General features: G+C 37.9%; 2 protein-coding genes and 2 pseudogenes across 4 annotated transcripts; 1 reads left to right on the forward strand and 3 right to left on the reverse strand.

Moving 5' to 3' along the window:
- Positions 1 to 31,041: 31,041 nt before the first annotated feature.
- On the reverse strand, positions 31,042 to 45,009 carry LOC149814252 (uncharacterized). Of its 2 annotated transcripts, XM_089990232.1 has the most exons (9): positions 44,686 to 45,009; positions 42,976 to 43,104; positions 42,757 to 42,886; positions 42,389 to 42,509; positions 40,733 to 40,814; positions 40,140 to 40,190; positions 37,341 to 37,379; positions 31,984 to 32,083; positions 31,042 to 31,295 (listed from the first exon to the last, which is right to left on the reverse strand). In XM_089990232.1, exons 1-9 carry the CDS (start codon positions 44,896 to 44,898, stop codon positions 31,165 to 31,167), a joined length of 996 nt encoding a protein of 331 aa, XP_089846358.1. In that variant the 5' UTR covers positions 44,899 to 45,009; the 3' UTR covers positions 31,042 to 31,164. The 2 variants fall into 2 exon arrangements, with proteins under 2 accessions (XP_089846358.1, XP_089846359.1); XM_089990233.1 differs by lacking the exon at positions 37,341 to 37,379.
- A 4,172-nt stretch (positions 45,010 to 49,181) lies between these two features.
- On the forward strand, positions 49,182 to 51,820 carry LOC149814253 (pentatricopeptide repeat-containing protein DOT4, chloroplastic pseudogene; annotated as a pseudogene).
- Positions 51,821 to 52,674: 854 nt separating this feature from the next.
- On the reverse strand, positions 52,675 to 54,477 carry LOC149814254 (receptor-like protein 51 pseudogene; annotated as a pseudogene). Its single transcript, XR_016427875.1, has one exon. The product of XR_016427875.1 is annotated as a receptor-like protein 51 pseudogene (transcript).
- A 9,129-nt stretch (positions 54,478 to 63,606) lies between these two features.
- On the reverse strand, positions 63,607 to 71,648 carry LOC149814255 (cellulose synthase A catalytic subunit 4 [UDP-forming]-like). Its single transcript, XM_089990235.1, has 13 exons — positions 71,226 to 71,648; positions 70,812 to 70,900; positions 70,599 to 70,650; positions 70,326 to 70,464; positions 69,827 to 70,093; positions 69,131 to 69,476; positions 68,875 to 69,012; positions 66,974 to 67,099; positions 66,679 to 66,891; positions 66,331 to 66,592; positions 66,048 to 66,247; positions 65,064 to 65,417; positions 63,607 to 64,509 (listed from the first exon to the last, which is right to left on the reverse strand). The coding sequence occupies exons 1-13, from the start codon at positions 71,410 to 71,412 to the stop codon at positions 63,925 to 63,927; spliced, it is 2,958 nt and encodes a 985-aa protein (XP_089846361.1). The 5' UTR covers positions 71,413 to 71,648; the 3' UTR covers positions 63,607 to 63,924.
- Between the last annotated feature and the right edge of the window lie 441 nt (positions 71,649 to 72,089).

Below are 72,089 nucleotides of genomic sequence, written 5' to 3' on the forward strand. Positions count from 1 at the left end.
AAAGTAAGGATATACACTGGACCCATACTTAAAGGTTTTATGATGGATTTTGGTATAATTTCTACAAATCTAAGATCTGTATATCCAAATTCATGTAAGGAAGACATGGCGGGATCCTAATAGCTTGTGTTTGAATAAGCTCTTTTGATTGGTTAAGGGTCCTTTTAACCTAATTTTAAGAAATAGATAGGTTAGATAGAATCTAGGTGATCTAGGATTAAAGTAGATCCTATTTTTGTTTTTTAATGGGATAAGAATATATACGATTTATGGTGCACAGACTTTTTGAATCAAAAGGTGGTTGACGATAAAAACTGCTAAAGATAATCCATGTATTATTATAAAAAGTGTTGACGACATATCATAGATTTGCTAAGGACACATAAAAAATTGTTAATGATAATTCATGTGCCGTTAGCATTTTCTTAACGACATATATCATTAGTATTTAAAACAAGTCTCAAAGGTTAACTTGTCTTGGTCATAACTTTTTATTTGTATGTCTTTTTTAGATGATTTTTGATGTATTGGAAAGCTAACATCCTCTACTTTAATTTCTAATTTAAGTGAAAATCAAATTCAATCATTTTAGTGGTTAAAAATTTATTCAAAATAAGTTTTATCTAAAAAGTAGCATTTTTATTGAAGTTACCTTGTTTTGGTTAAAACTTAACGTTGATGTCCGATTGACCCAATTTTTTCTTGTTTGAAAGCTAAAATTCTATAGTTTAATTTATATTTTAGAAAAAAAAATTATCATTTTGGAGGACAAAATTGAAGTTAAAGTTAGCATAACTTCGAAATAAGCAAAAAAATATTAGATTTTGACATATGACTCTTGAACTGACTCAAAATTGGGGTGTCTATAGCAGCTAATTAAGTTCATTCAAAATATTAGGTTTTCTCTTATTTTCTTTGCACATGTTGTTGTTCCCTTCTTTTTCTTTCTTGACAAGGAAAGATGGAGATAGCCAAGTGGGAACTCGTCACACGTATTCCAACTTGTGTGCTACCCATACTTTTAAGTGATTCCATAAAAGGATTCATTTACATATTTTTTTGGTACTTTTGACTTATCATGCAACACCTAATATTTATTAGAAACTTGTTAGAATAGGTAATATGTTTTTTTTCTTCATTTAGAAGGAGAAGGCTTTAGCTTTGTAGCCTTTTTCCTTTCAACGACTTAAAAAGCATCAGCATGATAATAATAATAATAATAATAATAATAATAATAATAATAATAATAACTCCACGTATATAAATATAAGCAATCTCTTTTTTTTTTCATGACGAGGAACCTTCCTAGGGACGCCGGTAATTAATGACCCCCTACTAACCCCGTACCCCATGCTTTATGGAAAATGGCCAAATATAGCCAGAGGGGTACATCGTCTTCATCAAAGCAACGGGTTTGATCCATCGCCCTTCATCTTGAGCGCCTTCACACACACCCTGCTAGCCAGGTGTGCCCAACCTACAGAGGCAGCTATCTTAAACATTTGGAATCACTCTTTTAATTCTAGTTTGTTAGATGCAAAGCTCAAAGTGAAAAGAGGAGGCAAAGTGCTTCATATTAATTAGAAGGGACACTTTATGGATCCAAAGAGTTTTGATGTCCTACAATTTACACATATTAAGTAAAAAACTTGACCATTGAAGAACATTTTCTAAATTTCCACAGCAGAAATAAAAAGAATCCATGGCAACCATGTCTTGGATTGCCAGGGTTTGGCCGTTCAATTTGTGATTATAGTTAACTTTAGTCTTGAGGATATCTCCATAATTCCTCGCATTTCGTGTATGCATCTTCAAAGCAACCGTTTGTTTTTAACTGTAGCCCACAAGAGCTCTGGACACCTGGCTAGATAGGTCAATTTAAGGCCTTCAAGTTGAAGGACGTTAGGAGTTCCATACCTGGAGTGTGTGTCCCTTGCCTTAACACCAAAGCAGCAAGCTCCTTGGTAGGCAAGGGAGGCAGCCGAGGGTTTAACGAACACGGATCCCATCATTTGAAACAGGATGGGTTTCATTCTGCATTCAATCCTAGCCATCCAATCAGCTGCTAGATGGATGGTTCTGGATGGCTAGGATTGATGTATGATGAAAACCATCCTATTTCAAATGATGGGATCCGGTTTTAACTGCTTAAGGGTGGGTCGTACAATATAGCATTAACAAAGAATAAATATGCAAAATCAGCTACATATTAAGTTCCATATAATGTGATCAGCTGTGAACCCTTAAAGTATTACTTTTTTTTTTAAGAAGGAATAAAATTTCATTAAAAATCATCAAGAAGAGAAACATAAAGGTGAGCCTGATGACAGGATAAAACAGCAGAAGATTACAGGTATCAAAATTAAACAGGCTGAGCATTTTCAAAGATCCCATGACACACCCAATCCGCTGATTATGTCCCAGCCACGAGAGATCAGAATCCTTCCAATCAATCTTCGCAGAGCAAAACAAGTCAAATTTGATAGATTAAAGAATTGACTTAGCAGGCTTCTTCTTTCCTCTAAAAATTCTATTGTTACCTTTCATTCTACACTCCCCACCAAACTGATATGAACCACCATCTCCAGACTTTTTCCATTTGCATGAGAACTACTTTGGATTTTTTTCTGAAAACTAGTTCATTAGGGGGTGTTCCATGCGCTGTTTGCGCGTGTCCGCGGGATGCCCATTGTCACGTGTGTGTGTGTGTATGCACCCATGCAAATGCGGGACACGTGGATCGATGTCCACTTGGCTCATCTCGTGGACACGAAATACGCGTCCGCCGTTGTTCCGTAAACCCCCCCCCCCCCCCCCCCCCCCCAATCAAACAGCGGAGGACTGACACACCTGGACACACAAATTTTTTTAATGGTGCATGGACAGGGAGGGACAGCCTGTCTTCTGCTGTCTGTGATTCAAACGCCACCTAAAGTGTTACTTGATTGCTCAACTTTTTCAATGAATAAACTAGTTTGGATTCTTTCTATGAGTTTGACTTGTACTCACTCCAAAATGTCTAAGTTGAAAGCTTGTCTTGTTTATGGTAGTTAACTTTGCAATGGAAGCTTCCAAAGATATTACTTTTTCAAGAATAATATCTTCTCTTGAAAAAGATAAGATTTATTCTAAATTTGCTTTTACATTTTCTCTCCCACATTTCTTGAATGATTTAGCTATTTTTCCATATTTGAAATTCCCACATCCAATGCTTGGTTATTGAGCATCATCTAGTACATATATCCATTTATAAATTATTATTCAAGAAAAATCTAATAAAAAAAGCTAGGTAATATTCTTATTATTGTACAAGAAAATACCTTATTGATATCAATGTAACCACTGGAATTTGTTAACTCATCCCCATCAATTTTATAATGTTTTTTTCAATCAAGTAAACGTGAATTTCTGCTTTAAGCATAAAAATTTCTTTACAAGGAACTTATTCGAAAAAATTTAGCTTTTTCTCCCATGCTTTAAACAATTTAATTAGCTTATGGATGTGCTTGAACAATAGCTAAAAAATATCATTAGATCTCTTAGGCAAGCTCTCCCAAAGATGGGGGTTGGGGGAGCTAATGTTAGCTTATTTCTTTTAGATAATGACGTAGATGACATTAATTTTTAGCACAATACCGTAACTGACCGCGAACTAGAAAATATAACATGGATAATTTAATGTTTTCTTATCAGTTTTTGCCATTTTATTTGGTCGAAATCATGACACCTGATTTTTTTAATGTGACAACTTACATGGTGCTTAATTTTTTTCAGACTATAACTTAGACAAGTGGTTTAACCAAAGGTGCCTATTTTTTCAAGCAACAGAAGGCTAAAACTGTCAAGAAAAAATCAATTAACCATATTTGTCATATTTTGATTGGTAAATTGGCCATGTTTGTCATATTTTTTCGGTCTGCCAAAACATGAAATGGTGCCAAAAGTGAGTGCCATTAGATCTTTTGGCAGTTTTTTTTCTTTAATGATGAGGAACCTCTCTAGGAACAACATTTGCTTAATGGGCTATCTCCTCCTTCCCTAGGGATGACAGTGGATCGAGGGAAACCGGCCTTGCCCCATTTGGACTGAGGATGGAGGACATTAAACGGGGATGGAGGCGGGGATGAAGGTTAAAATCAAAACCATGCAAGAATGGACTTCTGCTTCCCCCCACCCCCCGTCCCCAATCCTCGTTAGTAAAATAACTAAAGTGCCTGCAATGGACCGAGGGAAAATGGGTCTCGCCCCGCCTAGCCCAGTTTGGATCGGGGATGAAGGACATGAAACAAGGATGGAAGCGAGGATGAAGGTTAAAAGCAAAACTCATGCGAAAATGGACTTACGCTTTCTCCAACCCTGCCCCATCCCCAATCCTCGTTAGTAAAATAACTAAAGTACTTGCAGTGGACCGGAGAGAAACGAGCCGTGCCACGCCTCATCCCGTTTGGATCCGGGATGGACAACATGAAACAGGAATGAAAGCGGAGATGGAGGTTAAAATCAGGACCTGTGTGGGGATAAAGGCGGGGATGGAGGGCCAAATTATAAGAGGGGATGGGGGTGGAGACCTTGTCCTCCGCCCCGGCTCATATTGCTAGATTTCAAGAATATAGTTACATTCTTTAGATATTTTTTAAAGCAAGAACCTTTTTTTTTTGGGAAACAAGTTGCATTCTTTAGGTATATACAGGCGTACATTTGAATTGGCTATAATGACAAATCCTCTTTCTCTTGTAGGCAATGTAAAGGCAAGCTGGGGTTAGGCAGACCCCTACCATTTATACAACTATATCATTGGGTTTTGAACCTGCAACGTCCCAGGTGACTAGCTGCTCCTCTTCCTTGTAGGCAATGTTTTTTTTTTGAAAGGCAAGCTGGGTTTAGGCATACCCCATCCAGATAACTCTTAAGCCCCATGTGGCATAGGGATTGGAACCTGGGCGTTCAGGCAGGACCCCGCTTATACAACCTAAACCTTAGTGACAAATATCAGCGATGTTTTGAAAACACTATAGAAACAAGCAAAATATTTTGGTTGTAGTTTGAATTTTTGAAATATCATGATATTTTTTTATGACAACCCTCACCAAGAACCGGGTCACTTAATTTTATATGATTTAATTTTATTTTTTTGTTTTCTTTTACATATTTTTTATCCTCAAATTATTATTTTTTAATAAAAGCATGATAAAATTAAATAATTTATCTTGTCATGAGAACTTTGATGCCGTTTTTTGCCATTTTAAACTTTGTCACTATGCTGATAACATCTCTGGTTATCCTTGTGTGGCTCGCTTGTCGACCGATACTTACTCAAGGACAAAAGGCCATCAGCCACATTCTCGTGTCCCTTATGTTTGGCTGCATCTCATGTGATTTGAAGTCATATGATTTCAAATCACATAATCAGATTCACTTCAAATGCATTTTTCATTTGCATGAGATTCCAAATCACATGTTTGGTTGGCTCTCCAAATGAGATTTATTATCTCATTTGCATGAGATTTCAAGTCACATGTTTGGTTAGCTGTGCAAATGAGATTCTCTCATTAATTTACATGAGATTCCAAATCACATTTGAATGCAACCAATCCAACATAGACCAAAATAATTTGAGTTCTTGATTAATTTAATTAAACGCGTTATCTAATTGGCACTTCCATAGTCACCACTTTCTTGGACTTGTACTCATTCAATATCATGTTATTCTGAGCTTCACAAGTCCGTCAAACCATGACCTGGGCTCGTTTGTTTCATACGCTGCTGTGTGAAAACAAATTTCATGCTAAAGGGGCATTTTGTGGGAAATTTGTTCCCCAGGAGGATGGGTGCAAAGCAAACTTTCCCATGGAAAGTTGCATTTCATATATATATATATATATATATATATATATATATAAGTAATGAGCTGGTGCTGCCTCTTTTCTCCTTCTACCCCATTGGGCTCTTTCAAAAATCATATTTTTTTGTGATTTTTCTCACATATCATATATGTGATCTATAGGTTTTGTTTAGTGGGAACCGGCTTTTGGATCACTAGAATCGGTTAAGTTTCATATGAAGAATGTCAATCTCATGTGGTACCCGCCTGAAATGCTCTCGTTTCACTCAACTTAAAAATGGTTCATTTTCATATGAAAATGGCCATTTCCCATGTATATCAGTGAAACAAACATGCCTTAGGCTTCGTTTGGAAACTGGTCATCAGGAGGAGTTTATATATATGAGTAATGCGTTGGTTCTGCTAACTTTCTGGTTCTACCCCTTCAAAATATAGTTTTGTTTTTTTTTGTATTTTTTCTCACATCTAACAATGGGGTGGCTGAAGAGAACTTGAGCACCTAGGCTCCGAATGAAGCCCTAATTTGTTTTTCATTGTACATAAAAGTTCTTTTATTTATTAAAGGGGTTGCACTTTTTTTCTTCTTAACTTCTTAATGTCTTCTATATTTACTAATTGGTTCTACACCAAAAAAACATAAAATAGTTCAGTTTCTGCACCACCTACCTATCTATGCACCTCTCCCAAGAAGAATGCATATAAAAAAGAAAAAATGAGACCTCTTTTACCGCGTTATCACCAAAGAGTATTCTTTCTCTCCTCTCTGTTTCCCTGCCGACTTTCAAAGCTCACCTCAAAATGAGGGAAAGGGATTGGCGCCACCATCACCAACACTGCCACAGCTACTGTTGTTGTGGCGGCTATGCTTAGCTTCGCTGACAGGCAGCTGAAAACAACGCCCGATAATCGTCAAGGTTGACCTGTGGCAATCCCCGATCCCTAACCCTGGTTAAGTTAAAGAGGCCCGAGTGTTGGACCTGGCTTCTCTCAGTCTCACCTCCCACTCGGTACACACTACAACAAAGCAGTAGATTAGCGACGACCACATTCCGTCGCTAATCCGTCGCTAACATGGTTAGCGACGAATTAGCGACAATGAGGCGACAATATGCTTACGTCGCAAATATTTCAACGCTAACTGGCGACGAAATTATTCCGTCGCTAATTGCGACGGAATAACGAGCGCTATATTCCGTCGCCAATCCGCCGGTACTAAACGGCGACCACGGCTTGGCGACGGATTTACTTCCGTCGTTATGCCGTCGCTAGATTAATATAAATAGCGACGGATGGTTCCGTCGCTAATCCGTCGCAAACACGAAAAAAATAAAAAAAAATTTATTTGAAAATTAAATACCAAGCAATTTCTATTTCCTGTACAATTTATATTTCCTGTAAATAAAAAACAAACCACACAAAAAATTTCATATAACAAGAATCTACAACAATTAATCGTTCCACCTTAAAATTAAGAAGTTTAATTATTTACAATTCAACAATTACAATTAGGAAACATAAAAAAATTAGAACTTCTTCAACACAGTCCTCTAATCATCGCCAAGATTTTGTGCGTCTTCTTGTTCATTGTCTTTATCTGTCCCTTCAGCTCCACTACGCTGATTATCGCTAGCAGCCTACACAAGAAAAGAACAGTCAGTATTGATAAACAAAATATAATGAAATAAATTACACACTATATGTGATTCTATCATGTGCTCATGTGTGATCTAAGGCAATAAAAAAACTCTATATGTGATTCTATCATGCTCATATGTGCTCTAAGGTAGACAAAAAGTTTTATATATATATATATATATATATATATATATATATATATATATATATATATATATATATATATATATATATATATGATTCTATCATGCTCATATGTGTGCTAAGGCAGTCAAAAAATTGAATATGTGATTATAGCATATTCATATGTGTTCTAAGGCATCTAGAAAAACTCTATATGTGATTCTACCATGCTCAGATGTGCTTTAAGGCAGACAAAAAACTATATATGTGATTCGATCATGCTCGTATGTGTGCTAAGGCAGTAAAAAAATTGAATATGTGAATATAGCATGCTCATATGTGTTCTAAGGCAGGCAAAGCAAAAAATTTTATATGTGATTCTATCATAAATGATATATAGCATGTTCATATTGTTCTAAGGCAGTAAAAAAACTCTATATGTTATTATAGCATGCTCATATGTGTGCTAAGGTAGTCAAAAAACTGAATATGTGATTATAATATACTCATATGTGTTCTTAGGCAGTCAAAAAACTGAATATGTGATTATAGCATGCTCATATGTGTTCTAATGCAGTCAAAAAAACTTTATATGTGATTCTATCATGCTCATATGTGTTCTTAGGCAGGCAAACAAACTTTATATGTAATTATAGCATGCTCATATGTGCTCTAATGCAATAAAAAAACTCTATATGTTATTATAGCATGCTCATATGTGCTCTAAGGCAGTCAAAAAACTGAATATGTGATTATAACATGCTCATATGTGTTCTTAGGCAGTCAAAAAACTGAATATGTGATTATAGCATGCTCATATGTGTTCTAATGCAGTAAAAAAAACTTTATATGTGATTCTATCATGCTCATATGTGCTCTAAGGCAGACAAAAAGTTATATATATATGTGATTCTATCATGCTTATATGTGTGCTAAGGCAGTCAAAAAATTGAATATGTGATTATAGCATGTTCATATATGTTCTAAGGCATCTAGAAAAACTCTATATGTGATTTTACCATGCTCAGATGTGCTTTAAGGCAGAAAAAAAACTATATATGTGATTCGATCATGCTCGTATGTGTGCTAAGGCAGTTAAAAAATTGAATATGTGATTATAGCATGTTTATATGTGTTATAAGGCATCTAGAAAAACTCTATATGTGATTTTACCATGCTCAGATGTGCTTTAAGGTAGGCAAAAAACTATATAAGTGATTCGATCATGCTCGTATGTGTGCTAAGGCAGTCAAAAAATTGAATATGTGATTATAGCATGTTCATATGTGTTCTAAGGCATCTAGAAAAACTCTATATGTGATTCTACCATGCTCATATGTGCTTTAAGGAAGGCAAAAAACTATATATGTGATTCGATCATGCTCGTATGTGTGCTAAGGCAGTAAAAAAATTGAATATGTGATTATAGCATGCTCATATGTGCTCTAAGGCAGGCAAAGCAAAAAAAATTATATGTGATTCTATCATAAATGATATATAGCATGTTCATATGTGTTCTAAGGCAGTAAAAAAACTCTATATGTTATTATAGCATGCTCATATGTGTGCTAAGGCAGTCAAAAAAACTGAATATGTGATTATAATATGCTCATATGTGTTCTTAGGCAGTCAAAAAACTATATATGTGATTCTAGCATGCTCATATGTGTTCTAATGCAGTCAAAAAAACTTTATATGTGATTCTATCATGCTCATATGTGTTCTTAGGCAGGCAAAAAAACTTTATATGTGATTATAGCATGCTCATATGTACTCTAATGCAATAAAAAAACTCAATATGTTATTATAGTATGCTCATATGTGCTCTAAGGCATTCAAAAAACTGAATATGTGATTATAACATGCTCATATGTGTTCTTAGGCAGGCAAAAAGTTATATATTTGATTCGATTATGCTCATATGTGTTCTAAGGCAGACAAAAAATGGAATATGTGATTATACCTGAGAGGGACCTGGAATCGAAGATCCCCTATCCTGAACAGCGGCCTTGATCTCATTTCGGAGAAAGGGGGCGACGGTGTATTGGAAGTAGTTATTCAGTGATTCATTAATGATCTCGCGTACATCATCACCGGAAAGAATAGTCGGCTGCTTGGAGCTTATGTCGGCGCAAGAAGTCGGTGAGCCGTAACTGGAAGAACCAATAACTGGTGAAGTGTTCATATTACTCCCAAACCCGAACACACGACCTTTTCTGGGTTCACCTGCTGCAGTCACCCATGCTGTAGGATCAAATGATGGATGTTGAGTAGCGTCATCGCCATATCGCTCTACCATTTGTTGCTCATATGCCTCTTACAAAATAATGTTTAAAGTATTCATTAATAATTAATGATAACATTATGATAACTTGCATATATATTGCAATGATTATTAATAGAATTAATACATACCGTTGTCATTCTCGCCTTCTCTGATACGAAGACTCCCGTGGTCTTCCGTTTATGTATTTCTACAAACATATCTTTATATGGTATACTGCCTCCTTTTTCTGCTTCCTGCGAAGTTAAATGACAAAAGATTTAGTACACAAGTTTGCAACAATACTTATAAAATTAATATTATATATTGATGAGTTACCATTTTCTTTAAGTGGCTCCCAAATGTCTTAGATCCATCTGTGTGTAGATGGGCTTCGGGCATCTTCGATCGATTTTGTGCAGCCTTCGCAGAGCGATTTCTAAATGCATCTCCCGCCCACTTATCGCACATTTCATCCCAGTAATCTCTCCTGATAGTAATAGGACCATGGCCCTTCCACAGTAATGGATCATCTATTACGCCAGATGCTTTTTTTGCTGCAGTCTTCATAGTGTGCAACATGTCTGCAAATCGATTGGCAGCCACCTTCTGCCACACCTTCCTTGCATCATTTTCTTCCACCGTAGTTGCGAAGCGATTCGAAGCCTACAAATATTTTCAGTCATTCTGTAGACATTGCTTAAATAAATTAACTATGAAACACATTAACTATGAGAAACAACTATATACCATGAATGAGGACCACAATCTGTCTAACACCTCCTTTGGGTACTCTTTCCATTGAGCAACTGGTCCTAGTAGATGTTGAAGAAGCGAATTCCTAATCTCCCGTACTACTTCTTGTGGCTCAAACCTCGTGCTGCACATGAATTGTTACACAGTAAATATTAATATAAAATATTTAAAAGATATGCAATAATTGAAAACAAAATACTTACGGTCGATTATCGATATACACTATTCAAATGAGTCTTCTTGTGCCAGCCTGAGAAGACCCTGTTTCCTGTGTTGGCTGTTGACTTGTGTGATCAACTGGTGTAGGTGGGTCGTGTACATGCGCAACATCATCTGTAAAAAAATACATTAGAAATTCTCAGAATGCGCATTTGAACTAATCAAGCATCCAATTAGTTATATGATATACCTATCACAGGAGCCCGTGAAGATGAAGGCTGAGCCTGGCTACTACTGGATGAGCGACCACTATAACCTCCACGAACCATATTCTAACAAATAACATATGTCATACAATACATTCAAATAATTCACATCAAGTATTACAATGCATTCAAGTCATTCACATCAAGCATTGCGAAGTTCATGTTGAAATTTTGTTTTTTGTGGGCATCATACGTGGTAACACCGTCATCCCACAGTACTTTTAATTCATCAATCAATGGCCTTAGATATACATCAAGATTTTGGTCAGGTGAGGTCGGACCAGGGATCAACAGAGACAAGAAAAGATTTGGACGTTTCATACACAAGCTTGGTGGAAGGTTGTATGGAGTTACAAATACTGGCCAGCATGAGTATGGAGTTGATCTACCCCCAAATGGATTAAATCCATCTGTACATAGACCGAGTCTAACATTTCACACTTCCATTGCGAAGTTCTGATGAGTACGATCAAAGTGCTCCCAAGCTTCAACGTCAACAGGATGCGTGATCTTGTTTTCATCGTGTCGAACTTTATTTGCATGCCATCTCATGTGTTTAGCTGTCCTTGAAGACATATACAATCGCTGCAATCTAGGAGTGATAGGAAAGTAGCAGAGCGACTTGTATGAAACATCCTTTGATCTCGTGCTACCATTGCCTCTTGTCTTTGGCTTGAACCGAGGATGCCCACATGACGGGCATGATATGTCGTTTTCCTGCTCCTTGAAATACAACATACAGTGATTTGGACAAACATCAATATTTTTGTAACCCATACCTTGAGCGTTGACCATAACTTTCGCACGATAAAAATTTTGTGGCAATTTCTCATCTTTAGGCAACATACTCTTCACAATCATGCACAAACGGTCAAAACATGATTGACTCAAATTATACTCGGACTTCAAATTCATTAGTTGAAGAACTGCAGACAAGATAGTGTGACTCTCACAACCGTTCCAAAGTGGCTCATCAGCATCTCTAAGTAAATCATAAAATCTACTAGCTACATCGTTTGGTGATTCTTCATCTACGGCAGTTCTTACATCACTAGAACTCATAGCAGAACCTAGTTCTGTTCCTGCGGCATCAAATATCAAATTCGTATATGGATTATCGTGCACCACATTCACACGTGCATCAAAATCGTTTCTAAATTCTTCTCCATGATACGTCCAGTTCTGATAATCACTCACAAAACCCTTCCTGTATAGGTGATGTCTAACGCCATGAGGTTCTACAAATCGATTATTCTTACAAATCTTGCAGGGACACCTAATCCGACCTGTGGGATCTACTGTACTGACACTTGCCGTTGCAAATTCAATAAAACTGTCAACACCATCCATATATTCATACGATAACTCATTGTCCACTATCCTACGGTACATCCATTCACGGTTTGCAGTCATTTTGTTGTATGATGTTACGAATAGTATCCTAACCAGTTAAAAGAGAACCATCAGAATGCTATGATGAAAAAAATATCAAATTTATCATGCAATATATGATGTCATACAATCACAAGAATTATGATGCATGCATTGATAACTTAATATTTTCATGTGCAAACTATTCATGACACGATACATTCATTTGAAGCATGCTTTCAGTATACAATTTTACATGGAAGACATAATCAAATTGAAAGTAACTACATGTAAGCATGGATACAATCACATCAAACATTGCAATATATCGAAATAATTCATATCAAACAAATGTCAAACATGTACCTGCAGCAAACACACTTCAATATCCCACTAACTACTACCATGCTTAGCATGGACTCCGTACTCTAAAAATAAGAACACTTCCATATTCATACATTAAAATCATGCTCAGCATGATCTCCGAACTCCAACAAAGCAGTCCTAGATATCAACAACTAAGTGAGTGTGTGAACAATAAAGTGTTACACTCAATAAATTAAATAACATGTGAAGGGATGACGGGGCACTTACTTACCACGGGGCACTTACTGAACAATAAAGTGTTTTTGTCACTTACTTACCACGGGTGGCGGGGCACAAGCGAGTTCCGTTGAGAAATCTGCAAAAAACACTGTGTTAAAATGAATATTTTTCAAAGCTCACAATGCTCCCCCTACGTACACTCCCAGATACCATATTCAATCTATATCTAGTTGTTTGGTACTCAGACCTCAATCAAACTGTACAAATGACAATTATGTTCTCAATATCAAAACTTGAACTTTAAAGGGATGATTATGATCACTGCTACTTTCTTTACACTCTTTTGAAGAAATTAAAACCACCAAGATAACTTGTCTGAAATGCCAAAGATACAAACTAGAGTGCTAGAAAAAATGGACAAACCCTCAGTTCAAACAATAAATATGCATGCGGTGCTCAAATCTGTTACAATGTGAAGGCTGAAATGATGCCTATCAAGATGAAGAAGACAATGGGAATGGGTGCCCATTGTAAGATTGCTTATAACAGATACAAACAAATTGCTTAAATCATAGTCATGCCACAATTGCATGATATAGCAATGTGATGTTAAAGTGAAAAACACACGAATTGTAGCAGAAGCAGACTTATCTTAAATATAGCACAAATACAATTCGAAGGCACCTAACAATGAGCAGATACAGTCAACAAATCTCAAAATTTCAATATCCTGCATGATGAATCTTTTTTTCCTGGCCATATTGAAAGGCATTGAAAATACGAAAATCAACATAAAGAGGAAGGGAGATGACAGAATTCTTTACCTCGCTAAGGCAACACTGGATGCTCGTTGTAGTACCCAGACGAAACCTATCGATCAAACCCCATCGCTCAGACCCCTGTCGATCAAGAACTATAGAAACCTGACGATCTAACTCCGTCGCTCAAACCCCTATCGAGCAAAACTTAAACCCCGACAATCTTGCATCATGTACAGGATCGTCCTTTTGGGTATTCGAGGGTTTCAAGGAAGATGGTGGTGAAGGCATCGGGTGGATAAGAGAAGGTGAGAGGGTTTTGAGGAAGATGGTTCGCAGGTAGCAGGGTTTGCGAAGGATGACGGTAGTCTGGCGATGGAGGAGCAACAGTGGGGAGAGGGCGCAGCCAGGAAAGGGGAGCGGCGGCTGGCGAGCGGTGGACGGGGAGCGGCGGCTGGCGAGCGGCGGCTGGCGAGCGGTGGACGGGGAGCGGCGGCAGGCGAGCGGCGGTGGCGAGAGCCGATGGGCGACGGTAGGGAGAGGGCGGCGGGCGGGAGCAAGACAGCGAAACAGGAAAAAGAGAAAGAGGGATGGGATTAGGGATTTACGCGACATTTAGCGACGGCTTAGCGACGGAATAATTCCGTCACTAAGCCATCGTAAATCAAAAACCAAAACAGCGACGGAATATACTCTGTCGCTAAGCCGTCGCTAATTAGCGACGGATTCGCGACGACAGAGTTCCCTCTCTAAATCCATCGCTGAAATGGTGTTCTTGTAATAAGAATTAGCGACAAAAAATTGCAGTCGCTAATCCGTCGCTAAGTAGCGACGGATTAGCGATAAACGTTGTTTCCGCGCTAATCCGTCGCGAATTAGCGACAGATTGTTTCTCTAGCTAATCTGTCGCTAATTCGCGACGGAAAAAATCCGTCGCAAATTTCCGTCGCTAATTAACAATTTTCTTGTAGTGTCACCAAAATCTTCATGGGCAGCGTCTGTCCCCCTTTTTGGACTCCAACTGAGAAAGGATTATTAACAAAAGAGGCGCCTAACTTTTTGTCATATTTGCAGGTTCAGCTTAAGGTTTCAGAAATATCAAAGGCTATTAAGCGAACCGCTGGCGACGGAAACCACCATTTTCCATATAAAAGTACTCTTATACCATTGCAAGAAAATATCATTTAAGGGAAGTTCAATTGTTTGCTCTTCCTCCCACAAATATGATATTCAATAATAGAAGAAAAATGACAAAACTTGCGATGATCTTTTACTCCAAATGGAATTATAGCACACCCACTCCCCCCACCTCTTAAAAAATACAACCAACAAGCAGAATAAATCTGATAGTAAAATATGAGAAGCGATTATACCCATAATCACAAGAACGTCACTCCATTTGAAAATCACAACCGAGGAAAATGAGTATGGTGCTCAGAGGGCAACAGTAAAAACCAGCATATGGAGATTATGGAAACATCCCACATTTCTCATATAAACCCAACAAAAAATATACTATAACTATTTACACAACCGGTACATCTGATATACAAGAGCAACAAAAGGTTGTTTGATTACAAATCATGTATATCAGGTACCGGATCAAGGGGTTCATCTTTTCAAGTCTGCATCTGACTGAGAACATCCCAACTATGCTAGCTGATCACGAGGTAAAGTATCATCCATTTTTTAAACCCAGTTTACTCTGAATCTACTGAAACCATACAAGCAGTGTAACGCTGATTCACTAACCAAGCCAGGATGCCCTCTGACCTCAACACGAATGTGAAAGAAACCAAGTCCCTACGAGAAGAGGCAATAATAATGCTAGAAGGCAGTATCTCCGTCCACCAGTCCCACTCTTTTTTATATGTAAAAATGTTACCATTCCTCCAACTAGCAAATAAAAATTTCCCATCTGAATATCGCAGTGTAAATCCCACCTGCCGTTGATACCTCCAATGGGTAAGGGATACCTCCAATGGAGGCCACTTTGGGTCGGGACATTTTCTGGGTCAGGGTGCCCCGACCCAATACTTATAATGGAGGCCCCTTCAAGATATGAGGCTCTAAGCGGTGACCTCAAATCTCAAAGAGGCCAGCCGGCCCTGCTAACACCATAGATGTGATATATAGGTTCTGTTTAGTGGAAACTGGCTTTTGGTTCACCAAAATCTGACCCGTATACAGGTTTTTCAAGGCATCAATTTTTCTCGGCTCATAAAAATACATTTTTTCGTCAAAAGGTATGATTCAAGAGTCGATTCTCACTAAATTTAGCATGCTAAACACATCTAATGGTTCAGATCTATCATAAAACACTTCAAACTGTGGGGGCAGAACAGGGAAAATGGAGCTTAATATGTTTGTTGCTAGCTGTCTGTAGTTGTTCAACATTTTGTTGATCTTCATGAGTATTAATGTTGATCCTCTCTCTCTCTCTCTCTCTCTCTATATATATATATATATATATATATATATATATATATATATATATATGAGTAGCTCCTAAATAATTTTATCTCCTAAACAGCTTTAAATGAAGGTTTCAGATGTTTGCTTAATTAATCATAACTCATCGATTTATTCTTTATTTGTTACTTAGCAGAAAACTTGTCTTAGGTTAGGAACATTTCATGTTTAGATATGCATTTGGAGCAGTCAAAATCAACAGCCGTTTAAATGTAACCAAAACTCAGTAAAATAGAAATCAAAATTACTCGTCAGATGGGTTCGAACCAAAATATAGTTTTTAGGAAACATGCAATAGTGAATGCATCATCTACAGGTTAGGATTAAGCAAAAACATGTGTAATTATGTTTTATAAAGGTGTTTAAGATGGTTTAAGACAAAGTCTTTTAGAGCTACTCATCATTCATATATATACTAAAACGCACATGGTGAGCCGGTGGCTAGTACAACTAGCTATTATGGTATTTCAAAATTTGTTGTGGACAAGGAGTGTAACAAGCTTGTAAACCTCCACATAGGGGTGTAACTGGGTCAGTTATACCCAACCCGAACTGATATTGGTGGACCCATGGGTTTGGTTCGGGTCCAAAATTTAGACCCGTAGTGAAAAATGATCAGGTCTTGGGTATTGTAAATGAAAACCTGAACTCAAATTATGAACCTGACCCGATTATGTACTCGAACCCAAATGGTTCTCTATATTTTAAAACAGAACTCACCATAACCCGCTTTGTACCCGAACCGACACGTACCTGACCCAACTATATACTAATAATGACATTATTTTTTTTAGGAGAAGTAAATAATTGAGAAGAGTTAATAAGCTTTTGATTTGTTAGCATATAATTTTAGTAAATAGTTTGTTTTATTTATTTATTTATTTTTTTATTGGGGAGGAATTAGGTTTATGATACCAATTATATCAAGACCCAAATGAAAACTGGAACCTATAATACTCGAACCCCGTTAACCCATATGGGTCTACTTTTTCAGTCATATCCAGACCCGAATAAAAAATGGGTCTATTAAAGACCAGAACCGATTATACCCAACCCAATGCATACCCAAACCTGTTAACCTATATGGGTCCATAGTTTCTAGGTATACCTGAACCGGACTTTTGGACCCAATTCAGAATTGGATCTGATAAGACCCGACCCGGTTACACCCTTACCTCCACATGGTGCTGCTTCTAACGGATTGAATTGAATTACAAATCCTAGGCTAACCAGCCTTGTGGGTAAGGATATGCCCCCACTACAAGCCCATGAATGGGATTCCAATAATCAATAATTTCACAAGCTTAATGTGATAGGAGTGGAAAATTATAATGAATCGTGCTTTTTCTTAACAATTTTTTATGATTTTTAGTTAATTAAATAAATAGGAAAGTAGGTGTACCTTGTTTGTTTCACCTTTTGCAGGAAAGAGTTCAGATTTCCATATTTCCTATGAAAGAGAGTCGCTTTTATGGGAAAGAGCATGAAACAAACTTCCCTTATAAGGTTGGGATGTTCCTTTTCATATTCTTTTATGGTGGTAATCTTCTCGTTGCCCAAAGACACAATCAGCCTCTCTTCAAGGTGGTATGGTATGGATATATAATGATGAAAAACCTGCAGCAAGTTTGCTTTGATTAAAAACTTAAAAACAAAATGATGCAAGGTGAGGAACATCACCAAATTACAGCTATATACATATATCATCATAGTGCAGACAAATGGCAGGGCAATTCTCCCTTGGCGGAGGGGTGATTGGTGTTGTGGGAGGGAGGTCTCTCACACGTCTCTCCGACTGCCAAGGGAGGATCGCACTGTCATTGACTCATGCACGCTCCTCAAGCAATTTTTGCTTGTGTTTGGTTGATTTTTGTGAGGCATGGGCTCGAGTTTTTATATGTGGAAAATGGTAGTACATTGGAGGTATGAATATGTGGATATGCTGTGGAAATGACCAGCATATGCTAAGGCACAATCCTCCATTCCTCCCCCTCTCCTTTTTTTTTTTTTTTTTTTGAGAGAGAGAGAGAGAGGTGTTCGGCCTTTTTCTTCTGTACCCGATCTGCCTTTCAAAATTCAACATACCTTTTGAGGTCCACACGGTCCACCTTGGCCATGAACAAGTGTCCTCATCAAAAGGCAAAAATTTTGTTAGCTCCGTGTTCAACCACTTTGTGTTATGGTCATAGACAACTAAATTTCCTGTTATTGTTAAAAAGAAAAATCCAAACTTCTGCATGTGTCATGAAGATATTAGATACCAATGTAGCATGTAAAGTATGATTTTGCCCAATGCAATGCGATTTCACACACACAAAAAAAAGTGCCACTCCCCATCAGCTGCCCAACACGTGTCTTGGTCATACTGTGGGTCCCACAAACGGTGACCATTTTTGGCATTTTTTAACACGTGGCGTGCAAAGAGGAAGGTCGGCACTCTTTTTTGTGCAATTTACATTACACAAATGGACCTCATGGAGGCACAAGAGAAATGAGATCATTGCCTATTTCTCAAAAATCTAATAAAGTGCCTGAATACTTTTTGGGAATTTCAAGTTTTCACAGAGAGTGTGCAGGATACGATTTCCAACTTCTAGTAAAAAAGGTGTGTTTAAAGTGCACATTTTTAAGAAGCTAAAGTTAACGAATATGAACTAATATCTGTTCTTTTAGCACCCATAAAATATGCTACACCAACCCTCATTTTGAATGACAAATATACCCTTGAAACCCCACAAATCTAGAGTCAGGCATTTCTCTTATGGTGAAACCTCACTCCGTAGGATGAAATTCTTTACATATTGAAACCATGACAAGAAACTTAACTGCTGGCCAAATGCTGATTACTTTTCTTCAATGTTAAAATCAGCTCACTGGGTGATAGGTTTCTTAAAAAACCAAAAAAATCGAGTAAAAGCTAATTGAATCGATCAACTTTTTACCATCAGATAACATGTGTCATTAAAAAATACAAAATATTAAAAAAAAAAAATTAAACCCCTCAAAAAGTATTAAAGAATAAATTGAATTGCCTTGAATCGGCCCCTTTGGAATAGCCGATTCGATTAAGCTGATTCAGACCGATTTTAACAACATTGCCTCCCTATGCTTCCACCTTATTATCAAAGTTTATTTTTCTTTCCAAAGCTCCTTTGCCTTTTTGGTCCCTCTCTTCAAATGTGCCTTTTCTTTTCACAACTGGCAGCCTAGCATGTGAAAATCTTACACTTTGGGTTCTATTTTGGGTCAAAGTATTAGTGCTCAATCTTAAAAATCAAAAACAAAAGACCAGAAAGATCTTTGGGAGGAAGATCCTTGAGCATAGTTCTTTCTTTGCCCCTGTACACATCCCCTCATTGGTGGTCCTGGTCCTGTTTGTGTGGCTTCCCTACGAGGAACAAAAGGACGTCTGTCCAGGCTTGGTGACGCATGAATACTGAATATTAAATGATGCCTTAGTATATAGTTTCCCTGTCTTCATCACACGTTTGGCGAGAGAGAGAGAGAGAGAGAGAGATTCTTTGTGTGTGCATGTGCGCATGCGTGCCCGTGTTTGTTAGGTTTTTATGTAATGAAACTTATCAAAACGTCTCATTGGACTTGAAACTACACATCTCCAATATAGTTGACAAAAGCTATATTACTAGGGTTTTACATTTAACTTATTAATCAAATGACAGTAGGGTTGGCAAAAGTGCCAACTTGCAGTTAAACTTTAAAAAATATCCTGTAAATCTGATGATATATATGTGTGTGTGTGTGTGTGTGTGTGTGTGTGTGTGTGTGTGTGTGTGTGTGAAACAAAAAACAACAAGTTTGAGATCTTAAGATGGTTTCATTGACTGAAACATTTGGCATGAATAATATTGTACTGGTTCATAAGAGAAAAAGAACCCTACCTTCTAAACCATACTTTGTTCGGCAAAGTAAAGATATCCAAAGTTTCCAAATCTCACTTTACAAGTGCATCTCTTTGCTCTTAGTAAAACTAATTAATTATAGGGTCAAGTGAGTTTGGCGGTGAGAGATGAGACACACAAAAAGGCGCATGATATGAGGATCATGAAATTGAAAGAATAAAGTGAAAGATGGTTTCCGGTGTAAGACAGCAGCCGGGAATTGTACAGTAGAATATGCCCTTAAAGCATATGGGGACACAGATCCCATCAAATGCACCATCAATAATATATATACCAGAGTGAAACTGCAATTGTTTAAGGAACACGGTGCATGAAGAATTAAATGTGGTAAGACAAGAATTACAGGGTTCTTCTTCTTTGGCAGTCAGTCACGCTGCTCATGTAGTAGTAGTAGCAGAGTTATTGAGCCGACTGCCAAAGGAGAATTGCCCAGTGATTCTTGTACACAGAACGGATTCTCGTCTTTCTGCTGCTGTTGCTTGACTTGAAAAGATGGTGGTCTGTCTCTCAAATGTATGAGTGTTCCCCATGCAGCATGCATGAATTCAGATTAATTACGTATCCATCTTCGTGTCTGTGTTTACTTAATCCGTTTTCTCTTTTTTTTTTCAGGAACTGTGTTCACTTAATCTAACGTCACTAAATTGATTCTACGTGCACTTGCCCATGATATGATTCTGTGTGTGTGTGTTGCTTCTGCATTTTTTAACTATTGATATATATCAATTCATGCACTGAAAAGTTATCGTTTAATGTGCGCCAGCTCTTTTGTAGTATTGACGTTGGTTTGGTTCTTATAGTACAAAAGTCATATGCTATGTCAGACGCAAGGATATATACGTGGACACGAGGACGCGTGACGCGTGTTCGACTCACGTTTGAAATTTTTCTAAAAAATTGAAACCCAGACAGGATTTTTTTAATAAAAAGCTAATTAGTTGACATTTTACTATTAAAAAATACTTTTTTTGACTAAAAATATTAAAATATTCATCGTAAGTGGTCATGTGTCTTAGCGTATCCGCTCGTGTCACTATGGACACACCACCAGACGTGTTGCTGTGACATAGGTCATATGTGACTGCCTAGTCAGCACACTGTGGCTGTCTGACGAGAGAGAGAGAGAGAGACGTGGTTCCAAGCATTGTAACAATTTAAGGTGTGGACCTGAGCTTAGGTACTAGACCCGACCCGAGACGGGTGGGTCGGGTTTGGGCTGCCCATTGCAGCATGAAGTCTGATAGAACTGGGCTTACCCTGGTCCAATCAGTAAACAGGATGGAATTCAGGGAGGGCCGAAACATCATTTCAGTGGAGCTTGACCTGGAGCCACTTTGAGCTTTCGGCAATTCGAATCCTATGGCTTGCAAGTTTGAATTAATGCAGTTATTTTGTAAATCATTCAATTTGGGCTTCAATCAATAGGTTTAGAGTCTAAATTCTATTATTTTTAATTTAAAATTATATTTTATTTGTAAATGAGTTAGCTCAAACCCAGCCTGCTGCAAGATACGAGCCAAACTTAAGCACCCTCTGTTTGGGTCGTTGGGCTTGTTTACCAGTCCCAGTAGCAAGCAAAGTAGATGCTTGCTCGAGTGCCTCCACAACAACCGCCTAATGCTGACAGGAGACACTCCCCAATTTGGATACACTGTGGAGATTCCTTTTTATTCACGTCACACATAGACTACTACAAGAAATGAGACCTTTACTGATGCTAACACAGCGTCAGTAGTTTCGCCAGTAAAACATTTATTTGGTGCTATTTTAACATAACCAATATCTTTATTGGCACTATAATAGTGCTAGTAAAAGTGGTTAATAAAAATATATATACTATAATATAGTAGTATATTAAAAAATTATACTAAAAAATATACTAAAATAATTCAAAACTCCAATTTATCAAAAAACTTGAAAAAAATCCACTAAAAATGCAAAACCCCTAAAATAAAAAACTTGAACAATCATAAATCTTAAATTATATTTAAAATGCAAAACTCATAAAATATAAATCATACTTGAAAAAAAATGAATTTAGTATGATTTTACTCAAGAAATTACAAAAATATGGATTAAAATAAAAAAACTCCTAAAATATAAACCATACTTGAAAAAAAAAACTGAATTTAGCGTGCATTCACTAAACAAGTAACAAAAATATGGATTAAAATGTAAAACCCCATAAAATCTAAATCATGCATGAGAAAGAAAATCAGATATATCATTCTTTCACTAAATAAATTATGAAATTAGCAATTAAAATATACAACACTAAAATATAAATCATACATGAGTAAAAATATTGGATTTAACATGTTTTCACTCAAAAAATTATATAAATATGAATTAAAATGCAAAATTCTTAAAATATAAATCATACTTGAAAAAATATCGGATTTAACATGCATTTGCTCAATAAATAAAAAAAATTTGTATTAAAATGCAAAACTCTTAAAATCTAAATCATACATGAAAAAAATTGCATTTGTCATGCTTTCACTCAAGAAATTACAAAAATATGAATTAAAATGTAAAACCCCTAAAATCTAAATCATACTTGAAAAAAAAGAAATTAGCATGCATTCACTCAATAAATAACAAAAATATAAATTAAAATGCAAAACCCCTAAAATTGAATTCTTACATAAGAATAAAATTGAATTTAGCATGCTTTCACTCAAGAAATTATAAAAATATGAATTAAAATGTAAAATACATAAAATCTAAATCATACTTGAAAAAAATCAGATTTAACATGTATTCAATCAATAAATAAGCAAATTTCAAAAGTTGCTGCTATAGGAAGTCATTGTTAATTCAGCTCGGTGTTGTTGGATAAATCAATAGCAACTACTAGGAAAGTAATTGCTAATAGTACTACCAATAGTAGCGACCCAATTATCTGATTGTTGAAGCGCAATAAAATCCAGGTATATATAGCCAAAAATATTGCTACTATTGACTCAATAGCAGTAACATTTTTATTAATAGCATCTACAAATGTCGCTGTTAAAACTTCTTATCTTTGTAGTGTGAAAAACCCTTATAATCTAAATCATACATGAGAAAAAAATTAGATTTAACATGCTTTCAATCAAGAAATTATAAAAATATAAATTAAAATACAAAATCCTAAAATTTAAATTATATATAAAAAACAGATTTAGTATGCATTTACTCAATAAATAACAAAATTATGGATTAAAATATAAAACCCTAAAATTTAAACCATACATGAAAAAAAAGCAGATACAACATGCCTTCACTTAATAAAATATAAAATTAACAATTAAAATATAAAATTAACAATTAAAATACAAAACGCTAAAATATAAATCATACATGACAAAAAAATCGTATTCAGCATGCATTTACTCAATAAATAACAAAAATATGAATTAAAATATAAAACTCCTCAAATCTAAATCATACGTGAGAAAAAAATCAGTAATCAATTTTTTCTTTTACCTAAATCATGATTTTAAAACTCGTTGATGGCTCACTCGGCTTGTCCTTGAGAAACCCATAACTCGATCGGGTCATGTTAACTTTATATTTTATGTAAAATATATATTTTATGTATATTTTATACTATTTTATCAATATATTATATATAATTTTTATTATATAATTTTTTTATAATATATTTAATGTATAATTTTATTAATATATGTATAACCATATTTTTATATATAATATACATATATTTAAATTATATTTTATATAATATATATAATTATATATAAACTATTTTATATATATATATATATATATGCATGACTCGTCCATGACTCGTTTGGGTCAACTCAATGACTCGGCTGAGTTTTATACAAAATGAGTTTGTACTCATTTTTGACCCAATGATTGGGCATTATGGGCCGAGTCAACCGAATCCCGACGAGTTTTTAAACTATAATCAGAATTACCCGAAGACCGAACTCCTACCTTGGCAAAACCAACTTGAAATCAACTGAAATGCTCACTTCAATCATGAACACACAAATCCACTCTCAATAAAGAAACACTATAAGAAATCATATTTTCAACAACCGATAACGAAAAGGTATACTAAAACCCAAATTCACCCCAACCCTTCAGCCTAATTATCTAAAGAACGAACTCCAACCAACTGAAGCCACAGTGAAAAACACTAAATTCCAACACTAAAAGACATCAGATTCTCACAACTAATGCAAAAAGCTTACACTAAAAACTCAAATTCACCCTACATCACAACTTTTCCAACTCAGAAAACCCTATAAAAAAACATTCAATTCTCCATAACTTAATGCTCAAAACCCATTGTAAAAGGCAACCAAAATTCCTTAATAGTGTTAAACCTCTTAAGAAAATCTTGAAAAATGGGCATAAATTTATGAGTATTAAGAGTGTTCATTTCAAGTTGGATGGGTCTCCACCGGCTTACACTTATCAACGGCCGGTCGGCAGGAAGGAGCTTGCCGACAATGCGCCCCTACCCTCCCCGAAAAAGAGTAGACAAGGACGGGGGAGGGACGACAAGCGCTTTCACTCTCTCCCCTACCTCAAGCAGTTGTGAGACCGACAATATGAGTAAGATAATGGCCGACTATCGTTTACCGTCGCCGCTTCCTTGACTTATGCTTTCTTGGTGGATCTTTGGTTCTTTGTCGCTCTTGCTATTTTGATGTCTCGTGTATCGCATAAATTTTGAAAACTATCATTTCAATGAATCAATACGTTGATTTGTATGCATATTTCATTTCTTGAGTCATTTTTATGAGCAATTTTGTTATTGAATCAATCTGTCGAGCTACGTTATGCATGTCTTTGCTTATTTCACACAAGGAAGCACTCACAAAATTTATCTTCCTTTGAGCTACTTTGTGAACTTCGCAGCATCGTGGGTAAGAAGAGGGCTTTGCTTTGATACCAAATTGATATAAATCCAGCAAATTTATGAAAAAATCTACTAACTACAATTATATCTAAAAAAAAATGAAAAAATATAAAAGAAATAGAAAATTGCAGAATTGATGAATTAAAAAAAATAAAAATGATGGATTCTTTTCGTTCAACTCTACCATCTAGTCCCTCATATATCAATAGATGAGATTTCTTAATTGTAATCCAAATAAACTTCTTAATCCGATGACCTCCAAAACATAAAACTTATCCTAATCTAATGAAACTTAGATATTAGATCCAATACATAAATTACATATCCGTTACAAATGACCCAACTACAAAATATAAGTTAGATCCAAATGAATCCTCGTAGACCTGGGTCTTAGAATCTGCTGGGCTACAGCCAATCACTTAAAAGAGTTAACAAGCTGGAGGACAATTTGATAAATATCGTCAAAATGCTGGCTCTTGTTATTGCCTGTGCACGTTTTTTACCGTTAGCTGATATTCTAATTTAAATTTGGGTCACGTGACTCCTTACTGCAGTCGGTAAGAATGCCATCTTCATTGCAATTTGACTAAAGTACCCCTGTGACAGCACGACTAGATGGTCCTGGATCTGGATCTGGATCCATGCAATCATATTTTGACATGATCAGATACAACATTAATGACGGATCAAGACTGAGGTTCAGAGATGGGAGTCGGACCAGAAACCCCATTTGATCCACCCTTCATATCAAGCCCAAGTTTTGCAACTCGTCCTAGTGGAACTTGGATTTTTGTTTTGAACCTGTTGGATATCAACTTTGTTTTACATATTTTGGATGTAGCAACCATTTACCAAACAGTACAAACTGACTCACGCCCCCAAGGGCATTGAGATTAGACAACCATCACTTACCATGGTCATCGTGTGCTTCAGATGGGACTAAAGAGGACAGCATCAAGGCGGATCATCTATTGTGTCAGCATGATCCAAATAGTCGTATCAGAACATTGGTATGAGTACAAATTTGATGTGCCATATCTATGCTGAGAGAGAGAGAGAGAGAGAGTTAAACTAAACTAAATGTGTGGGCCTAGTGCTAGGGAACCAATATATGGCAGGCAAAATTCACTATGAATGTTATAGAAGAAAAAGGGCATTTTGGTCATTAATCATACAAGTGGATGGAAATGACCAATAAGAAAAGGGCAAGTACAATTTCAAAGTTCAATGCAAAAGAACAGCAATTTGTCAATTCTCCCCTTCATAAAAGCCATACAATCACCTTCCCTTGCTTGTCCCACACCCATTTCTCCCACCACATGGATCCAGAGGAGTTCTTGCAGTCCTTGGACTTCTACTGGTTTGCCCACAACATTTTCATGCTACCTCCCAACTCTGGCTCTGCACCAAGCATGGACAACACCGCACTCCCCACAAGAAGCTCAAAGGAAGAACCCATGATTTTGCATCACAAAATGGAAACTTCTCCATCTCCAATTGATCAGAGCAAGCCTTCTGAACTGCCAGAACCAGAGCCGCAGCCGAAGCACGTCGCAAACACAACCAGTGGCTTGAAGCAGAGGAAGATAAGGGGGATGGTGGAGAGGCAAAGAGCTGCAGAGCTGGAGTTTCAGGAGTTGAAGGGGTTCATGGACTTGGGCTTTAGCTTTGGAAATGCTGTGGTAGATCAGACGTTGGTATCAATTATCCCTGGACTACAGAGGGAGAGAAGATCAGACAATAGTGGTAGGTTGTATAGGCCTTATCTGTCAGAGGCATGGTTATGCAGGATCCCATTTGGTAATGAAGGTGTGTTCATGGAGGAGGGCCTTAAATGTTGGGCTCATGCTATGGCTTGCAGTGTTAGATAGGAAAAGAGTCCCTGCCTCTTTCTAACTTCAACGATTATTTTTTTATTCTTTTTATTTTGTTTTGAGATAGTTAAGGTTGATTGATTGTATTCTGATCTGATTCCTTTTGTAATAGGTGCCTTAGAAATTAGGTAGAGTGCAATTTACACATTTTAATAAAAAAAAAAGTCAGTGTTTCATCTTGTAATAGTCATGATGCGTCTGGTTCACTTGTTTCTCAATTATATCTATCTAATTATAGATGGTATTTCATTGTTAACTGATGGTGCACGGAAATTGTGTCCCATAGGGGGTGTTTGATATGCGAAGGCACTTAGACAGGGACACACTGTCTTTTCCTGTCCTGTCCTGCACTTGTTGGGGCGAGACATGACTTGCTGTCCTGCCCTGTCCACGTGCCCAAAAAAATCAAGTGTCTGGCAGTGTCAGTCCACTGTTTTGTGTGTGTGTGGTGCTGGTTGGGAATGGAACAGTAGAGGATGCTCTTTTAGCATCAGTGCATCATGTATCCCGTGGACTTTATATGCACTAGTAGTCACAGACCCTACCAGAAGCCGGGATGGCTAAGCTTGCTTAGATCCACTACATGCAAATGGTATGCATGTAGTTTTTCCTATGCCCTTGTGCTTGGTGCGGGCGCACACACATACACATTGTTCTCTCACTGTAACACCCCGATCTGGAACCTCAAAAGTTCGAGTTCGGTTGGTATTACTTCTCAGAGGAAAAGAGTATAAAGTTTACACAGAGAAAAACATGGCTAAAAAAAACTTTTCATTTTATTCTCATAATCAATTTTTTCTTACAATTGTTCATCATTTATAGCAAAAAAAACAAATACATCTTATTCAATGACAAGAAAAGTAAAATATATCAATGTTTTGCTAAAGAAGAAAAAAGTTGCTCACAAGCTGATTGTTCTAATGCCTGAAACCTACAGTTGTAATTAAACAAAAATGGGAGTGAGTCTACAACCCAGTAAGAAATAATTATAAGTAAATAAACAATTAACTTACAATTTCCAGTGGGCTCTAAGCTCCTAGTCTCAGTTTAGTTTTCGACACATCACACATGTTTGTATATTTTAATTATCACCATTATCATTCTCAAATACTCTCTTTCACGCAACTATCACTAGGTTGGATATACCGGTAATAACCGTATATGGGCGTAGCAACTCCGTAAAATACCTCAATTCTACATCTTGGTCAGACAATGAACCATACACTCCTAGTGGTCCCCGGACCACCAGGCACTGCAGTGAACCACCACGAAAACCCCACTGATAGCTAACCGGGAGGTCAAGCTCTCAATCTCGGTATGGTTCATGTTACATCCTAACCATGATGGTTATCAACCATCCATGGTCCTCCAGAGTCTCAAACTAATGTGAGTGTAACCCTAAGTCATAACTAAGTTCACATATTGAACCATATTCACAAATTCGTAATGCACTCGTTCTCTCACGAGTGATGTTGTGACTGATCACAAAAATCTCATTCTTAATCTCATGATAACCTTAGGACTCACACCTCTCTTACTTAGCATGCAATGATGTAGTGTCTCTATATCGTTAAATCACCAGCGGCCCACTCTCTGTGGTGACTGCACTCTGACTGCGAACCAGGTAGCCCTTGCCACAGGTCGTCACTTTCAGGATTTAAGGGGTCATGCATGCTGAACTCAAAATATTCATTTATACAACATGAATGAACTAACTGGGACTCAAATCTAAACTTGGTCTCATCACAATGCATGATGTTAACGATTATATAAATATGCAATCATAAATAAATTTCTTTCTACCATGCATGACATATCACAATTAACATGCATATCACAGCGAACATGTATATAATTTAACTCATAATGTCAAGCATAAAATTTATGTATATCATGGTCTCACTCAAAACTATCATGCTAATCACATAACATCTATATCACTACGATAACAAGCAACGTGAAAAAGGTTTATTCACATCTAAAGTTACTTATAACATCCTTTACCTTAATGGTGAATCATGTGCTTTCTCTAAAATCATGCCTCACAAATTCTATCAGTGTGATCTGGTCATAATACAATATATTCACATTAATACGCAATACTTCTTACCAAAAATACATTTTACTGAATTTACTCAAGAAACTTCGATTTCTGTATCACTATTTTTACTGAAATAAATAAACTAGTAGATTCCTTTCTACAATACGAGTTCAACGCACCAAACCTCACTCGATTCCAAGTTCGAAGTGCAAAGTTATGTCCATTTTACTAAAATGGATCTCGAGTATCCAAATGGATATCTTTGTACATTTCAGATTTTGGTACCATACAAGACTTTCGTTTGATCCGATCCATATCCATTCCTGATATGAATCTAGGACTGATCCAAACCGATCTGGAACATTCAGTCTGGATCCAGAACAGGTCCAGACCAAACTGAATCCAACCTGAGAACCCGGATCCAGTTAGATCGAACAGGTTTGACCTGACTCAGGTTTTTTTTTTTCAACCCAGTTCAGCTCAGACCCGAGTCTACCTGAACCGGTTCTACTTAAACTAGTTTCACTAACTGGTTTGGTCTGAACCGGTTTGACCCGAACTGGTTCACCCAACCCATTCAATTTGTTTTTCAACCTGTCTCGGTTCGGTCTCGGTGCGACCCGGACCGACCCGATTCGGCCTAGGTCGCACCCAAGCCGAACCGCCCCCACCCCTCTTTTTTTTTGAATAAAGGCTCAGTCTGGGTGCGACCCATACCGTCGGGTCCGGTCTGGGTCACGCCCAGACCGACCCGGTTCGATCCGGGTTGACCCCGGACCGACTCGGACCCTTTTAAAAATAGCGAAAGGGGCTGAGCCCCTTCCGACACCCAGGTGCAGAGGGGTCGGCCCCTACCGACCCTCTCCTCTGCACCCATCCGGGCACGGGCTGACCGCTGGGGCCAGTCATCGGCGTCGGCAGGTCGTCGGAGCCGGTCGACCCCCACGCCCCCCCTCTCACTCTTTGACATCAAATTTTTTTTTCTGTTTTCCTGCAACTCGCCGGCAGCAATGGCTGCACCCCCCCCCCCCCCCCCCCTATTTGCTCAGAGCAAAAAAGAAGAACGAAGAAGAAGTTGAAGAGGGTGGAGGCTTACCTCGCCGCCGTCGCCAGTAAGTCTCTCTCTCTCTCTCTCTCTCTCTCTCGATGCAGGATGTGGAAGGAGGGCCTGCGTGAGGGTTTTTATAAACCCTCACGCAGGGTGAGAGGTTGAGGATAAACCTCGCCCCCCTCCCGCGGATTTCGGGGGTGAGGTTTATCCTCACCCCTCTCAAACTTTCGAACGGTTTTCCTAATTGGAAAATCATTTTCCCTTTTTTTTTTTTTTGATGTTTATCCCCTCCGGCGACTTCGCCGGAGGGGGTTTTACACTCACCTTATGATATAGACCAGATTGGACAAGGCCTGACTAAGTTTTCCAAGCGATGAGCATCTTGGTTAAAAGAGATGAGAGCATTTCTTTGCTGCCATAAAGGCTGGTCATCAATTTACAGCTTTATAAATATTCGCGAAAACCCCAGCGCCCTAGAACGTCTCCAAGATATAACTCGAGCATATAAGGTGGGTTATCAAACTCAAGATTATCCAGTAATCCCTTTTGTTAATTTTTCTCAAGCGCTTGAACACATTGCATTTTAAGTACCAAATACAATTAGCGTTGGGACTTAATTGCATGATCGTTGATCCATCTATGGCCTATAATGTTCTGGATCAAGTGATTCATGATATTCAATCTGGGCCATGAATTTCTCAAGACTAAGGGTGGACCGGTTAGCAACGGACTGGGAAACCCACAGCCCAGCCCGCTACAGACCGGGCCTGAACATATGGCTAGGTCCGGCCCTGCCCAACTACGCCCAGGCCATGGCGGGTTTTTTGGACCTAGGCCCAGCATGAGCCAGGTCAAATTAATGGGACCGGGCCCAGCTGAATCGGCCTGGTCAATTCGCCAGCCAGCCCATTGCCCACCCCTACTCGAGTCAAGACTATCCCTGATTTTGAATTTGCTCAATCTGAAGATGTTAATCCAAGGGACCGTGACAGCTTAATGGATCATGACCATCACATCTCATGGGCCCAATATGGCATTTGAACCGCAAAGTTGATGGTATATGCATAAGTTTACCAAACGAATTGAGAGAAAGAGAGGATTTCACAATAGTTAGCTTTATACAATGGGATTTTGTTCTAAACTAACTATACATAAATCATATGAATGGACTATAGTGTACAATATGGAAGGGACCTTTACTTTGCCTATTCTTTTTTTGACAATGCTTCTGGAAGTTTGAAGGTTGGAGGCCTGTCCGCACCCTTTCTTGAGTACTCTCTCCAACGCCGGGCCGCAGCTGCTGCCCTTTTTGACCTCTCTTGCACTTCCTCCTCCTCTGTCTCAGACCAACAGCAGTCAGCAAATCATTCTTACAAAAAGATAACAACAAAAACAGGACATCCAATAATAAAGTGACGTTTGTATTTTGTTAAGAGGGATTCAACTTTCAAGCAAGGACAATGGACATGATCCTTTTCCAACATGGCCATTTCAAGCCCAACTATCTGTTGAATCTGTTGATTGAAATGGTGCACCATTGCCCAATATTTGCCTTTTTCTTAATCTTCCAACCATTCCAACCATTCTTCGATGCTACAAAATTCCCCAGATGTGAAGAATTTCCAATGTACTACTTTGTTCTGGTTTAAACATATGAACCAGGCCGATGCTACCGGTGTTAACCTTTCCATGGAAGCGGAAAGAGAATTAAACAAGAAACAGAGCCTCCAAGTTTTTGGCATTGAAGAAGCAGCCCTGACGCGGTAGAGCTTAATAATGGAAAAAATAATTTCATGTGGCAGAACGCATTGCATTTTGAAGTCGAAACAATGAACAGCAAATGTTGTGTCGAAACTTTTCCTACATTAGCAAAACAAAGGCAAGGGCTTTCACTAGGTCTCATGCCCTACCTGATCTCTCAAACACCCACAAGTTGTCGCAAATAGAAGTGAAACTATAAAATGATGATAAAGCGTTTCAAGGAACTGAATCATCTCTGTGTGCAAGACTTGAAAAGCAAATACCTGCATCTCTGTAGTTAATAGGGTTTTCCCAAAGATTGCTCCAATATGATTCAGATTTTCCAGATGTGTTTTTCTTCATCATCCTGATTTTAGCTTTTTCCTGCATGTCAAAGATGACAAATTACAAATTTAGTGTGGATATGCCAAGAAATCATCTATTCTTTTACATGTTACATCCAAGCTATGTCACAGGGACTCGGCCAACTAGGTGCCGCACCCGCGTCGACGCGACGCGGGTGCGCGTGCGGCACCCGGTGCGGTCAACACACCTAGGGTCATTTATGTCTAACTTTTAGACTTTATATATATATATATATATATATATATATATATATATATATATATATATATATATATATTATATTTTTGCCACACCGCCGCACCCAAGTTTTTTGAAAGTGCTGCACCCCCGCACCCGCACCCATGTGACATAGCATCCAAGTAATTCAAAATGGCATTCAGAGATCAAGTTGCAACCTTTGTTTGCTGTCCATTTCAAACTAACATACAGAATATTCTAAAGATGATAATGTTGTCATTTGTTAAAACCCAATATGTGGTTAGAGTTGATTGACTAGATAGTAAGAAATAAGCATGGAACCTCAGTACACTTTTGCTTTCTTGCAAATATAATTCTAAAACTGTCTTAACCGTAAGTTTTGAATCATGGATATCCAACATGATATACATATGACAATAGATGTAGTTCTAGGTCCCAAATAATAGTTCCCTTTATGTCAAGTGTGCATAGGTGATGAGAGTGACAAAATACTGTGAAACACAATATGAATTGCTCCTTGGAAAGTGCCCCAGTTATGATTATTCAAAAAAATTTGGGTGCACATGATACCTTTATCTTGTTCCTTATAACCACTCAAAGTTGAACCCTAAGTCTAAGGCATGTGTTTTTCTTAGTGTTGGAACCTCGTATAAAGGTTTTCTGTGTTTTGATCCGGTTTCTAAAAATATTTAAATGGCAAGACATGTCAAGTTTGATGAAAACAGTTTTTATGCTAAAACCAGAATTCCTGTTACCAGTGAGAAAGTGACAAGGTGGTTGAAAAATGAGTCACAAATCAGGTCTAAACAGGTTTTGGAATATATGCGTGAGTCGCCTACAGGTCGATGTTCTTGATAATCCAAGGTCAGACTGCCCAAATGGTAACTCGATCTTACGATGGAACCCTAAGACCGAGATTCACTGATTCATCACCTTATTATTTTGGTTTTGGTCTGATCAGTTGGTTCAAGAATATGAACCAGTTGATTTCAAGCAAGCTTTCAATGAACCAAAATGGCATCAAACCAGGAAAGAGGAGCATGAGGCTTTTAGACCCTTATTCCACTTGAGACTACATCTAATGTAGTCAGGTGCAAGTGGGTTTATAAAATCAAGAAACATGCAGATGAGAGCGTTGCTAGGTTCAAAGCTCGTTTAGTGGCTAATGGATATAGCCAACAAGAAGGGATAGACTATTTCGAGACCTACAGCCCTGTGGTTAATTAAACCCACAACTGTTTGCATAGTGCTCTCCATTGCCACCTGTCGTAATTAGGTTATACACCAACTTGATGTTAACAATTTTTTTCTCCACAGTTTTCTAAAGAAAGAAGTGTATATGTCACAATCCCTCGGTTTTGAAAACATAAAGGTTCCTCACTATATTTGCAAATTAAATAGAGCTCTCTATGGATTGAAGCAAGCTCCCAGAGCCTGGCTCGAAAGGTTCAGACAATACCCATAAAGATTGGGTTTTACTGGTTCTAGAGCTGACATATCTTTATTTATCAAAATCTCAACTGAGGAAACCTTATATGTTCTGGTTTATGTTGATGACATAATAATAACCGAAAGTTCTAAGGAAAGAGTTCAACAACTTATTGGTGAATTTGGTGTAAAGTTTTCAATAAAGGACTTAGGAGTCTTGCATTTTTTCTTGGGTATAGAAGTTATTAAGAATACAACAACAACAACTACGCCTTCATCCCAAAACAATTGGGGTCAGCGATATGAACCAAAAAAGAAATTCATTTTGGGTCTTCCACATGAATCCTTTTCCTCCAATCATTTCTATCCAATGCCATGTCCTCGGTGAGGTTCAAAGCATTCATATCCTTTCCTATCATCTCCATCCAAGTCTTCCTAGGCCTACCCCGACCTCTTTTAACTAATATATTTTCCCATTTCTCCAACCTTCTAACTGGAGCATCATTAGGCCTTCGCCGAATATGTCCAAACCACCGTAAACGATTCTCTCGCATCTTATTCTCAATGGGTGCAACACCTACCTTCTTACGTATCTCCTCGTTCTGAATCTTATCTTTTATTGTATTTCCACACATCCATCTAAGCATCCGCATCTCAGCTACACTCATTTTTTGAATATGATGTCTCTTGGCAGCCCAACATTCCGTATCATATAGTAAAGCAGGTCTAATAGTCGTCCTATAAAACTTTCCCTTCAACCGCAATGGCATTCTACGATCGCACAACACTCCAGTTGCACTTTTCCATTTCATCCACCCAACCTTTATCCTATGATTTACATCTCCATCAATTTCTCCATACTTTTGAATGATGGATCCCAAATATTTGAAATAATCCTTCACTGGTATTTCTTGCTCACCAAGCTTCACTACACTCCCATCACTACTTCGTTGCTTACTAAACCGACATTCCATATATTCAGTTTTACTCTTACTCAACTTAAAACCTCTAGCTTCCAATGTCTGTCTCCATAATTCTAACTTAGCATTAACCCCAGCTCTAGACTCATCAATCAAAACAATATCATCAGCAAACAACATACACCACGGTACATTTTCTTGAATTGATCTCGTAAGCTCATCCATCACTATCGCAAATAGGAAAGGGCTTAAAGCAGATCCTTGATGTAACCCAAGTTATTAAGAATGACGTAAGAATTTTACTTACCCAAAGAGAATATATATATGATCTTCTTGTCAAAACAAGAATGAAAAAATGCAAACCTCTTACAATTCTTGCGGCAGCCAACGTTCAGATATCCAGATATGAAGGGAACAAACTCATAGATCCAACCCAATATCGCAGCATTGAGGGAGCTCTGCAATATGTGATCTTCACCAGGCCTGACATATCCTATGAAGTAAATAAGGCATGTCAATTTATACACGATCCAACGGATACTCACTGGTTGCTTGTAATGCGTATCCTAAGATATCTCTAGTGCACCATCAATTTGGGTCTTCAAATATCCAGATCCAACAATTGTGTGTTGTCTGCCTACACTGATGTTGATTGGGCTGGTTGCCCAGATGATTGAAGATCCACAAATGGGTACTTGTCTTCCCTTGGGTCAAAGTATTGCACTGAAAGTCCTCTAAGCAACAAACGGTTGCTAAACCCAGTACTGAAGATGAATACAAAACGTTAATTGGAGGAGTGTCAAAATTACTTTGGTTACAACAGTTAATGCGGGAACTTGGGATTTGTGAATCCAAAACCCCAGTCATATGGTGTGACAATCTCAGAGCTACCTATATGTCTGCAAATCCTATCTTTCATGCCAGGACTAAACATATAGAAGTGGATTTTCACTTTGTCAGAGAAAAAGTAGCAAAGCAAGAAATTGAAATCAAATTTGTAGCATCTCAAGAGCAGTTAGCAGACATACTCAAAAAACTGTTGGGAGGATCAATTTTTAGTTATTTAAGAAGAAAGCTTAATCTCACGGATATTAGCTTGAGGGGGTGTGTTAAAGAAGACCCAGACTCCATCCAACTTGATCCAGTCCCAGTCCAGAATTAACGCGATCCAGATCTAGCTCAATAACCAAATGACTCAAGACTTATCTTCAATCAACCTCTATCCAGAAAGATAAAGTCGACAACCAAGTAAGAGTCCACATTTGGAAGATGTGAAGATAAAAAAGATAAGGTAGAGTCAAGAAATTGGTCAGGGAAATAAAATATCCTTGTAGCCCTTACCAACAAAAAATGTGGTATGATGATTGGGGATCTAATGACCTGGAAAGATCTCCCCCTTGATTGTAATCCTTAATATTAAGGGAACCTCCCTCTCATGAGTTTAGTAGAGAGAGTGTGAGGATCGTGGACGTAGGCATTCAGCCGAACCACATTAAAAATCTTTTTTATTTTCTTTCTTCCGTCTTCTTGTCGAGTTCCATGCGTGTTTGCATTAAGGTTTTTTTGCTCTGTTAGAGGTCGATCATCCTCTCACAAAACTATGTCACACAGACACTCCATTTTGCCCTCTGTATCCGTGTTCATGTCGACACGCATGTCCCCATGTTGACACACAGCGACACCTGTACACGCCATTTTACCCTCGTACATACAAGTTTGTATTCAATTTATAATTTATAATTATATTTTCAGTTTATAACTTTATATTTTCAGTATATAATACATATTTTAGATATAGCATACATATTTAGATTATATTTTGTTTATTTTGAATTTATTTTTATTTATGTGATATTTAATATATATATATATATAGCCATGTCCCCGCACCCACATTTTTTGGAATTGTCGTGTCATACCCTCCGTACCCGTACCCGTACCCGCATCCGCACCTGTACCTAAGTGACAGTTGTGAAAGGGTTTTTCTCTTTATACTTTTGGACTACACATTTTTAAGAGTTATCCAAGCAGAGTCATGATATCGCAGCAAAATCATGAAGCATTGACAGGTTTTTTAGGAATCAGGTTCTCCTAATGTTTGCATGTCATTAAATGCCATGAAAGCAAGAACTCCAATGTTTCACCAATATTTGTTAATGTGCATGCATGATTAGCAGCTGAAAGTAAATGGTTCCTAAACCTCTCTCTACATTGTTTGAAATTTGAAGTTCAGTAGAATTGCAGAAGATAACAAGAAGAATACAAAACAGTTTCTGACAGGTTCAATATTTCACCAATATTTGTTAATTTGTGAATGCATGATTAGCAGATGAACGTGAATAGTTCCTAAACGTCTTTCTACATTGTTTGAAAATTAAAGTTCACTAGAATTGCAGAAGATACCAAGACTAATAATACAAACAGTTCTCACAGAACATGTCAATTACACACATTCTTTTTGTTCTCAAGAAACACATGCTTTCCAGCAGTGAAATAGGGGAAGAAAAGAACCAGAAAATAATTCATGCAATGAAGATGGTGGAAAATCATGATAAGCACTGACATTGCTATAGAAATTGCAAATTGAACATACTGAGAAAATGACTTGGGAATTCAACAAACATCACTAAGAAAAGGAAACAATCCCTCCTAAAATCACATATATTCAAATTAGCATAAACTGGTATACACTATGTAAACAGAAAATCTGTTAAGAGCCAATATCCTACCAAGACTTTCATTTGACGCTTTTCCCACCTAGAACGTGCCTGCCACAGAGATAATTCATGTCTTAATCTTTAACTAAGAAAACTTGGAAATTCATAATGAATCAATGATTGCAGAGCTCAAAAGTAAAAAAAATACAAATTTATGAAAGTACAGGTATATATGTTTCTCAAAACCATAATGAATGTCCAGCTAACAATTTAAAATTCTGTACACTACATCAAACCTAAATGTTTGAAATACATGGCATGCCTCTGAAGTCAGCAACGTCTTGAAACAGGCATCTCATAGCAGAATTGGGCCGTCAACCAGGTTCATTTCAAGTTGCATACTGTCTATCAACTGAATCTAAGTCTCCTACATCTATGTTTCTTCTCTGATTCAGCCAGACTTCAGAGAAATTGTCAAGTTATTGGCCTCGTGACAACACCCAATTTTTTTTTCATGCATACTACATTTGTTTCAGGCTACAGACTCTTTATCAAAAATCAGCTTTAATAGATGTTGGATCTTTCCACTGTGTGTGTAGATAGATAGATAGATAGATAGCCATGTCTAACCTTTTAAGGCCCAACATGCCCGATACTTTGCACTCATGTATCAGTGTCCAGGTAACATATATAGTCCTGAGGTGAAGATGGTGTCTAGGCATGATCGTTAGATACTGTATCTCTTTTTATGATTGGAATGAGACAAATACAAACTAACTAGCTGCATGAAGTTGTAGACCTTTATTTATGGGTTTATATTTGACTCACACAGTACCTTTTATCTAGTGATCCCACTAATTTTCTCACAATCTATCAAGTGCTTCATGTCAGACCATAACAAATATTCAGCCTTTATATACCGACATGATTAATATCTATCTATGGCAAGCACATACATTATAACATACTTTGAATTATCACCCGGTTCAACAATTACCAAGGCCAGTTGGCTGCAACTAAAAAGCTTAACAGATATTTCTAGCAAAAAAGCCTTGAGCAAAACTGAAAGACAGAAATGGTTGTTGCCATTTATGAAATTGTTATAATTTATCATTCGCATACAACCTTAGCATAAGCAACAAATAACTGAGACTAGTGGATTTTTTAAGAAAATCATTTTTCAAAAGAAAACTGATTAAGAGGAATCATCGCGAAGAACTATAGATGCCTCATATATACATGTAATCTGCAGAATCAAAGATTCCATGAGCGTCTGACTGAATAAACACACACACACACACACACACACACACACACACACACACACACACACACACACACACACACACACACACACACACACACACACACACACACACACACACACACACACACACACGTATATATGTGCACAGGTATGCATATGTGTGCGCTCATGGGTATGCATGTGTGTGTGAATCAAGGTTGTTAGAAGCATTGAAGCAAGGCAAAGCGTTGCAGCCACCATGAAGTGAAGCGCAAGTATCAGAACCACTAACATGCATAACAAGAAAAACAAACAAACAAACAATATATATATATAGAGAGAGAGAGAGAAAGAAAGAAATCTAAGAGTTAAGGCATGATGTTATAATAGCATAATTTCCAGCACTTTATCTAAATATAAGAAATTTATTTAATTTCTTTCTTTTATCTCTATAATGAACAATATATATATATATATATGTATATATTGTTTGTTTGTTTATATTGTTATTTGTTATGCATGTTAGTGGTTCTGATATATATATAGAGAGAGAGAGAAAGAAAGAAAGAAAGAAATCCAAGAGTTAAGGCATGATGTTATAATAGCATAATTTCCAGCACTTTATCTAAATATAAGAAATTTATTTTATTTATTTCTTTTATCTCTATAATGAACAATATTGCACCCATAGAGATGACAAAACAAATTACAATTATATGCCATGCAGGCAAAAGGATTATGTCCCAACAAAAGGAGGAGGAGGTTTGCAAAGGGAGGGAGGGAAGCTTCGTTCTTCTTTTGTTCCTGTTTCCATACAGTATCGATCAGCCGATCGTTCCCCTTCCTCTGGGAAAACTAGCAAATAGCATTTCCCTTTAAGTGGCATGTCAAAAAGCAGATCTCTTCTTTCATCCTTCGTTTTCACCTCCGCAGACAAGTTTCTGTCCTCAGAGGGATCTCATGAGAGAGAGAGAGAGAAATAGTTGATTTAGGTAGTTGGCATGGCTGTAACAGTCCGTGCACACGAGGGTAACAGCCCCACTGGTGCTGGTGACTCCGTAATGCAAGGGTTGGGGCACCCCACGCCCCACTCTATTTTAATCATTTTTTTCTTTTGTATACTAGTCAAAAAAGAGCTTTGACCACCTATGCATGACTGAAGCGCAGGCCCTTCCCTGAGGCGTGCGCTTCATGGCCGGAAGCGCACGCCTCAGAAGCATCTATGCCTCAAGGCATGAGGCATAGGCCTCTCCTTGAGGTGTATGCGTCATGCCTTAAGGCGTACATACTTAATAACATGGTCTTCTCTAGTCATTTGAATCAACATGGATGTAGTCTGTCACTGGGTACACCAGTGATTTTTTCCAGTGTAGATGCTTTTTGGTTAAACAAATGGTGCAATATAACATCAACCAAATTCAGTGTTCTTGCCAACCATGTCTCTGATTTTTTTGTATGTAATCTAAATAGGTCGCTCACATATTTAACAAGATACACATATAAAAAAGAAGACAAGAATCAACAAGAGTTTCAGCAAAGATACTAAGGCCAAACTCATTACTGATAAAGCTCAAGCTAATTGCAGAAGAAAATTTTGTGATCAGCAGAGAGGTTTGTAGTCATACCATTGCAAAAACATTAAGAGAAGCTCCCATCCCAGAAAGCATCAGGCCAACCTGCCCATATTAAATGATCACCATTAACATACAGAATTATGCAGTCACCAATAATAAAAAGACAACATAGTAGACTATGAAAACTAATTACAAATTCTTAGAATCTTAAAACAAAGTTCTTCCATGTGGATTTGTTCAGTAAAAACATGGATCTGCTATCCAAAGTTCCAAACTGTCTACTAAAAGACCAAATTCACATTGATGCATAGTAAACTATGCTTAACAACTCTAGAGAACAGACAAGTGATACTGTTTTTTATTGTAGAGCGGTTCTGTGATATACATGTCATATTACATAGATACATTTTACACCAGGGTATGCATACGAGCATTGGCATTTAATCATGATATTTATTTTTTGCAAGAAGAAGATATACATGCATGCATACACACGTGCATGCACATATACATGCACGCGCATGTGCATACACACAGTCATTCACCAGAGGAACATGTCAAAACCAGGAAAAATAAGCAGTCATGTCACAGAGCTAATATATCCCTAAAAGATGACCTGAGGTTTCAAAGAATATTTATCTTACATTTACTCTCTCTACCCTGCGCATCTCATCTTCAAGCAGAGATAACTGTGCAGCAGAAGTCCAATGAATGCAATCTACTGGGCTGAGAATGCAAGAAAAGAGACTTGAATGCATCAAATACTTCATATCATAAGATATATGTCAATGCTTTTAGTGAACAAAGAAGAAACACATATTCAAATCACCAAATTAAGTATGTTCTGTTTATAAGCCAAACTCATGCCATAGAATACTGATTAACATCATAATTCGAACGAGTCTTTTTTATAAAATTCAAAAGGGAAGTTATTTATAGAGTAGGCCAAATTGTTTGATTATTTGAATTGCCATGTTTCCATCAAGAATTTGCAACAAAAAACAAAAGGACACCATAACATCTTCAAAGACAATAATTTTTGGATATTTGTCACATTTCGTATAATATTATCATACCAACAGAATGTCAGTACTGCTCAGTAAATTTTGAATATTTGTGTGATATTATTACAATACTATTTTACCAATGCGCTGTCATCTAGGTACCATTCAGCTCTAAATTAATAATGAAGCAAATCTAGAAAAAGAAGAAAATACCGTTACTTGGAAACATTTAGGGTGTGTTGTGTGTCACGACAACGGTGGGGTTTCCACAGAAACGCACAAAGCATGAAGTGTTTCTGCAGGCCCCACCGTGGCAACGCAAACAGAGCCCCAAAATCAACATGACCACGCTTCCCAGGGGGGTCTGACTCTGTTTTTGCTGAAGGAGGCTCCACGCGGATTGTGGTGCGGAGCCTCCTTCCGTGTGATGCAACCCCCCCCCCCCCCCGCCCCTTAAGGAAAAACTCAGTGATGGACAATCTTGCATTTCAGAAATCTTGTTATTCTCGGGAAAATCTCAAAAAATAATGGTAGACATAAAACAATAACAATGTACTTAAAATATATAATATAAAAGTATTGCCAAAACTGCCCTTATTGCATTAATAATGGGTTAAAATTGCATAAAAAATGCAATATTTTCAAATTCAGATTTTTGTATAGCTTGCATTATTTTTTGTATAAGATCAGCCATTGAAAATATCATGTTAAAATAACGATATTTTCAAAATATCTGTGGTATTTGTGGCATAGCTTTCAAAATAGTCTCGCATCCCACTATTGCCATCAAATTATTCTAATTGTTCTATTAATTTCATTAGGAAAGGCTTTGAACCTCATAGGCTTTCTTGCAGCAAGAATTACAAGTATGAACAGAACAAATTAACATGCTCGCTAGTTGTGAATAGCACTGTTTAGTTGGCAAAATTATTTGTGGTGTGCCCCCTCCCTGCGCCAAAGTTAGTGCAATCCAAACCAAAACCATAGGTCGTTAAGAGCTTTAATAGTGAGGTATTTTCCTCTCTCCCATGTGGCAGGAAGTTTCTTCAAGAGTTCCTTCTCTTTTCTTTCTAATTATTAGTTTAGTAGATTCTTAATGCATGTTAAGATCATTTCCAGCAGGTTCCTCCATTTACTTAACCAAGGATGAATCCATACATATCACCCAGCATTGAGATCTAGTTTGCTTATTACCAACACTTAAATAAAAGATGTATGGTTCATATAGCTTAATCACAGAATACCTAAATATTCACTTCATAAGAATGCAGACAGAATGCCTAAATTACCACTTACCAACCGTCAATAGCTTGCTGAACTAGGCCAGGGTTCCCAGATTGGGAACAAACTCTTGCTCTTCCAAAATCCTCCTCGATTTTAAATACATCTGGGGCTAAATTGGCACAATTTTTACAGCCTGTCCAAGTTGTCAGCAAAAGATGCCACATGAAGATTTTAATATAATTTGTCCTCAGTAAATGAAGCTAACCACAGAATTTGCTATTTCAAGCAACCAGTAAATGAAGCTTGGTCTCAGATTCACGTGTTGCAGGTAGAGGGCCAACTAAGCCCTAGATGGGTATTGACGAGGAAGGAAAAAGATTTAGCAGTATGATTTATTTACTATCTTGGGGAAAAGAACAAAAGATGGAAGCGATATGCACCTATACAACTGAACTCATCGACAAAAGCATGATCCTTTGGCTTGGAATCATCCAAGAAAGGATTGTTAGCTGTTAATGCATACCCATGGATTTCATCATAAACCATGCGTTGCACAGGGTCACTTAGTACCTGTACCAGTTTAATAAAGAAGAACAAAAATTAAAAGGGAGGATACACTCACAAGAATGAGACAATCACTTTGCTTTTAAAGAGCTCACCTCATAAACCTCATTAATGAACATACAAAAATCAGTTGTCTCGGGATCATTTCCACTCAAATCAGGATGGCAAGCTTTCATACAGTTGTAGTATGCCTTTTTTATCTCAGCTGGTGATGAATCTGGCATCTACAACACAAAAATTGACATAAAGATAGGAAGTAAAGAATTACTTGCTCTAGCACAATGAGGTTTACTTGTACATAACAAAATGAGAATCAAAAGAGTAAACTGACTAACCAAAAAATAGGGATTTTATCACAAAATTCTCTGTTTCTCAGGCCAAAGCTCCCAGCATACCCCAGCCTACAAAGTTTCTAGGAGCCTGGCAAACCTGCACCCATAGCTTGGTGACCATGTGTTTGATTTCACATCCCGGCATCGCATGGGTCACCGTGGATGCTGGTCATGCACCCGCTATCAAACAGCAGAAGTGCGGCGTTCCGTGTGTCCTACAGATGCACGGAATGCTGTTTTTTTTGTACCAACCTCCCTGGAATGCGGTACACTTTTAAAAATAAAAATAACCTGTTCATGTCAAACTGGACAGTGTGTCCTGGAGAGGAACACTGTCCTGTTTGTCCTGTGCTGTTTACTCTGTCCTAACCTGGAGAGGGAGTCAAACACACCCATGGCCTTATCCAGACTACATGGTATAAGGTCCTATTTCTCCACTCCTTCCTGTATAGAACTAAAATCTGTGTCACCTCAAAATCTTTCATGTGGACATTTATAGTCTCCATCCAAGGGTGCATTAGACAGTATCCACGCAAATCATCTTAAATGGAAGCCCCTTTTTTTAACTACTGGAATCAATATACATACACACACATATTTATTTCTTTGTTCATACTGATGATCACGCAATAATCCTACATCAAAACAATTAAATTTCCAAACGAAATAAAATGTAAGGGACATGTTTGATTGAGGTTGAGAAGGTGATTCTATGTGATTCCGCTAGAAGCCAGGACATCAGCATTTCACAAACGATAAAGAAATGGCATTTTACGAGAAATGCGCAACCACGCACACATTTTCCTAGTTTCCATGTGACCATATATTCCATCTCTTACCAAATTCCAAATAACGATCTCTCAATTCCACGGATTATACTTTTTATTCCACAAACCAAACATTCGAGAGAGGAACACACACGACCAACAACATCCCATTAAATCCCCTAATGAGCAATTAGAGCAACCAGAGATCACAACTATAATTTACAAAGACTACTCTGTTGCCTAAAATCAATAGAATATCAGCGATAAAGAAGGGGCGCTACTGCGTCATCAAAATCTTACCAATTATCATTTCCGAAGATCACAACAAATTGAATTTCCTAGAGAGCGTCATTTTTTAAATCAATGAACCGATCTACTAGCATCAGCAGGGCAAGAACGTTTTACGTGTAAGAGGAATACCGAGCAATAGAAAGAACGGTCATTGATTCGAACCAGCATCCACAAATCCATATCAACCATGCATATGCATGCTAATCATTTTTATGTACTCTGACAACCAGGAGATCCTTCCGATCGATCAACGACATAGCTGAACTCGACTTTAACTAACATACTCAATCCCACTACGATTACTGACTCGCTGCAAAATTACTGAAGATGACGTTTCTTAATCCAATCATCGACATAAAACGCCAGAATCTATCCAATTCCAATCAGAAAAACTCAGAGAGAGAGAGAGTCATACGACGCCTAGAATGGAGTAGTAATCGTCGGCGTCGGCTTCCCCCGAGACCAAGCTCGGCGTCGCGGCTCTCATCCTCAACTCCGGCCGACGCACGCCGGGAACCGGGAGATCTATCAACGGCCGGAGGAAATTCTGGCGAGCTCCGATGGGCGACGCGCAATAATTCCGGAGCTTGAGGGCGTCCGTGCAGATCGGAGGGAGCAACTGAGCCATCGACGGCCCAAAAGATTAATCAAAATACTGCGAAAATGGAAATAATAAAAGTTAATCAGAGGGACCTCCTCAGAGAGGAGGAGGCTTCTTGGAGAAGACTCTGAGTGAGAGAGAGAGATTGCGTCAAAGTTTCCATATTTACTGGAAGAGGAGGAAGGGACGCGCACGTGTCGGTCGAGGGCGATGGACTGGGGACTTGCGGTAGATTAGCAAGGAGAGTCGTGAGAAGAATCTGGGCTCTGACCTCCTTCTTCCGGTGGACCTCTTCCTGATTGTGTGTGTGGACTGTGGAGAACAACGGAAGCACGTGCGGTGCGCGCTAGACCCGAGTTTGTGGCACGCGCCGGACGAGCGGTGGAGCGCGGGTGACTCGAGTTTTGGAAGTTTGTACAGCGGTTCGGATTCGGGTATGGATAGAGAATATTTATCAAATCCTGATCCGAATATCACCTTTTTGCCCGTAATCGGAGTATCGTGGATGATACGACAAGTAATCTATGGCGATTCAAATAGGTCATATATCCGACCCGGTTACCAACACGATCCGACCCATTTTCCACATCACATATGGTCCGATTAGGATTAGATCGGATAAGCAAACGGTATCAGATCTGATAAAAACCGACAAAGTTTGCAGCTGGTACAGAGTCGTAGAAACTAAAATCACAACCGGGTCTAGAGATCCAATTTTGAAAGCTAAATTGGAGCCGAATCCAAAAATGTGGCAGGGACACGCCATTTAAGGTCTCGTATCTAAGAGACAGGACGCAACAAGTGGACACCTTACATGACACGTTGAATATTTTTAGTATTATTTTTATATAATTTCAAAGCTATTTTTAATAATGCAATTTTAAATATATTAAAATGTAAACAAAATTATTTTATCAATTAAAATATTAAAAAAGCTATGTCCTCGTATTCTAGTTTTCTGAAAAATTGCATGTTCACCTCAGACTTGTATCAAGTCTCGTCCATGTTCATGTCCATGTCCTTGTGATATATATATATATATATATATATATATATATATTAGATATTTATGGAGGAACCCCCATTGTTTCAGGTGGTGGGGTTTGAGAGATTGACGCTATGCTCTATAGTCCATCCCCAAGTAGTTAAAAGTAAGGGTGTCAACGGATCGGGTTTAGTTCATACCCAGGTGAAACCAGACTTGGACCAAATTTTTTGGCATGGTATTGAGTTCGGACATGAGTCTAATCGAGTCTACTATAAGAAAAACCATTTTCAAACCCGATAAAAACTACATAAACAAGATCCGGGTCATACCTGCTAAAATAATATTTTTTTATCATTTTTACATTGAAAAATTGCAGGTCTCAATCGAAACTTGGGTCAGGTCGGGTTCTAAAATTTCACAAACTATACCTGGCCCATGCATTAATCAGACCTTAAGGTCCAAACCCGTGTCTTAATCGGATCTTCTTATTTGTCATCATACCGGGATCCTATAGGGTTTGGTTTGGATCGATTTTGGTTAACCCGACCCATTGACACCCCTTGTTAAAACCCTTGTACCACTTCCACCAAGGAGCTTGCTTTGTTACGAGCATGTTGTCACGTATGACAAAAAAATGATATGATAATGACTTGAATTGGTTTTTAATAAATATAAAAAATAACTTAAAATTAATTTTTTAAATATTATTTTAATAGCTTTAACACTTTGGCCAAACGATGGAGGTCAACATTGGCTACGAGGAAAGAACAGGTTGGACACCAACAAGGTTTATTTTATATATATATATATATATATATATATATATATATATATATATATATATATATATATATATATATATATATATATATATATATATATATATTTAAAAAAGTTGGGACCGAAAAATCTGTGGTAGATTGTTTTGCCGAGCACCTAATATCTAAACATGAGGGATTATTATTGAGATGGGATGAGCCTGCTTTGACGGTATTCCACCATGGCACCTCTGGATGCTGTTGATCTCATGATGAACGGCATCCAAAACCTGTAAGAATATTCACTGTTTTGATGGGTGCCATTCATTTTTTTTAAAATGATTTATCATCGTCCTCTCATTATTATTTGATAGTTTTGATGGGAGAGCGATGCTATCTCATGGCCAACCAAACTGCTTTTTTTTTTCTTTTTTTGTGGCAACCATTGCTTTAGAGATTCATCAATGGATAGAGTTAGAACACCAACATAAAGCGTTTATAATATCTATGTTCCCTTGGAGATTATTAGATGATTGTTTGGTTGTTTATTCATAAAAATGATCTTTTTTCTTTTTCTTTTCTTTTTCTTTTCTTTTTAGTTTTTTGAATGAGGCACTCATGATGTTGACAAGGGCCAAGTTGTTGAGTGGCAAGATTCCATTTGGGGTTTCACCAGTAGAGAGACAAGATACCAACGGGGGCTCTGCTTGTCTTGTAGGAGCGTCACCTTATGTTGGGGCGTTGCAGGTTCAAAACCCAATGGTATAGTTGTATGATGGATAGGGGTCTGCTTAACCCCAACTGAACTTTAAAAAAAAAAAAAGAGTCAGAGACAAGATCAGGTCATGTCAGGGGACCTTGGATGCCGTTCATCCATGCTATGAGGCAACCCCAATTCCCATGGTTGGACCTCTCGGATGGGTTCCACAAAAAAAAAATAGTCATTCATCTTGTAGATTATTAAAAACACAAAAAATGAATGGTTGAAAAACAAGGAAAATTCTTGTAGGTGAATGGTTTGTCAGAGGTACCTCAGTATCAGAGTTTTTTTTTATACCAAGCCGCACATTGGCTAACCTTCAGTTGGTAAAACCCTTGGGCTCACTCCTGCAAATTGGGGAGTATGCCCCAGCTCTGACCTTGCGGCAAGAGACACCATGGGTTTTGAACTTGTGATGGCCTGTCAACTTGGTGACATTCACAAGTCGCTCCTACCAGACGAGTGAAGCCCTTGTGGGCACGGTCTTTAAGAATTAGTTACACACTGCAACACAACCATAAAATTAGGGTTGCAAACTAGTCCGATTCAGAAAGAGACTTTTGCAAATTTTGGCTGTCCTAGATCCTAACAGATCCAAATCTCCAGTGTATTTTGGGATCCGAAGTCCTACCCATATGCATTCCTACATAAAGTGGAGTTTTTACAAGAAATGATGCATTGCCACCAAAAAACAAAGATATTGGGGATTGGACTTGTCAAAAGATTCATAACCTTTTGGTTGCAGCTATTAGCAAACTCTCTTCCGTTACTCAAATGCATGTTGGAACTGTTATGGAGAGCATCAGCAGACTTTATAATTATGGTAAATTCATAGAGAAACTGGAGACTCAATTACCAATAAGAACTTTTCATTCTAATGTAGGATTCACAGGTGATACTTAATACTGAAGAACTTGATGTAACCATGTAATGCAGTATCAGTGCAATCTTTAGTTATGGTACTTTAGAGGCATAGATATTTAACGGCCCCATATGGTCGGGCCTAGATAAATTATGTTTATATATATTTTTTATGACACAAATAGATAAAGACATACAAATATGTATATGTTTAAAATACATTATAATTAATTATTAAAATATACAATTAAAGGAAATATATACCTTTTATATGATTTAATATATATTTAAATTAAAACATAATAGTCCATCCATGTGGATGGGCTTAGATTATGTTATTTTTTTATGATAAATAAGATGAATAAATTCATAAACAATTGTATGCATTTCAAACACATTTTATTGAAAATGTTTATGCATGGGGCTGGCCAACCTCATGTATAATTTTTTTTTTAATGGTCAACCAACCAGGAAGGAGAGAAGAGTGATTTATGGACATACTTTGGGGGAGGGGGAGAGTGTATTATGTATGGTAACTCAAGATTTTTTTTAAATTACAAGGTGCCGTGTAGGTAAGACTTTTTTTTAACTATACAAACAATAGCAAAGATATTTTTAATGACGGAACACCATAACGGTCCCACCAAATCCGCCACCCTTCAAAGCAACGGGTGGATCAATTTTCACAATCGTCCGGTTTCATCTCATGGAAACACTCACCCTCGTACGTTCCAAGTACCACATCTCTCCAATCAATGAAGGGAATCAGAGGCACCCATCACAAACCAATGGATTCTGCTTCAAACCCACTTCCAAGTTCAAAATTTTCTGTTCCCCTGCCAAATCTTCCACACCCATCTTGGCATCTCCATTAAATGAAGACTTTAGTAATTACAGAAGACAAATTTCCAGATTTTGTGAAGATGGTAGGCTGAAAGAAGCCATGAAAGTGTTCAAGAGTCATAGTAATGTCCAATTGGCTGTAGATACTTACTGTAACCTTCTCCAACTGTGGGCTGATCATAAATCTCTTGTCGATGGTAAGAGAATCCATGTTAGTATCTCCCATTATGGCATTGAAGAAGATGGTGTTGTGGAGGCAAAGGTGGTGTTTTTGTATTTGAAGTGTGGGGATCTAAAAGAAAGAGAATCCATGTTAGTATCTCCCATTATGGCATTGAAGAAGATGGTGTTGTGGAGGCAAAGGTGGTGTTTATGTATTTGAAGTGTGGGGATCTAAAAGAAGGTAGAAGGGCGTTTGATGGTCTGATGAGAAAGAGCGTCCTTCTTTGGAATATGATCATGAATGGGTATGCAAAGGCGGGTGATTATGAAGAAAGCGTGTTTCTTTTTGTTGAGATGCAAAGACATGGGGTTGGCCCTGACTCTTATAGTTTTTCTTGTGTTTTGTTTGAAGTGTTGTGCTGCAGTTGGAAGTGTTAAAGGAGTTGAGCAGGTTCATGGTTTGTTGACAAAATCAGGGTTTGATTGCTATGTTACAGTGGGTAATGCTCTTGTATCGTTTTACTCGAAATGTGGGAGGGTACGGTGCGCATAACAAGTGTTTGCCATAATGCCTGAACGAGATGTTATCTCATGGAATGCAATGATTGGTGGATTTTTGTTGAATGGTAGGGCCAATGAGGCCTTTCAAGTCCTCAGAGAAATGAAGAGTTGCAGAATTGAGTCGGACTTGGCGACCATGGTTACAATTCTTCCTGCTTGTGCTGAACTGGGTCATGGTTTGTATGGAAAAGAGATTCATGGTCACGCCTTAAGAGCTGGTTTCAAGGAAGAGACCACTCTTTGCAACTCTCTAGTAGATATGTACGCAAAGTGTGGAGAATTGAAGTACGCTTTGAGTTTTCGATAGAATGCCACAAAGAACTGTTGTGTCTTGGACGTCAATGATCTCTGGATATGCACGAGAGGGGCACTTGGAAAAAGCAATTCAATTGTTTAATGAAATGGAATTGTCAGGTGTTAGACGAGATCTCTTCACCATTACCAGTGTTCTTCATGCTTGTGCTTCCAATGGGTCTCTTCAACATGGGAAAGATATTCATCGATATATTGAAAGGAACAGTTTGGAGTCTAATTTATTTGTTGCTAATGCACTCATGGACATGCATGCAAAATGCGGAAGCATGGAGGATGCTCAATCGGTTTTTGATAGAATGAATATCAGGGACGTAGTCTCATGGAACACAATCATAGGTGGCTATTCAAAGAACCATCTTCCAAATGAAGCACTGATTTGTTTCAGCCAAATGCAGAAAGAAGTAAATCCCAATGGAGTAACCATGGCCTGCATACTTCCTGCATGTGCAAGTCTATCATCTCTGGAGCGAGGGAGGGAAATCCATGGCAGCGTTATCAGAAACGGGTATCCCTCAGATGGTTTCGTTGATAATGCTCTTGTTGACATGTATGCAAAATCTGGTGCACTAAGTCTTGCGAAAGCTCTCTTTGATAGAATTACAAAGCGTGACCTTGTTTTGTGAACTGTTATGATAGCTGGTTATGGTATGCATGGCTATGGTGAAGAAGCCATTTCTCTCTTTAATCAGATGCAAGAGGCAGGTATTAGGCCTGATGAGGTTTCATTCATATCTCTTCTGTATGCTTGCAGCCATTCAGGCTTAGTTGACGAAGGATGGAGACTGTTTGATTCTATGAGAAATGACCATGGTATTGTGCCCAAGCTCGAGCATTTTGCTTGTATGGTTGATCTTCTAGGCCGTGCCGGGCATTGAAAGAAAGCATATGAATTCATTGAAGCAATGCCGATAAATCCAGATTCAACCGTGTGGGGTGCACTGCTTTGTACATGCAGGCTTCACCGAGATGCCAAACTAGCAGAACAAGTCGCAGAGAAAGTTTTTGAACTAGAACCAGACAATACGGGGTATTATGTACTTCTGTCAAATATTTATGCAGAGGTTGAGCAATGGGAATCTGTGAAAAATTAAGAACCAAGATCATTAGCCGCAGGCTGAAAAAGAATCCAGGATGTAGTTGGATTGAGATCAAAGGAAAGATACATATATTTGTTGCCAGGGATAGATCAAAATTGAACTCTGAACACATACAGACGCTGTTAGAGAAGTTGAATGTCCAGATGAAAGAGGAAGGCTACACTCCTAACAAGAGATACGCATTGATTGACTTGGATGAGCAAGGAAAAGAAGAAGCTTTGTGTGGCCATAGTGAGAAGTGGGCGATGGCCTTTGGCATATTGAACTCACCTTGTGGGAAGCCAATACAGGTGGCCAAGAATCTAAGAGTGTGCACCGATTGCCATGAAGTTGCCAAGTTCATGAGTAAGAACTTTAGGAGAGAAATCATTCTGAGAGATTCTAGTAGGTTTCACCATTTCAAGGATGGGAGATGTTCTTGCAGAGGTTACTGGTGAGAAAGGAGTCGGAGGAGAAACCACTTTTAGTGAAAGCAACAAATTACCTGCATTTTTTCGGCGAAATTTTTGCAGAACCAACATGCATATTCATTAAGAATCAGATTTTGGAATGGGAGAATTTTTGTGGTGGCCAATTTCATCATTTTAATGATGGTTTTCCTTTTGCTGGCGAGAGAGAAGAGGATGTAAATATCATGAACCGGAGTGTGTTTATTTTACTCCAAATAAATGATATCAACCCCTTTTTCTGGTCAATGCCCAGTTTTTCAGAAAATAGATTATTTTGTTTGTTGAATGATTTCACCAATTTCAAGGATGGAAACGGTGAGGGAGACTATAGAATGCTCAATTTGACAGAGGTTTGTTTACTGCTTTAAGTCTGTAACAGCCTTCACAATATTTCAAGGGGCCCAACTGCCCAAACCATCATGCGTAACAAATAAAAAGTAGATGGTTTTCCGGGTAATAATTCAGATTCCAGATCCTTCCATCATGATCATGAGGACTTTGTCAAATTGGTAAGCAATCCCTGCCCTACAAATGACTAAAGAATTATTTGCTATTCTATGAATAATATAGGTTGTACATTATTCAGGCACATGCATCAGAAAACGTAATTGGCAAGATCAGAAGATATGAACCTTAATTAACTACCACAAATCTAGCAAGTTACAACCATACCCACAAAAACACTCTAGTATAAGATGATAGGTCAATCACGCCTATAATGTGAGATATATAAAACAGAACGTAGCCAAAACATGCCACCAACATCCGCCACCAGCCCATGTGCAATCCATTTTTGATGAATAAAATACCCAAATAAAGAACCTCGTTTCTTGCAGTACACCACAAAAAAATTCCAAATGGAAGACACTAGAGATACAACAAAGGGGGGGGGGATGGGCGGTGGAGGCATTGAAAGTACCAGAAAAACTGGCTCTAACCCAACTTTGTGATTCTAAAAATGACGAATAAAAATTGAGACACATTTTAATCTCATGAACTCATCAATACATACATGAAATGCAAGAAATTAAATAAAGAATAAAGTAAAACCATACACTGTGCCACAACAACCAGGTTTTCATAAACCCTACCTTGACCCTCTTGAATGTGATCCTAAAAGAATGATGATTATACATACAGAACGCTGGAGACCAATAGTTTGAGCATGTATCGTCTTTCTAGAGCGTATAATACATTGCCCACTCCCACTTGCTTTCAGAAATGGAGCCAATCTGCAATTCCATCCTGTAAATTCTCCATCAACTGCATCAATTTCCACTAAAACCATCCTATCATGAACACCATCTTGACAGAAGAATGCAAAAGATGATCAGAAAAACTATTGATGAAAGCCCAATTGCCACTACAAGAACTACAGTACTGGGTCCATGGTGATGACTGTGCTGGCTTCCACTATCAGATTCTGTGGTGCTGTCATCGTTTGGAGCTGCTGCTGGCGAAGCCGATGAAGAATCCGGTGGCGAGAGCGGCAAGCCATTCTTGTCACAGGGAGATATCCCCAGCTTAATATTTGAAGAAACAACTGAGGTATTATAACACAGATTTGAGTTGCCACCAATCTTAAAGACAACCAACTTCTTAATAAAAGAAGCATTGAAAGGAACGACACCCTGAAAGTTATTATTCTCAAGATTCAAATATCTCAAGCCCTTCATCTGAGAAAGAAACCCAGGAACAGAACCATTTAGCTGGTTGCCACTCAGATCAAGATGAACCATTGAAAGGATATCTGCCATCGAGCCCGGCACCGGCCCCTCCAGCGAATTGTGCGCGAAAGAGAGATTCTGAAGCATCAGGAGGTCCCCAATTGTGGCTGGGATAGAACCAGATAGATTGTTTGAGCTCAAATCCAAGGACCTCAACTCGGAGAGTTGGGTAATGGAACTGGGGATAGGCCCCTTCAATTCATTGCCAGAGAAGACAATCTCTACAATATTGGGGTGCCATTCTTTTGGCAAAACACCACTGAGGTTAGCTCTAGCAATCTTAACAGACCTCAGATTGTTCATCCTGCTAAGGATGATTGAAGGCCCACTCGCATTGATCCTAACATCCTCAACCGTCAAATATGTGAGATTGGCTAGCCTGCTGAGCCACACACCAGTCAATCTGAGCAGGCTGTTGATGCAAGTGAAGGATCTGAGGTTGCCCGCGAGCTCGTCAGAGAGCCTAATTGGATCTATTGGGCAGTCGACGAACCCCAGAGATTGCAGCGTATCAAGAGTTTTCATGGCGGTCGTGGACATCAGGATGTCTGGGGAGCAGTTGCTGAGCTGAAGGGAGATGAGGTGCCTGAAAGGCTTACCGGCATCGCAGACGGTGGCGTTTCCGGGGACATTCGGCGAACAGGGATCGATGGTGGGGGAGATTCCTAGTGACTGGAGGGCCATCAGCTGTTTGGGATCCAATGAGGAAGAGGAGGAGGGTGGTGGTGTTTCAGGGGCAGATTTGGATGGAGGAGAAGGTGGGGTGACTCGTAGAGGTGGTGGGGTGGCAGGATTTGGGTGGGTTTGGGGTGGGGAAGATGATGGGATGGTTGGAATTTGGTGGGTCGGGGGAGTAACAGAGGGGGAAGGGGAGGGGGGGAGGTCAACTGGTGCTTTCAGGATGGGCTTGCTAGGTTGAACTGAGAATGCAGGAGTGGTGGTGGAAGAGAGGAGGAAGAGGACCAAGATAAGGGTTTTGGGTGCCATTGTTGGTGGATTAGTGGATGAATCCATAGGAGATCTCCTTTGCCAGGATTTTAGTCAGTGAAGAGATGAGAGTGTGTGGTTTAAGAATGGTGGAACTGTGAAACAAGGTTTGCGAGTTGGAACTCTTCTAATTTTGGGGAAATGTGGAGTGGCGTTTTGGTAATATATCTGTGTTCGGAAATCCAGGGATATCCTTGGTAGATGACTTTTTATCACATTCTTTGGTTTTTCCAATGGTACAAGACGCCCTTGTGTTTATTTTTACTTATTCTGCCTTTCTGTGAGGAGGAAAATTGGTGATGCAGGGATACTTCTGTAATTTGGGCTTAATGACCCCAAATTAAGGACCCTTGTGTTTATTTACTTATTCTGCCTTTCTGTAAGGACCCTACATGATAGACCGAGAAAGTTCAGCTTAACCTTCAATCCTCTTTGAATGACATCATGTTCTTATACTTTTGAAAATGGTCAATGCATGGCAGGAAGTTTTTTTTTTTTTTTAGGGAAATGCATGGCAGGAAGTAGTAACTATTTTTTTGAAAGGAAGTAGCAACTAAAGGGGTAATGGTTTAGTAATGGGGCCATTATGTACAAACGAGTTTGGATCTCTTATGTGTAACTTGTTTTGATCCAAAACGACCTCATGGATGGATTCAGCATGTTCAAAATAATGGGAACGGAGTTAGGATCGTTTTTTTTTTGTTATACCTTTCCTCGTCTCTAGATGCCTAGATATCAATTGTAAGTCTTTCCTTGTTGCAAATCGTCAATGATTTTTAGAACAACATAATTCAATCTGGACTTTGTTTCTTGGGCAAAAGGATAAAAGCTGATTGTTGAAACCCGTAAGAAGCTTGCAATTTCTAAAGAATTTTTTGAACAAGTAAAATAATTGTCCTGTCAATCCAAGAGGGATCCAAGAAACTATCAATATCGCTTCTCCTCCTCCCGACTTACCTCTTGAAAGGACTCTTCCTAATATCAAGAACTCTCCTTCATAAAGAACTATTAATTGTAAATTTAATATAAAAAATCAAATCAATAATCCGACCTACTCTTGGTGCCTATATAAATTAAACAGGCTCCTTTCCTCTTTAGAGTGAGGGTTCATCATGGTCGTAGGTCCTTTAGACCAAAACTACTTTAAAATTGTGTGTCTTTGTATGTGTGTTCTAAACAAGTTTGTATTGTTTTTATGGTATCAAAGTTCTTTTCCTTCTTGATCATATTTTTTATGACTTCAAGTTTAGTATCGTCTTCATAAAATCTCTCATCATTCATAACTAATTGGACTATATAGTGAAATACTTTTTTTCATGGGTGCCAATCAGACTTGATAGACATAATTATTTGTTGTAGAGATTATATATATAGTGTCATATTTTTTCAAGATATGTTTATGATTTTTTTCTTACTCAATTCAGTATGTTAGAGAGAGAAAATATGAAACTAAATCCAGAATACATGGATGAAAAAGATTGATTAATTAGCCCTAAGTTGGATATATGCTATTGTTATTGAGCTTGGGGACAGATTATTAGTGTTTCTTTTATCCATGAATCACATTAGAACATATTTACTTATCTCAATCTAATATTTGAATCCTGCAATTAAAGAAGAACCTTCTAGATGTAAAAATAAAAAGAGAAATGTATGGTAAAGTATCTAAATCATATACTAAATTTCTTACAAGAAATCGGTACTAACGCATCTTGACGGTAGTGCTAAAATGCATTTTACTGGCGCAGAAATAGGTTGCACCAAAAAAAATGAAAACATGGAGGGAAACCCACCCCCACCAACACCTGTGAAATAGATATTTTCTAACGCAACCAAACACTGCGCCAAAAATTTAAGACTTTCACTTACGCGAGGAAAAATAGCGTCAGTCAAATTAAACTTTGACTGCGCCGATGAAAAGAGATTTCATTGGCTCATTCTGCACTAGCGCCAGTGAAAATCGACTGGCAGGAATTTCCTTTTAACCTCTTTCTATGGTTTCTCCTTTTCAATCGCACACTCTCTCTATTTATATATACCCCTCCCTCTTGTTTCCCACCCGCGTCGGACACCGCCTTAGGCCCAAGCCTGAGCCTATTTCCGTCGGAGGAGCCGATTCCCGCCTGAGTTCCCAACCCTCGCAGGTGTGCCTGTCTCTCTCTCTCTCTCTCTCTCTCTCTCTCTCTCTCTCTCTCTCTCTCTGCAACCCCAGCGAGAGGGAAAAAGGATGTAGAGATGGTTGAGGCTTCGATCGCCCATAGTTTCTGCGTTCCGTTCGGCTGATTGTCCTCCTCAACGTAGCTTCTTCCACTCTCAGACTAGGATTAATGAGCGATTCCTTCTTTACAGCGATGGATCGATCGTCCGATCGTCTATCAGCGTTCTTCCTCGATGATCGGAGCGTCTGCCGTCGGAATTAGGGTTTAGGGCTCCGTTGTTTCCTTTCGTGGTATGTTTTAGCTGTGCGCTCTTCTTCATCTGCATTTTTTCTTGTTTCTCTTTGCGAGCTACATTGAATCGGACGCCTCTGCTTTTGTTTCCTTTTGATGCGAGCGTTTTCACGGTTTCTTTTAGCTTCATGTTTGTTGTTAGCACAGGAAAACTTAGAGTGATTGGTTTTTTCTTTTCTTTTTTTTTTTGGATTTTCACTGCATTTTAATTTGTTTTCATCAAATGCAGGTCAATTTTAGTTTCTTTGGCCCATTAATTTGTGTTCCGGCGAAATTTTGTAGGCTTTTCGTTTTTTTTACCCTCCTTCATTTAGAATTCATCATAGTAGTTAACCCTAATCAAGTCCATTTTTATCTATATTATATATATATATATACATAAATGCACACAAATAAACATAGTGTTAACTTAAAACTGTTAAAAATTATTTATATATATATATATATATATATATATATATATATATATATATATATATATATATATATATATATATATATACTTCCTGTGCCCCCGCACCCAAGCTTTTTTAAAGTGCTGCACCGCATCTGCATCCGCATCCGCATTCGTACCCGCACCCGCACCTATGTGACGTAGATCAGAAACTAAATTTATGAAATTACAGATTTTCTCCTGTACACTATATGCACAAATGCAGTTTGGGTTCTGCTTTTGCATGTATGTAGTCATACAAAGAATGCTTGTGGCAACTAGCAAACCATATAAGAAGGTTTATCAGCTACAAACAAGAATCCAAGTCGGTTCACAAGATATTTGACTGCTTTTTCTGTTATTATGTGATTTATATGAATCTCTCCTCGTCAGTTTCAAGTCATGCGGACACAAATCAGAGACCGACAATGAAGGACATAACCACAAGATTGGGGGAAGTCATACAGATTTCATTGGAAAAACTAAGGTCTAAGTGTTTTTCTATTTTCACTTTTATTGGCGCACTAAATAAGTGCTTCAGTTAAAGTCTTTTACTGCCACATATATTACGCCAGTAAAAAGGTTTCACTGGATCTCTGTTTGAGCCAGTGAAATTCTAATTTACTGGTGAATGCAAGTTTCGTCAGTAAAAACTTTATCGGTTGCTCCAGTAAAACTGAAATTTCCTATAGTGCTACTAGTGAACTCGTTTCAGATAAAAATTTGAATGGTCTCTTGAGAAATTATGAAAGCTTTGTTATTTTTATTTTTATTTTTATTTTTATTTTCATTTTTGAGTTCTTGCCCAACTTTATAGAAATTTATAAATTACTGTTGAACCAAGAGAAAATGTTGCAAATGATTAATAAGCAACCCTCTCAAAGAGAAACGTCCACCACTATTTTCTTTTCCCAAAGAGATCGTGGGAGAGGTGGTTGACAATGTAGAGATAAAGGTCATTCTAAATGAGGTGTTGGACAATTTTTTGGAAATTTTCAAAATTTTAACCTGATAAAAGTGGTCAATCTCAGTCACATTTTCTTCTGAAAAATAGGCATGTTTGCCAATTTTGTGGTCATCGTAATCATAGTGCTCGCACGTGCTATGATATTTAAAAAGCATTTGAAGCCATGGCACTCAATAATATTCAAGATTCAGCGTGTTAACCAAACATTGAGGCCACACACCACGTCAGTACGAAGGACCAAGGCATGATCAGTAAAAATAAATATCGAGGCTTAGATGGCATCATGATAGGGAGTGACTCGTAATTGTCCATATACAATACATGTAATCTTTTTTTAAAACATGAAAATAGGACTTTTATGTTGAAAGATGGTTTACATGTGAGCTATTAAGATGTCTTTTATTATTAGCTAAGTTTATAAGAGATCATTATTGTTTATTTCAATTTGATACTAATGGATTTTATGTAAAGGATATGTGGAATGAGACTACTCTCCTAAAAGGATTGAGTAAGGGAGGACTTTACTATTGACCTTTTTGGCAGTGTAGAAAAGAAAATTCGACCCTTGAAGTCAGGTTTGCTAAAGTTAGTAATAATGAGTTTAAATTTTTTGAGAAAGTTTGGCGCTGACAATTGGGACATCATAGGCTTAAGGTTTTAGAAAAACTAGAGAAAAGTAAATCTATCGTATTCATGAATAATGATTCTACATTATGTTTGTCATGTGTTGTTAGCAAAACTCACAAATTGTCGTTTGCTAAATTGGAGTCATCTACTCAAGCTCCCCTGGAGCTGGCTCATGTAGATCTTTGGGGTCCTACACCAACGTCATCCTGTGAAGGGTATATATTTTATTTGTTGCTTGATGATTTTTCAAAGTTTTCTTGGTTACTTTCATTGGTCAAGAAATAAGTTATTTTTTCATGTTTCATAAATTTCAAAAATATTATTGAAAAGAAAATTAGAAATCAAATTAAGATATTCCATAGTGATAGTGGTGGAGAGTTTGTTAGCAAAGAGTTACAAGGTTTCTTGATGAATGTGGCATTCAAGACGGGTTGTCTTGACCTCACCCTTTGAACAAAATTGTGTAGTAGAGAGAAAACATATACATGTAGTTGAAACAGGGTTGACGCTATTATTTCATGCATTATTGGACCACAAGTTCTGGATAGATGCCTTCAAAACTATCATATATCTGATCAATCGGCTTTCTATGTCAAACTTTGATCAAAAGTCTCCTTATGAACACTTAAAATTTTATGGGTGCACGTGTTACCCCTATCTAGTGCCTTACACCAAGTCCAAACTTTACCCAAAATCTAAGCCATGTATTTTTATTGGGTATGGATCTAACTACAAGGGGTACATATGCTATGACCCAATTACCAAGAAAACCTTTATCTCAAGGCATAGCATTTTTTATGAAAGAAAATTTCTTTATGCTCGAAAGAAAGAACTTATGAAATTTCAAGAAGTGTCAAATTGGATCCACAATCAGAAACTTAGTCTACCTGAGAGTCATAACATGCCTGACTCTATTTAGAGGTATTACCTTTCAGACCCAAATCACTTACCCAATTTTGTCCTCCTACCTCATCCTAAGGTCTCTCATGAAGTCGTGACACCCTCTTAAACACCCAATCGAGCCCATTAGTTTCTCCCTGAACTTGAAAACTGAAAATGAATATGAAGTCTCAACTCCTACCCAACCTAGTCCGTCAAGCGAGTCCAATGAGGCTAACATGTTGCTTAGATCTCCATCATTAGGGTTGACCATTATTGTTGATCCTGCTAATCAAACACCCATCATATGGTTACAAGGTGTTAAGATGTAACATTAAAACCACAGTACCAAATATCTCATTGCTTGCTTGAGCGAAATGAGTCTAGAAGAACAAGAATCACATTTCTTTAGCCAAGTTGTCACCGAACCTAAATGGCATCAAGCCATTGAAGAAGAAGTCAAATCTCTCTATTTGAATCACATATGAACCCTATCCCTCTGTATAAAGCCATCAATCTTATTGGGTATAAGTTGATTTATAAGATTAAGAAGCGTGTTTAAGGAACCATAGTCAAGTATAAGGCGTGCCTAGTCACCAAGGGGTATAGTAAGAAAGAAGAAATTGACTATTTTGAAACATTCGATTCTGTTGTAAAACTCAAGTCAGTCAAGATATTATTGTTAATTGCCGTCATTTTAGGTTGGCTGATGTATCAATTAGACATAAATAATGCATTTTTTCATAGTATTCTAGTCAACCACCAAGTATTGAGACAAGAAACAAGTTAATTTTGTGTTTAAGCTCAATAGAGCTCTCTATGGGTTAAAATAAGCTCCTCGGATGTGGTTTGAAAGACTTTATGTATATTTAGAGAAAATGGAATTTGGTAAATCCAAGACTGATCTGTCACTCTTCGTTTGTCACATGTTTGTCTTGATATATGTTGATGACATAATTATTATAAAAAAATCATGTGATGATGTTGAATAAATTATTCATGACTTTGCTTGTGAATTCTTCATTAAAGACACGGGTCATGTTCATTATTTTTTTGGGATTATGTTGTATCAAATAAAATATATTTTGGATCTTTTGCTCAAAACAAGCACGACAGATTGCAAGCTTGTAATCACTCTAATTGCACCCAATGTTGGCTTGTCTAAACATGGGAGAATACTACTAGAAGATGTCACACAATATCATAGCATTTTTGGCGCTTTACAGTATGTGACGTTGATCAAGCTTGATATAACATATTTTGTCAACAACGCGTGTCAGTTCATGCATGAACCATTGGGTCTATGCAAAAAGAATTCTGAGATACCTCAAGGAAACTTTAAATTTGGGTCTTTAAATCAAGAAATTTTGTTATCTTCGCTTGTCTACCTATTATGATGCGGACTGGGCAAGGTGCTCAGACGATTGCAAATCTATAAGTGGGTATTTGACCCTTATGAGATCAAATGTGTTGTCATGGAGCTCAACCAAACAAAGTTGACTCAAACAGTTACTATCAGAATTAGATATCATTTCAGGTGAAGTCCTTATTCTATGGTGCAACAACTTAGGGGCTACATATTTGATGGCCAATCTCGTGTTTTATGCTCGCACCAAACATATTCAGATTGTTTACTACTTTGTTCAAGAAAAAGTTTCTAAAGGTGAAATTGAAGTTCAATTCATCTTATCTTAAAATCAAATTGCAGATATTCTTACCAAGCCTTTTACTACTTCTCAGTGGCAACCTTTTACTACTCATTGATAGACCCAGGAGCTTCTCCATTACCGACTGACCTTATTTGGGGCAAGTGTCCGTTCCCAAGTTCGCTAGTGTTTGCATGCTTGGTGCTGTTGGACAAAGTCTTTCCCCGTTTGAACCTCACCTAGCATTGACATAAAAGATGGCTTCAAAATAACTTTTTACAATCATGGTGTTAAAAGGACTCGAAACTGAGTAAACATTGGTAAGATGGGGTCGCCCACTAATAAGACAATTCTTGGTCGCTTGAACCTAAAAGGTGCAGCGTGGACTTTCATTCTTTATGCTGTGAAAGGGCCTAAAATTATATGATCTTGAGCTTTCATCGAAGAGTTTATGTAATCATGTTCCTTGATTCAACAGCTAAGCTATCGTAGTTAGTAATGCCATCATGGATATTATTATCAACAACAGAGGTAAAGCTCATCTTAAAAGGGGCGTTTGTTACACTCTCACTCAAAGGAAAACCTCTTTCCTTTGAAAAGAGCTATTTAGGAGGGAAAGTGCTTCCCCATAGCCCATTCTAACAAGAAAGCTGCTTTTGTTCATTTATTAAGTGGGTCCCAACATATATTTTTCATAAGCATATTTGTTTCACCATTTTTCATTTTTTCTGAAAGAGAGCCTCTTACATAGGAAAGGCCATGAAACAGACGCTCTCTCTGTCTTGTGTTAGAAATTGCTGGAAAGAATGGGAGGAAATTGTCACAGCTCTTCCATTCCTATCCTGATATTTGGTACCTCAAACCATGTTTTTGATTTCTCAAATCTTATATCATTTCCCATTTTGGATCTCGATTGAGAAGTGGCAGTTGAAGATTCTCTACTAGACTGCGATTTATACACTTCTTGGGTGACAATTTAGCAGGAAGCTAACCAGCGCAGGAACTCCCGAGTGTTCCCGGACAGATTTTCAGATTTCAGAATTCCTATTTCTCAACAAATCAATTATCAATTTCTTAAATTTCAATTCCTTCTCAGTGCCCAGATATATTAGTTTTGGATACAGAAGGTTTGGTAGCCAAAGAAGGGCTAATCAATCAAATGTACCGCTCTGAACTGGGCGGGGAAATTGGCGGCAATTTCAAATGATGATTAGTATCAAAATTCAAGATCTAAGAAGCTCACAACACGACTTGGACCTGGCTTGCTGCATTGGACCCTTATTTTTGGATGGTTGTGTTCCTCCAATATAAGGATCTCTGATAATTATGGACAAGGGTTTTCTTTTTATTAGGATAAACCGTCATTAAGGTTACAAGTCGAGTGGTGCTATGCTGACTGTCGCTCTCTTTCGGAGTCTGCGGTGTAAAACTCCATTAGTACTCCTGCCACCAAAGATAGCTTTCCATTGACCTTAACCATGCGGCAAGGGACACAAACTCCGGTATCAAACTGGCAGCATACTTCAACTTGAATGCCTTTGAGTATTCCCACCTAGCCAGGTGTGTGGAGTCCTTGTGAGCATGAAAAGAGCTTGGTACAAGTTGAATCAGGATCAGTGCATACCAGGATCAAACTTGTCAGATACCTTACTCAGATCCGGATTTGTTTATGACCAGTCACCGATAAGTTCTCATGGCATGTAAGAAGTCGGGTTATATAATGTGGCATGCAAGGTGGGTGCGGATACAAGAATCAACATGTTATTGCAACGTAAATTACTGAATTCAACTTTCTTAACAGAGTTTTGCAGCTTTTTTTACGTGTAAACCCTGTTTAGAATGTGTTTTACATGAGGCTTCGCCCAAACAGGAAACAGAGAAAAAATGTATCATGCATTTGTTCCTCACCATTGGGGTGCTAGTGAGCCAACATAAGATGAATTTTCCTTACTGGTTCAACGAAATTTCAGGGCATATGTATGATAAAAGATAATTTAAATAGTGTCATTTGAGATGGTTTGAACATGTGGGATAGGAATTAATACCACCACCACAAGAAAAGCTGTCAAAATACAAATAGAAAAAAAGAAAAAAAAAAGGCACGAAGGGTTGGAAGATGACTGATGATATAGCTCTAGATAAGAAGGAATGGAGAAACATGACTCATAAAATCACACCTCATGTAAGAGGGACGGGAAATTTAATTATCCCCAAATTTGTTGGCCATTGAAACTCCAATTTCCAGTACACCAATAATATTGAAAACCCCCTACAACACCCTTTATTTTTAAATACTTGTTTTACTAGGACTACCTCCAAACAGAATCTTCAAGACATTTGTCTATGTTCTTCAGAGTAACTGATCTATGATGAACTCAAACTCTGCAAAAACTTGGCAACTATTCACATGCAGTGAAATAACTGAAACTTAATATAACAAACATTCAACATTTTAAAATATACATTTGCCAGAAAAATCACATTAAAAATCTGGCATTGACAAATAACATGACCAGACCACATCCAAGAATGTGATCAGAAAATCAACAATCAATAGAAATGCAACTCTGCTTAGGCACAGAGTCATTCTTGCTCAAGAATGGATCAATCTTGACCCAAAGAAGAGAGAAAACAGATGCCAAGAGCACAGACCAGAGGACGACAATGGTTGGTGTCCTGTTCTGCCTTCCCATCAAGCCTTTCAAGAATGGATACAAATGAAAGATCACCCAGAGGGAGAAGAAGACCTTGCCAAAGAGTGGCCCCCATGCCTCATACCCACTGTTTAGGGCATCTGAAAATCCAGCCACAATGCCCACCAGATTGACCACAAGAATAGTGGTTGGTGGGATCAAAAGTGTTGTCCATTTGAAAACATAGAGTTCACCAAACTCTGCATCATCAGAAGCTTTTGCAGTGACAGTGAAGTTGGTGTCAAAACCAGCTGTGACCTTCAGAATTCCCTGGAAGACTGCAAAGAGATGGGCTGAGACGCCACCGATCACCCAGAATTGTTCATTCCTCCACCAGTCTTCAATGCTCACACCACTCCACCGAAGTTCAAATACACTGGTTAAGATAATGGAGATAAAAAGGCAGAGGAACAAGATGCTTGCAGCATTTGAAAGCTGTAAATGAAAATGAAAAGAACATTAGAGCAGGAGCAAACTTAAGCAATAGTAAGCAACTCGAGAGAAAGATTATCTTGGCCATGTTAATCAACTGGATTTAGAAAAACTCAGATTGATTATACAATCTACTCAAGTAACAAATTCAGTTGCAACGGGCTACGAACTTCTACCAGAATAACATGAACAAGTCTAATCCAGGGGATTGACTCAGTTGTGATTAGGCATGAACACACATGATCCAGCTTGATAGCCCAAAAGAGTAAGCGATGATGTCCAAACCAAGTCAATCCTACCCAGGTTGGGGATTTTTTAAAACTCTTGGTGATGGAATATCTCAGGAGGAAAGACCAAGGAATTAACTAAGGAGAAAAACTTGAACAAGGAAAAAAATTAAACTCTTTCATAGCCTTTTCCAAGATAAAGAAAATTCTCCAACAAAATACCACTTTAGCTCCACTGTTGAAGATTTTGATAGTTTGGATGAAAAGCTAATGAAAGCACTCTGTAATCAGTAAACCAAGCACAAATAGATAGTGTAGATGTGCACTTACAGTTGGTATGATGAATTTCCCAGTAAGAAGACAGATAGCCGGAAGTGAGCAATAAGCAATAAGAGGGAGGGAGGTGAATGGGTACACAATTGTGTTTATGTATGCTAATCTCTGAAGCCATTTAAGACGACCACCACCAAATCCATACCAAAGAGGACAGTGTCTGCTGAAGAAAATTTCAACTGATCCAAGTGCCCAACGAAGAACTTGATGGAGCCTATCAGAGAGATTAATGGGCGCAGACCCTTTAAATGCAGGCCTCAAAGGCATGCAATAAATTGATCTCCATCCCCGACAATGCATCTTGAAACCAGTTAAAATATCCTCTGTGACAGAACCATATATCCATCCAATCTGAAAACAAAAATATAGAAAATAAAAATTATTTAGCTAGGCGAAAGAAAAAAACACAATGTTTGAATCAAAATATTTAATAAAGGGAATGAGAATGACATAATTATTCCATAATCGTGTTGCTATCTATTACTTTGGAACCCCATATCAAATATATTAAATAGTATATGCCAAGGATTTGGGTTGAAACAGAACAACCCTTTTGGGACAGCTATTCTAATAAGGGTACATCATGTATGAATACATTATTCAGTTACTGACAGCAATTAATTGGTGATTGTCACTGAAAACCCACAAATCTGAGCACTTTAATTTAGAGAAACTCCAATTATAATTTTGTTATTAGATAACAGACATTGAACCACAATAACTAAAGATTTAAGTACTTGACAAAACTAAAACAAGAAATACCTGAGGAAAGGCTCAAAATTAATGCCTGAAAGATTGAACACTTAGTCAAAATCTAGAACATCATATCACACTTAATGAAGCCTTAATTCCCAATGAAGAGAGGACAGGGAAAAAATACATGGGGAAAGAAAACAGCAACAGTATTCAATAAAGCATCTAAGTTGAGCTAGATGACATTGTCAGGTAAGCAATGTCTGCCATTTAGATGAAGAAAATCACCTCCTTCCCCCACTCTGTTTTCTCCTCATAACCACAGCTAATGACATGGATCGCTTCGTTAATAAGCATTGCTGGGTTTGCAGACTCAGGAACTCCACCAAACTCCATCATAGTAGACTCAATAAATATAGATGACAAACCAAAAGTCTTCTCAAAGCTCATCTGAGAGATCAAAAGTGATCGCTCATGATCATCATAATCTGTACAAGGTTATGCCAATTAGATCATTTCATGAATTCAACCAGATAATATAAGTTGACCAAAATGAGAAATTTAAACTTACTATCTATTTCTTGAAGGTTAAAAATAGCAGCATGAAGATCCTCCCTCCTTGAATCTCTATGAAGCTCCCTTTCATCGTTATCAGTTGTTTTTGAGCTAGAGCTGCAGCAACAACAGCAGCAGCACAAAGAGCAACATGAAGAATGCTTGCGTACTATAGGCAATGATTGAGGCCCATAACCATAAAGAGCTTGTCTGTTGAAAGCACATCCTGTCCCAACATATACTGGCCCTTGAATACCATCTAGACCTTTCATATTGACCTGCAATGTTGCAAGAGATTTCACACGGAACTTATGTATACTGATAGAAGAAGTAAATACCATACTTTTTATTTCTTGACACTTACATCAAAGAACACTATGTTTCGATTAGCATAACGATCACTTCGATCAATGCCATCAAACCGCTGAGGAAACTGAATATAACAAACATCTCTACGAACTTGTGGATCCATCATGAAACACATAGCCTCACGAACAGCCTTGCTGTTGTTTACATAGTGATCACAGTCAAGGTTCAGAATGTATGGTGCATTTGTGAGAACAGCAGAGACTCTGACCTGAATTGAATCAAATACATGCAATTAAAATCAGACCATTCTCTCATTATGTTGAAGAACTACTTAAGTTTGCTGAGCTTACCAAAGCATTCATTGCTCCAGCCTTTTTGTGGTGGTTATATCCAGGTCTCTTCTCTCTGGATACATATACAAGTCGAGGAAGCTTGTTATCTTCTATATCATGTGCACCATTATGTCCAAGAAATACCTGCACCAGTTATTGCTACAATACTCAGACACTGGGTCAAATTGTACATAGGCAGTGATTGAAATTTATAACTTGTTAATGAGGTACATTTCATACATAATTTTGCTTAAAAGGAATGTGATGGAAGTACATCCATATTTTGTGGAGATAAGTCCTCCCAAGTCTTAAATATCACCAGTACAGTGGGTAATAAACACACTCGGAGACTTCCCAAGGATGAAGAACCAGATTGAGATTTGGCATCAAATAGTCTAATAATACCTCACACTGCTAAGTTAAGCTTGCCTAGATCTTTGTGTTTGGGTACTTCTATCAGTCTCCATACATGTGTTGTATCTGTGTCATACCAGCACTTGTGTTTGGGTACTTTTATCTGCCTCCATACATGTGCTGTATGTGTCATACCAGCACTGGTACTAGGGTACTTTGGTATGAGTAGGGGTGCACAACGAACTGAGGTAGCCCGGGCTCGGCTTGTTTAAGCTCGACTTGATCTCATTTATAAAAATAAAAGAGCCGAGCTTGAACACAAGTCCAGGCTCGGTCTACATAAACGAGCCAAACTTGATCAAGTCGTTGAACTCGATTAAGCTTGATTAGGCTCACATAAATCGTATATACAATATATGTTTGCCAAAATAAAAAAAAAGCTAATCTTTCTTTAATGGGTAGGGTGTTAGACTCTTTCTCAAAAAGGTGCCAGGATCGAATCTCACACTTTTTAACTTTCATGTTTTGTGATAATCTAGCCTTTTCTTCATATGTGTATCTTTTTTGAGTTATAGTAGACAATAAAGACAGTCTGGTCTAACGGTGAGGCTTTTTCCCACCTTTTGGAGAGGTAGAGGATGAATCCCGCCTCTTCACAAATGTAAATAGTAAAATTTTTTTTGAACTATGGTCAAGCTCAGCTCGGCTAGAGCTTGGAACCGAGTTGAGTCTGGGCAAGGCGGTTCAAGCTCGGCTCCGACCTTAAGCCAAGCTTGAACAAAAGGAATTTCTAAGCGAGCCGAGTTTGAAGTTTGAACAGCCCAGGATCAGCTCGAACTCGGCTTGGGTGCACCCCCTAGGTATGGGTCAACTGGGTTTCAGACTTGACTCAAACCATTTCATCCATTTTATGATCCAGTAATGTGTAGTCAATACTTGGGATCAAAAGTGTTCACTGTTTAATTTTACCTTTTTGCTATTAATTATTGGTTAATTATAGATCATTCACATGTTTTAATCTTTTAGTTCATAATTGGCAGTCTACAACTTCATATGTAGGGTATTTTGTAAAATACAATACAGTTGTGCGTTCTTCTATGTACTTTGTGTGTATGTGTATGGCCGTATCCCCATACCCATCCTTTAGAACCATGTCATATCCTTCATGGCTGTGTCATACCCCATACCCACACCCATACTCTGTGACATAAACCTAGAAAGATGACCTTCGGAGTTCTCATAAGCATGGTAGAATTAGTGATCTCAAAGGAATATCCATCATATCACTTTCCATTCAATACTGGCCTCCATAGCCATCTTGATTAGAGCATGAAAACTTTCAGCATTCCATTTAAATATTGCTAAGTATTTGCAAAATGCCAGTGACAGTAAAAAAGTATGAAAACCTTCCAGAACTATTTTTTGGTATACAAGCACAAGCTGGGAAGTTGTGCTTCAATCTGCTTCTTCCAAATTAAGCTTTAGATGATTCCTAAGTAGGCTAAGTGAAGATTTGCAAAACTAAGCATGTTGAAAATCCTTGGTACAACAAGCAAGCAATCTACCTGAATCATGCCCGGATGATCCCTTGGATTGTTCCCCGGCCAAGGTGTTCCATCTTGCATCATCCAGCCTTCATCAGGGATTTTCTGAGCCTTAGCTACCAATGCATTTATTGTAACTTTGTATTCTTCATAGTCTCGCTGAAAAAAGAAAAGAAGCCAAATGTAGTTAGTTATGGTCAGTTACTGAACATCGGAGAATGGCTTTATTTGCATCATAATTTTGCTGTAAAAAGCATGAAAAAAATTAAATGCTTACTTTCATTGCCCTGCGCTCCTTGACAAAAGAAGGTTGCACTTTATCCTTTAAATAATCAATTTTCTGTGAAAAATAAAATTCAGGTGCCCGAGGCTCTATAGAGTACTTTTTACAAAATGGGACCCATTTTCTTGCAAATTCCGCTGTTTCTGAGAGTGTTTCAAATGTGAGCATCGCTGCACCATCATCCGAAACATAGCAAGAGACTTTATCAACAGGGTAATCAACAGCAAGGATGGAAAGCACAGTGTTTGCTGTGACCAGCGGTGGCTCTTTTAATGGATCAACAGTGCTAACAAAAAAGTCCACAGCAGCAAGATCACAGTTTTCACCTTCTCTCTCATACCTGAAAATAAGTTAACAATAACCATATAAAAAATCCAGCTATATATATTGTGTGTTTCTACTGTCACACCTTAGGCAATTAGGTATAATCTAAGGTACAACTAGTAACAGTTACAGTATAATTCCTACAATTTTTAATGAATAACCTAATAAAACTCTTATACTCTTCTGATTTTAGATAGTAACAACCATCGCAAATCATTTTTCCATTGCCTTTCAAATATTTTGTATGAAGTTATGAACAACTCATACAAAAAGGTTCACCGTGACCTTGAGGTAAGATGCATGAGAAAAAACTGCAACCCACTATTCAGATATTTGTGCCATTTTTTTCTGCAGATTCAAGCATACCTTAATGATAATCTGTCAATATATGTCTCCCTCTCAATTGGGGACCATTTGGGAAATTGGTCCAACACCCAAGAAATGGCAAACCAGATTTCGCAAATAATTGAAGTGAGCCAAAGACCGTAAGAGCTATCAACGGGGTTGGTTACTCTATACTGGAAGAAGAATCCAAGAACCAACAACCTCATAACAATGACAAATCTGTAGGGTGTAAGCTTATTTTTGGAAATCAGAACAGTTCTTGAAAGTGGCTGTTGAGCCTCTTCAATCCTGCACACAAATATCATAACTTTTTGTAAATAATAATCAACAATATTCATTAATGCATTCGCATGGCTTATAAATTGTGAGGCTTATCATCTTGGATTATAATAGGATTACAGATGATTCTGTTGTTCCATGCCGACTGCAGATAACTGTAATAATATGTCTTTAATGACAATCACAATTAGAAGCTAAGTTAAAAAAAATCACCCAAAGAGAAAAAGGTTAAGAAAATTACCCCTCATCATTCATATGTTGCTCAGGTGGAGATTGAGGTTCTCTTGCCACACTAGCAGGCTTTTTCTTCTTACTCTTATTATCTCTCCAGCTCTCAATTCTGCTCCTCACTAGTGGGTTTTCATAACCACTATTTGACTCTATCAAAACGAATCATGTAGATCAAACAAGAAAAAATTAATGATACGAGCAATTAGGTAGACATAAGATGATAATTATGACAATAGACTACAACTGACGTATAAAACAGAAACAACCAGGATAAAACCATTACCAATTTCAGTGGCAGATGGACTATTCATTTGCCTAACGTGACCTTCTTGATCCTGTGAATTAAAGTGACACAAAAAAAAACTCTTACTTTGAAATTAAATGATTATGAAAAATCGATTTCATTAATTATCAGGATGCAAATCTCCCTTTCTACTGCTAACACAAGAACCCCGACAGTAAACCTGATTTGCAAATCACACTTCAAAATAAGTACCTGTGATTCTCGGAGATGAGCTCCTAATTTCAATCCTTTGCCGGTTTTGTCCTTATCATCCTCTTTTTCAATCTCCAGTGCAACGCCTTCTGCAAATTTTCCCACTATTTCTATCAGACACGGATCATGAGAGTGCCTAACTCGGCAATATCAGTTGATGGTCAGTAACAATTAACACAAATCCACTACATGCATCAGTTTTGCACAATCCCCACAATTCGCAATCTGTGAACAATCTCATAAACAGCACAACGTAACCTGTTTTTTCACAAAATTCTCTACATGGGTGTTGTCCAACTACATTCCATTTTGAGATTTGTCCGTAAGGGTGATCGCTAAATTCATCCAATTTCGAGATTTCACTATGTTGGTGTTCACTAATTGCATTCAAGTTTCGAGATTTCGGCTACAAACCTTCGAGAAAAGAATACGGTGAGCCGCATTGCAAGCAGGTTCGTCCTCCATCGGCTTTCGATTCGTGGTATATGCAGGAACGGCAGATGGGGAAATTGCACTCTTTGCAGACGATAAAGTCTCTCCCATCCAGAGAGAACCCCACCGGCTTGCCACAGACGTTGCAGGAAGGAACCCTCGACTCCATCGTCGTCGTCTCGGATCCCCTCTCGTGTTAGGGGTAGGGTAGGGGGCAACTGCCCCTGCTTCTCCATTCCCACCCTTAAAAGAGGCGTTAGGTGTGGAGATCGGAAGTTGGGGTTTTGCTTTCATGGTGGAACTCACAGAGAGAGAGAGAGAGAGATTTGAAAGTACAACGGTTGGTTTGGTGGTAAGGAAGGAATTGTGTTGCTTTCTCTTGTCTGTATTTTTTCATCATTTTTAAATAATATTTGGTTGCTTGATTTCTCAGCAACATAACAATAAACCCAATGACACTTTACCTTCTTTTTGTTGTCTTGTGAATAAACTTAAAAAAGAAATAAAATGCCCAACTTATAATTAGCTATTTATGATAACACGCTTACCTTTTTTATTATTACGTTTAACCTGCTGTGTTTTTCATTGTTGTTCCAAATGCATTCTTGGTCTTACAAATTAACCCTTGTCTTGTCGAACGAAATAAATAATTTACACAAGGCACCTTGCTTAATAGCTATTTATAAAAAAAACACACAACAATTGTATTTGGATTATTGCACCAATTTTATCTGCATTTCCAAAAACGGTATGAGGTATAAAATGACAGTTTTATCTTTTAATAAAACGGCTCATTTTGCATCCTCTTTTTCAAAGAAAATCAACATTGAGGGCATTTTGTTCACT

Source organism: Nuphar pumila, chromosome 15, assembly GCF_984573655.1.
Source record: "Nuphar pumila chromosome 15, dmNupPumi1.hap1.1, whole genome shotgun sequence".
NCBI classification, from domain to species: domain Eukaryota; kingdom Viridiplantae; phylum Streptophyta; class Magnoliopsida; order Nymphaeales; family Nymphaeaceae; genus Nuphar; species Nuphar pumila.

Bases quoted from the DNA above. Each gene is read 5' to 3' on its own strand.
- LOC149814252 (XM_089990232.1), bottom strand. From the start codon at position 44,898: ATGGCTCAGTTGCTCCCTCCGATCTGCACGGACGCCCTCAAGCTCCGG. The intron at 40,191-40,732 runs GTAAGATAAATA...TAATATGGGCAG, and splicing joins GCAGGGTAGAGAGAGTAAAT to GTTGGCCTGATGCTTTCTGG. The intron at 32,084-37,340 runs GTAGGATATTGG...TTTGACATGCAG, and splicing joins AGCGTCAAATGAAAGTCTTG to GAAAAAGCTAAAATCAGGAT.
- LOC149814255 (XM_089990235.1), bottom strand. From the start codon at position 71,412: ATGGAGTCGAGGGTTCCTTCCTGCAACGTCTGTGGCAAGCCGGTGGGG. The intron at 69,013-69,130 runs GTAAGCATTTAA...TTCTTTTTTCAG, and splicing joins AGGAGCGCAGGGCAATGAAA to CGAGACTATGAAGAATACAA. The intron at 66,892-66,973 runs GTAAGCTCAGCA...GATTCAATTCAG, and splicing joins CTGGAGCAATGAATGCTTTG to GTCAGAGTCTCTGCTGTTCT.